This window comes from Rattus norvegicus, chromosome 5 (assembly GCF_036323735.1).
Source record: "Rattus norvegicus strain BN/NHsdMcwi chromosome 5, GRCr8, whole genome shotgun sequence".
Lineage (NCBI taxonomy): Eukaryota > Metazoa > Chordata > Mammalia > Rodentia > Muridae > Rattus > Rattus norvegicus.
The window spans coordinates 156,609,166-156,680,808 of NC_086023.1; the positions used below are offsets into that span (position 1 = coordinate 156,609,166).

General features: G+C 47.0%; 2 protein-coding genes and 1 long non-coding RNA gene across 4 annotated transcripts in view; 1 reads left to right on the forward strand and 2 right to left on the reverse strand.

Annotated features, from left to right (window-relative positions):
* Nbl1 (NBL1, DAN family BMP antagonist) overlaps positions 1-4,017 on the reverse strand; it is an 11,197-nt gene extending 7,180 nt beyond the window's left edge. The window contains exon 1 of the mRNA NM_031609.2: positions 3,851-4,017. The gene's annotated coding sequence lies outside the window, so the exon portion shown is untranslated. The remainder of the gene's footprint in view (positions 1-3,850) is intronic.
* Positions 4,018-15,190: 11,173 nt separating this feature from the next.
* On the reverse strand, positions 15,191-41,466 carry Micos10 (mitochondrial contact site and cristae organizing system subunit 10). Its single transcript, NM_001173556.1, has 4 exons — positions 41,348-41,466; positions 17,302-17,349; positions 16,432-16,541; positions 15,191-15,419 (listed from the first exon to the last, which is right to left on the reverse strand). Exons 1-4 carry the CDS (start codon positions 41,409-41,411, stop codon positions 15,411-15,413), a joined length of 231 nt encoding a protein of 76 aa, NP_001167027.1. The 5' UTR covers positions 41,412-41,466; the 3' UTR covers positions 15,191-15,410.
* LOC120103016 (uncharacterized) lies at positions 40,803-48,573 on the forward strand. 2 transcript variants are annotated; one of them, XR_005505063.2, is made up of 2 exons: positions 40,803-41,468; positions 41,587-43,598. It is a non-coding gene; the product is annotated as an uncharacterized LOC120103016 (long non-coding RNA). The 2 variants fall into 2 exon arrangements; XR_010066709.1 differs by lacking the exon at positions 41,587-43,598 and adding an exon at positions 43,945-48,573 and having other exon boundaries at positions 41,029-41,468.
* Positions 48,574-71,643: the final 23,070 nt, after the last annotated feature.

Genomic DNA, 71,643 nt, shown 5'->3' on the forward strand with positions numbered 1-71,643 from the left:
AAAGATAAGCATAAGGTCACCGCAGAACCTGGTTCCTGGGCTCTGGGTACTAGAGAGGAGTGTCCCATTGGGAGTTCAGTGGCATCCTTAGCAGAGGTGGAGTTTATACAGGTGCTCACCCTGGCCACACCTCAGACCCGGGAATGGGGCGGACATTTCTAGTGAACCTCTCTCGGGGTTCTGCATTCTGATAGGTGCAGACTTTCTTTCCAGCTCCCCGTAGAGAGAGCCTTACCTTTTCTGAATTGCCATTCACTCACACACAAAGGAAGCCCCCACAGGGTGACCCATGCACCTCACACAGGCTAAGACGAGGCTCACTCTTCTCTCCCAGGCAGGAAGAGGGCAGAGAGTGCTGTGGTAGCTTCCCAGGGCCCTTGGCTCACAGGGCCCTTCGGGAATGCCAGGGGGTGGAGCTGTGAATACACAGGGCTTGGCTCACCCCATACCTGCCAGACTCCACGACTGCCCTGAGACTCTCTAGAAAGGTAGAAGCCCTGGGCCTAACTTACAAAATCAAAACGCCAAAGACCAGTCAAACCGTTCAGGGGTATGACCTGAACAGGCATTTATCTGTGTTCCCCACATGAATCTGAGGCCCAGCCATGTCAGGAACTGTGCCCCCCCTTTTTCCCCCCACAGAAAGACCCCTTAATGTCACGACTGACAGAGTCCCCTGGACTGCACGGCTAATGCCTAACGCCTACAGCAGGATGGGACTTAGTTCTCAAGGACTTGGCTACGAACAATACCACCCACTAAAGCCTAAAGTACAGCAAAGGGGTGACTTGAAGTGTAGAGGGAATAATTGACTACCACTCCCCCTAGCTTCCCATTTATTTATTTATTTATTTATTTATTTATTTATTTATTTATTTATTTTAAATTTCGAGACAGGGTCTTACTATGTACCCCGGTTGTCCTGGAACTCACTATGTAGACCAGACTGGCCTTGAACTCAGAGACCTGCCTGCCTCTGTCTCCCGAGTACTGGGATTAAAGTCATGAAACACTTATGCCTGGCCCCTCATTTCCTCGCTTGTTAAATATGAAAAGTCAGGACCCTTCAATCCCCACAAGAATTTTCAAGGTAAGTCGTACCCACACACCCCCAGGCTTCTTACACACACACACACACACACACACACACACACACACAGAGAGAGAGAGAGAGAGAGAGAGAGAGAGAGAGAGAGAGAGAGAGAGAGTCTTTCCTCCGCTCCTCACAATTACCGCTGGCTCAGGTTCAAATCTCTGATCAACCACCCGAGCACTGTGTGCCTCAGTTTTCTCATCTGTAGTGTGGGAACAGTAGAGGCCACTCCCCCCAGGCAGCTGTAAGAGTTAAACTGAAGAGTGTGTATAAGGTTGTCACTGTGAGGCTACAGCTTCAAGAAGCCACCATGAGGAGCAAAGGCTTGCCCTCACCCCGGGCCTCTTGTTTAATCCTTAGTGTTTCTCAATCCGGGAAGCATCTGCCAAGTGATAGGGATTTAGGGGATACCTTGAGTTGACATTTAAGCAAGCAACAAGATGGCTGGGGACGGTTTCAAAGGGGCCAAGTGTCACTACCACACTTACTTGCCAGGGCAGGAGTGGAGGCAAGTACTCACTGAACTCTACCCCTTCGGAAGACAGGGGCTTTGTGAGTAAGCCCCTCTCGAGTCTAGCTACCGAGAGCGGGCTATGCCTGGTGCCCACTGCGCATGCGGCTGGTGGAGAGGGTGTGGTGCTTGTGGCCGCTGCCCTGGGCTTGGGGATCAGCAGGGTGGGGCAATCCTCCAGGTCTTGGAAAGAGTACAGGGACTTCCTTGAAGGGATCAACTGAAAAACCGCTGCTGGGGAGGGGGCGAAGCCGTATCCGGCCTGAGGTGCAGCTCACACCAGCCAGGCCCGGCTCTAGATTCCTGGGTGCTGAGGGAGAGCGGTACCCCAGAATTAGTGTCATAGGGGCAAGGCTGTTCATATAGAGCGTGTCAGTGACCTGTATTTCACCTCTGTAAGCCTCACGCTTACTTACCACCTGTGCAATAGACCTCGGCCTAGCCTGGGAACATCTGGCTTAGTCGAGCCCCTTGGGGAGAGTCTGGCTCCAGTGTGCCGCTGGAGGCCACAAGGATTCCATGACCCCAGGAGCACCACAGGGTGACTTTCCTTCCTTCAGCTCCAGGGCAAAGCCTGAAAAAACTGTGCAGTGGGTTGATACCCCGGGGGTCTGTCCCCTGCCACCCAAGCCTACCTCCTACGGCCAGGTAGCTAGCTCCACTTCCAAGCTCTGGGTATTCATTCCTATGCAGACAATCAGGTCCCACAGACCCTTCTGCCCATAGACCAGAAACCGTCTCCAAAACAAATGTATGCTAACTACCGGCTGCAGGGCAGGCCTACACATCTGCTCAACAGAAGTTCCCCTCAGACCTCACCAACAACCCTGCCCACCCCACAGCCTCCGACCCCTGGGGTTGCCAGTGGGAGGAAGGAGCTGAAATTTCACTTTAAGGAGGCTGTACCTCTGGCTAGGACACAGCATCCACTCCCCTGTCTACCCCTCCAACACACAGGCCCAGGAGAGAGGTCTGGCTTTTCAGGGAAGGGTGGAGAGGGGTGGGGGTTGGGGGGTCACCAAGGAAACGCCCCAGCCTTGTCTCTTCTTTGGCTCTAAGTCAAGGCAAACCCGCCCAAATGGTTCCAGCATCCGTGGGAGTCTCGGGAGGCTGGCTGCTCAGTGACAAAGAGTGGGGGGCTGCCTGTTGACAACTTACTTCCCCACTCTCAGTCTGTGCCAGCGGGCTGTTTTCCTGGGGTGTTCCGAGTTTCAGGCTGGTGGCTTCCAGCTGGGCAAGGGCCTTGGAAAGCCTGCAAATGTGGCTTTCTCTCTTGATGCCCCCCATCCCCACCCCCACCCCCCAGCCTGGCCAAGGCAAGCAGCTGCCCCCTTTAGTGACGCTTGTAAAAGAACATCGCCTAGCCCGGGAGCCAGAGCCGGCTGGAGGGCAGGTGGCCGGCAGCAGAACCCTGCGGTGAACACTGCCTCACTGGGGTGGAATGCTTACAAGGCTCTACCCGCTGGAAACGCCAGCTAGCTCAGGCAGGCGGGCGCTCCCGCTTGTTCTCTCTCTCTCCCTCTCTGCCCCTGCAAGTGGGGGTGGGTGACACCGGCCAGACTTTGGAGCAGGGAAGAGGAGGATTTGGGGTCTTTTGTAGTGCCAGAGGAACTCTCCACGAGCCCAGCTGGGGGACCGCGCCTCGGAAGCTGGGGCAGGATACTATGATTTGGAGAGAGGAGGTCAGGGTGGTTCTCCGCGACCGAGGGAAAACAGAGAGACAACACGAAAGCAGAGACACAAGCTCAGAGAAAGTGAAAAACGGGGCGAAAGGGACAGCGGGAGGGACAGAACTAAGAGAGCATGGGGGCGGAAATGGAGCGATGGAGAGCCAGAGACCTGTGGATGGGAGACAGGGACCGATTGAGCAGCAGCTACGAAGGGACCAGGATAGATCCAGAGGACGCGTGAGTCCAGTGTCCCAGCGCTGCCCGGCGCCTGCCGGGCGACGCTCTCCCTCCTACTCTCAGTCTTGGCGGTGAAACTCCTACAAGAAACGGAGCCCCGGGGCGCGGCTGGCGACCGGCTCCGGACGCCGCCGGTGCCCCTGGCCACTCGGGAGCCGCGCCCACGTCCGGAGCGCGGGCGATCGGAGGCTCCGGGCTGGCCGCCGAGCTGCGCAACGCAGAGGTCGCGGGCTGGCGGGGAGTGGAGAGAAACTGCTGGGCTCAGGGGACACTGCAGGTCGCAGAAGCAAAGGGACCCCAGCTACCCCGCTCCGGCGTGCGGGCCCGGGCGAGACTTACCGCGCGCGGCGGCCGCGAAGAGCGCGGCGCGTCCTCTTAGAGGTCTTAGAAAGTGGGATGCGAGCCGCGGGGGTCGCAGGCCCGAGGTCCTCGGGCTGGGACGGCCCCGCGAGGCTCGGCTGTGCTTCGCTGCTGGCCGTCTGCGGCCCCGGGCGGGCGCGAGGCGCGGGGGAGCGGCGGGCCGAGCGCCTCCGACGTCAGGGTGTCTCAGTTCCAAATAGGGAGCGAGGGCGGGGGCAGCGGCGGCGAGGGGAGGGATCGCGCGGGCAGGGCGGGCGGGCGAGCAAGCGAGCGAGCGAGGGCCGCTCCCTCCGCGCGCGAGCAGGGGTGCCGGGGCCATGGGCCCTGCACCCCCGACGGCCAGGACAGAAATGAAAGGGCACGAGCCAGGCGCCCGGCCGCTTCCCAGGCTTTGGTTTTACTCCGCCTGGCTTTTCTAGGTTGTCAGGTCTTGCCATGCCTTGGAGTGACAATAGTGGACCTTTGGAATCCTTGGAGTGGGAGCCTGGCCTTGGACGCGGGCTGGGAGTGGCGCTCCAGCCTATTGGGGGTTCCAACACCAGGAACCCATCCGAAGCAGTGCCCGATCTTCCCTCAGAAGGTTGGGTTCTGATCTGTTCTGTGTTCTTGCCTCTTGACTTTCAGTTGCCTCGAAACAACTTAGCTGGAGCATCCAGAGAAAGATCTGAGAGGCCAAACCCGACTCACTCTGGTTCCTTGAAGAGAAGACAGTGCAGTTCCTTTCAGGGAGGGATTAGCTACCTAAACCCAATAAGGTGGATTGCACTGGGGTAGCCTGGTCCATCCTAGTAAGAAGAGAGCTCTGGATCGGTGCTGTAGTTCAGTTGGCAGAGTGCTTACCCATCATGCAGGAAACCCTGGCCTCTATTCCCCAGCATCCCATAAACTGGGTCTAGCAGTATCCACGAAAGGTCAACTAAAATAGCAAGTTCCAGGCCAGCCTATGAAGAAGAGGAAGAAGGTAGTGGGCCTTCTCTGTTTCTTGAAGGTGATAGACTGGGGCACCATCAAAAAGAATTGTGAGACTTGGGGATCTATCTGTGTCTGTTATATGAGCCCATTTATTTATTTATTTTTCTTCTTTTTCTCTTTTTTCGGAGCTGGGGACCGAACCCAGGGCCTTGTGCTTGCTAGGCAAGCGCTCTACCACTGAGCTAAATCCCCAACCCCATGAGCCCATTTATTAAGCCATTCAGTTGCACTCAGCCCTGCCCATCTGATGTCTCCAAGTGGTCAAGCATGGAGAGTGGGGAGTGGCAAAGAGGCCTCCTAGTGGGCTAACGGCCACACCATGGCTGCCCCAGGCAATCTGCTCTTCACCCCAGCTGTGCTGTTCCTCCGACTAGAATTTTTCCTTCATCTCCCTTTCAACACATCCTTCATCTACCAGCTAGAAAGCTTTCCCAAGATCCTCGGGTGACATACACTTCCTCCTCTTCCAGGAGTGATCTTGCAGTCTGGGATACATCTGTTCCTGCTAATCTCTCTTTATGATCTCCTCCATCAATCCCCTGAGGGTAGGACCCTTCATTTTGTTTTAGTGTTATCCCCCATTTAATAAATGCAGAGAGCTCAGAGACAACTTAAGTAGTTCATCAAAAAGTTATACAGTATGAAGCTAAGGTTTGGAGGACCATGCACTCCAGAAACCACCCTTGCTACATTGTAGCTTGTGTAGGCCATTTTACAGCCAAAGCTTGCCAGCAGTCTCACCTCAGACCTTGGAGAGGATAGGAGTGGATGTCTACAGTTCTGTAGATTCTCTAAGAACCCAGCCTATTCCCAGTAGACACGTAATCCCTACATTTGGAAGGTAGAGACTGAAGGGTCAGGAGTTCAAGACCAGCTTCTACTAGTTACATGCTAACCTGGGCAATGTGAGACTCTGGCTCAAACAGAACAGGAGTTGATGAGATGCCTACGATGGTAAGGCCACTGACAACTCTGACAGCTGAGTCTAACAACCTGAGTTCAATCCCCAAGACTTATTATTTTAGGAAAGAACTGACTCCTGCAAGCTGTCCAGAATGTTCCACAGCAGGTTTAGACTTTAGACACCTAATCAAGGATGTGGGGTTTGAAGCTGAGTTACATCACGTGATGACAGGAAGCTTCAGCATGGGCAGAGAACCTGCCTAGAAAGGGACTCAATATCTTTTAGCTGCTACCATTTTATACCCAGCTAAGCAGTCTGCTGTATCTCATCTATTCTTTCCCACAAACCCATTGCTCCCATTGCACTAGTGAGAACAAAAGTGTCATTAGCCACCACCCCCACACAAGATCACATTAATAGTGTCTGACAAAGGATAGATTTGAATGTACAACCCACAGTCCTATGCTCAGCACACACTCTTGGCTGCCTCAGAGCCCCTCCCATTGGGATGCTGCACCCCTGGGATCCAGGATAATGGGGCCCTAGCAGGAAAAGCAGAACCTGTCAAGTCAGAGTCTCCAAGCTCCAGGAGATACACCTGGTTGGCAGCACAGCTCCAGCTGCCCAGGCAGGCCTGGCTGGCACAGGGCATGGGCTCATGGCCAGAGCCTGCTGGCCCTGGGCCAATCTCTTGGGGCCAAGTAAAGTGGGGCCCAGAGCTGAGAGCTGAATGCCCTTCTCCCCAGCTCATTAGCAAACATCTGGGCTCAGGAAAATGACTGACCTAGAATGTGACTGGGCTTCAAGGAGCTGCCCCCTCCAGTCGGGGGTGGGGTGGTAGGGTGGGGTGGGGGTGGAGGGTGAGCTCCCTCCTGCAGGGCATGGGGCTCCAGCCAGCAGTTTCCTCTAATCCTGTCAGCCTGACCTCCTTGGGGGTCCAAGCCTCTGCAGTCTCATGAAGAAGAGTCAGAGCAGCCAAAAGCCTTCCTTCTTGCCCAGGCCCACAGCCTGAAAGCATCCACAGCAACCCTGTCATGGTGGTTACGGAAGAGCCGGGGTCTCCCTACATGGTCTGACTCCATGTTACCATTCATGGTCTCTGGGGCTCTGTGCAAACCTGGTGCCTTGGTTTCTCCATCTGTCCAGTGCAGTCAGGAAGAACATATAGTCCAGGCAGGTGCTAACGTTCATTCATTCATTGATTTAACAAATATTTATTTTGTCTGCCATGTGCCGGGCAGCCATGAGATGCTGAGGACCTACACGAACTACATCAGCAAATCTTCCAGAAACTTAAACACAGAGAGGGAGACATCACAGACAGTCAACGGATGGGAGGATTTTAGGCTTGTGTGTGAGTAAGGCGGTGGGGGAGGGGAGAGCTGCTGAGAAGCTTCCAGAAAACAAGGCAAAGGGGTGATGTTTAAGGTGAGATTCTGAGAAGGAGCCAGGACTGAAGGAGATAAATGGATGCAAAGCGCTGGGCACGGTTCCTGGAAAATAGCACGTGCTCCATAAAATGAAAGCTATTTTAGGGAGGAGGATCGGATATACAGCTCAGCAAAGGCGCTGGACTCAGGTTCTCTGGACCGAGTCCAGGTGCTAGCACAAGGCTTCCTCGCCTTCCTCTGGGGATGAGGCTTGCAGAGCCTCAGTTTCCTCACCTGGCAATTAGGGTGCAACTGAGAGGGACAGGCAGTTGAAGGCTGCTGGGGGAGTGAGTCACAGCCCTCCACGGTGTTGACTCTGGTAAGTTGCCCTTGCTCCAAAAAGTAGCTGTACCTTTGTTCCTGTAGGCAACTCTACTGAAACTCCGTGGGTCAGGGCTGGACGGGTGGATCAGTGGTTAAGGGCATGTACGGCTCCTCCTGAGGACCCAAGTTTGACTCCCAGCACCCACATCAGAGTTTGATTTCCAGCACCCACCTATAACTCCAACTTCAGGGGAGCTTGATGCTCATATGCAGACTCCCTCATATCATATATCTAATTCAATGGATGACAAAAATACATACATATACATACACATACATGCATGATACATACATGCACGCATACATACACATGACATGAAGGTAGGAAGGGTACTTACTGAGAAGGTAGATTCAGCAGGAAGAGAAAGGAAAGAAGAAAAAATGGGGAGAAATATGGCCAAAGTATGTTGTATCTATGTATGAAATTGAGAATTTTAAAAAATCTGTTTTGTTTTACTGTGCACGGGTGTTTTGTCTGCATGTATGCAGTGTTCATGGAAGCCAGAGGGGCCATGGGATTGGACCATGGGGTTTTGTAGAACTGGAGCCATTATGGATGGTTATAAGCTACCATGCGTGTGCTCGGAACTGAATGAGGGTTCCCCTGGGGGAGCAACTTAGCCTCTGTGTCACCTTTCCAGAACTGAGAATAAACAGATAATTTTGTTTTTAATGTTTAAACAGAATCTTACTATGTAGCCCTAGCTGACCTGAACTCTATGTAGACCAGGCTGACCTGAACTCTGTGTAGACCAGGCTGGCATCGAAGTCACAGAGAGCCTTGAAAGTACTGAATTAAAAGGACATGTGCCACTTAGCTGGGTGAAGGAGTAACATTTTTTTTTCTTTTCTTTTTTTTCGGAGCTGGGGACCAAACCCAGGGCCTTGCGCTTGCTAGGCAAGCGCTCTACCACTGAGCTAAATCCCCAACCCCAGGAGTAACATTTTTAAAAGCGCCACTGAGGGGCATGCATGAAACAGAGCGCCACTGAGGGGCATGCATGAAACAGAGCTCCGTTCCCAGGAATGGAAGCAACTATTACTGTTGCACTGTCCTGTCCACAGAGGAAAAAGATTGGGCCACACTCACTTGTAAGTCAGTAGCAGCAAGATCTGGGCCCAGAACCAGATGTTCTGACTTTGGGCCTATTCATTCAATTTGACTGTGGCTTCTGGGTCTAAGAAAGTGAGAAAAGGGACAGGGGACAACAGATCTGTCCTCCAACAGTGTGGGAAGCAGTGTCTTAGCCAGTCCTGGAGAGTAAGAATGAAGGCCCTGGACAAGCTTGCTTTCTTCTTTTTCCTCACATCGTGTGTGTGTGTGTGTGTGTGTGTGTGTGTGTGTGTGTGTGTGGTATGTGTGTACATGTGTGTGGTGTTTGTATCTATATGCATGGTGTATGTATGTGTGGTATGTATCTGTATGTGTGTGGTGTGTGTATGTAGTATGTGTGTGTGGTATGTGGTATGTGGTATGTTTGTGGTGTGTGTGATATGTGGTATGTGTGTGGTGTGTGTATATAGTATGTGTGTGTGGTATATGGAATGTGTGTGGTGTGTGTATGTATATGTGTGTGTGGTATATGGTATGTGTGTGATGTGTGCATGTAGTATGTGTGTGTGGTATGTGGTATGTGCGTGTGGTGTGTGTATGTAGTATGTGTGTGTGATATGTGGTATGCCGTATGTGTGGTGTGTGTATGTAGTATGTGTGTGTGGTATGTGTGGTGTTTGTATCTGTATGTGTGGTGTATGTATGTGTGGTATATGTATGTGTGTGGTATGTGGTGTGTGTGTGTGGTGTGTGTATGTAGTATGTGTATGTGGTGTTTGTATCCCTATGTGTGATGTGTGTGTGTACATGTGTGTGATGTTTTTATCTGTATGTGTGGTATGTATATGTGTACATGTACATGGTATTTGTACCTGTATACATGGTGTGTGTATGTGTGGTATGTGGTTTGTATGTGTGTGGTGGTCAGTGCATGTGTAACATGTATGTGTATACACATGTAGTTCTCTCCTTCCACAATATGGTTTTGGGGAGGAAACTCAGGTTGCCAGGCTGGGTGGCAAACCCCTTTTACCCAATAAGCCATCTCTCCAGCCCACAAGAGATTTTGCTGATCTTTTCAGGGTGGGAAACGGAGAAGTAAGGCGAGGACTCCGCTGACAAGAGTGAGAGAGGGAGTGAGAAGAACTGCGTTAGAGAACAGAAATTGATGGTTTCTGAGATAGAAATACAAACCCCTACAACTGTCCGTTTCCCAGATGAGCCTCTCCACCAAAAATCAGATTGGATATGTCAAACAGCCAAGATGCCAAGTCAGGGAGGAGGGTAGAGTGTGCGAGCTGTGCCCCACTCCCCTCGTGCTCCCATTATGCCTCCCACCCTGAAACAGACCGCTCTGAGTTCTCATCAGCATCACGAAGCCTAGCAGTGACACAACTGGTCCTGGATCAGTCTCCACATCCTCCCCTTGTCTGCCCCGTTTTTCAGCTCCCAGGGGCCCATAGCACCCAGAGTGGGAAGAGGATCTTCCTCTCTTCTCAGAGTTAGCCTAACCTCCCTCAAGGCGGGGTCTTCCTTAACATTTCTGTGCTCTACACAAATTCATCAGGGAAAAAATAACAACGAATCCATCCTGACTGGTGGAATCCAGCTCAGCAGTAAAACACTTGCCTAACACGCCCAACATTCCAGGCTTGGTCCGAGTGTGGCAGAAACAAACAAAACCTTTGTAAACGTGGCTGCCGGGTGTTTCTATTTGGTGGCCATCTCCTGGCTCTCGGGAGGGGTCTCGGTAGACACAGAGGGTCTACAATCATTTCTATATCCAGCAAAACAACTCTTCCTGGTAAGGCAAGCAGAACCTGGTTTTATCTGTAATAAAGTGAGAGAGAGAGAGGCAAAGTCTGGAGGGCATTGAGTCTTCTGTCTACCATTTGAGGACAAACTGATCCCCTGTGATCTACAGGGAAAGCAATTCTTTGGATGGCGATGTATGTTGACCATGTTATGAGCTTACTGGCTGTGCAACTTTCTTCCTGGAGAGGGAAGTGCTCAATCTCCCCTCTGTACTGTGAAGCTCGAAGAGACAGGGCTCACCACAGTCAGTCTAGGGTTGGGTGATTGATCACACAGGGAACCAGGTGCTGGGTTGAGCAGAGGACATGCTATACCAAGGGTTCTCAATCTGTGAGGCTCACTAGGCCCTTTCCCAGGAGTTGCCTGAGAATATAGGAAAACACAGATTTACATTCCAGTTTACAGTTACGAAGTTGTAACAGAAATCATTTTATGGTTGGGGGTCACTGCAACACTAAAGGGTTGCAGCAGTAGGAAGGTTGAGAACCAGTCAGTGCTCTAGAGCCAAGGAGAAGCCTTTCTTCAGACTCAAAGTCACTGACCGGTCGTGATCAGTAAACGGCACCCACTCAACGAGCAAGTTAGTTTTAGGGGCTTCAAAGTATTACTAAAAGGGGGGTGCCGTGCCCTTTATCCCAGCACTTGGGAGGCAGAGGCAAGCAGAGCTATGTGAGTTGGAAGCCATCTTGGTCTGAGTATTGAGTTTCAGGACAGCCAAGGAGACATATTTATGAGACCCTGTTTCAGGGGGAAAAAATGCGAAGGGGCTGGGCAAGGCTGTCTCACAGAATAAGGACTGATGGTTTGAGAAAGTTATGTGGATGCTATAGTGGATGGTGGTTTAAGAGACAGGATATTTAGGGTTTCAAAGGTGTCGTCATTCCATGAGGCTGTGAAGATGGGGACTGTGGAGATGGCTCGGGCAGTAAGAGTCTGCACGGCAAGCATGAGGACCCGACTTTGGATCCCCAGAGCCCACAGCAAAACTGAGCACAGGGCTGGTGAGACAGCTCCACAGTTAAGGTCACTGGCTGCTTTTGGAGAGGACCCAAAGGTTGGTCCCCTCCTCCCTCTCCTTCCCTCCCTCTCTCCCTCCCCTCCTCCCCTCTCTCTCTCTCACACACACAATAATAATAAATCTAAAGAAAAAACAAAACTATTTTTGAATAATAAGTGGACCTTAAAAAAACCATAGCTGACCTCAAACTGTTCCTACCAATTTCAAATCAATGATAGGCCATCACCAACTCCAACTGGCTTAAAAGTGTGTCAAATCAAGTTTAAACTGGTTTCAACTGGCTTACATCAAATCAAGTTGAAACACAATGAAACCACTTGGCAAGAACCCATAGCAGTGCTTTTGGGGAGCACAGACTGGGGAGAGGAGCCTGGGCTGTGAGGACGGGTCAAGGTCAAAGGCCCCTGTGCTGTTACCCACTACCTACTTGTCTCTTGAGTGAGTTTACCTCCCAAATCTGTCTTCATCTATGAAGTGAGGATAACGCTATTCTCTCACAGGCTTGCTATGGGAACTAAGGATGGTATATGTGTATGCACAGTAACTAGTCTATAAGACACGCTCAATCAGTGTTAACTACATAACCATCTAAGGCAATCAGAATAATGTTGGCTCAAACTGGCTAGACACAAAAGAGAAAATAATGGCAATAAAAGTGAACTTTTTCCCCATACCTTTCTTCACCCACCCACCCGCCCCTTTACATTTTTTAAAGACACAGGGTTTTACTATGCAGCCCCAGCTGGCCTGGAAGTCACAGGGGTACATCTGGCTCTCCCTTTGAGTATTTAAGGATACTGCCACTAGGGTGGGCTTTCTACCCTCTATTCACTATTGAAGGGTCTTCACTTATCCCCCCAACCCCTACTTGAGCTTCCAGCTCTGAAGCCCCAAAGTGAGGGCCGAGAAGTTAAAGGCTATAATCCTAGACACACACAGCAGCAGCCACAGTCCTTAGGCAAACAGGAAGCTCTTTTGCAGGATCTCCGCTCCTTTGCCCCTTTTTCCTCCCATCTCCATCCTAGCCTGCTACTGAAAGTCCAAGACCAAGTCAGAAAGCTACGTCAGACCTCAGGCTGGAAGTTACTTGGCCTCACCAATATGCATCAGAATGAAACAAAGGGCGGGAGGTGAGAAAGGATACCTTACCTCCTCAGTGAGAACAGGAGCTCACTGACAGCTGTTTGCCTTGTTCTTTCTCCCTGGGAGCTTGTGGATTTCCACTCTTTAACAGTTCTCTGACACAACTTGACTACCCGACTTACTATCATCCATTTGTCCGTGTGCTGAGGACGGAAGCTAGGGCCTCTTGCTTGACGAGAGCTCCATCACTGAACCCTGAGCTGTGCCCTAGACAGTGTTTTTATATGCCTGTGCTCAAAGCACTCCCAAGTGAACCGCAAAGCCTGCGGGGTGGGAATTCCCCCATCTCCTCTACAGAAGAAGTAGCTGAAGTCTGAAGGCTTGGGACCTCCCGCTGGTGCCTGCGGGTGAAGGATGGTGCTCACTCGCTCAGGTCCAACCTGTAGGTCTGCACTTCCCCACTGTATGGCCCTGCCTCTCCCACCTGCTTTTCCACTGCTGCCCTATCCCACGCAGAGCTGCTTGCTGGACACAGGACATCTCCCCTGAGCCTGCCCAGGACCTGTGCCCGGATACCACCCGTTGCTCTCAGCACACTTGAAGGAAGTGGTGATGGCTTCCAGATGAGCTTATTCTCCTAAATTTAACATTTTTTTTCGGCACTTAGAATTTCCACTCTCTCCCTTCCACCCCTTTGCATGTATGCAATTAGAAAGCATGCAACAGGAAACCAGTCCAGGGGAAGGCAGACCCAGCTCCATGGACTACATCTTTGTGGAAATACTCTGCAGAGTTTATTTGGACAAGGTCAAAAATAGTCCTTCCAACAATGCAATCAGATTGAACCATGACAAGCAAAATGCAATTATGGGTTGGTTACATTAAAAAAAAATGTAAACAGAGGTTTGAGAACCAACAGCAAAAACAAGAGCCATCTCTCTTACCCCAGTGTCTGTTTCCTACAGCAGGATTGTGGGACTGCATTCTTGGGCCTTTTGAAAGCGGGGAGAGGGTGACATTCACTCAAAGGGACAGCTCAGCAAAATGTTCCAAAAGCCACGTCTTAGAACAAAGGCATGCTTCTGTAGACAGTAAATGTGCCCCAATAAAGGCTCCCCAGCCACTCGGAATGCAAAAGTCATCCACCTAAATGATTTCAAAATACATATTGTTCTGGGCTAAATTACACAGTGTCAAGTTCAGACTGTATGTATTTATGTATGTTGGCAGTGCAGGCCACTTCTGGGGCGCCACAGCTTTGCTCTAGTATCCTGTGCCCAGCTGGGTGCCCACCACTGGATCCTTAAACCCATGAATTTCCTCATGTTTGATTCCAGAAGGGCAGAGGAGAGGTGAAGCTGAAACTTCCCAACCTCACAAGGGAGCAGGGCCTCCAGAGGATTTGAATTTCCAATGAAACTTCAAGTAGGACAGAATGCTCCCCCTTGCCAACAAGCTCATCTGAGGTGGGGGAGGGAATAGAGGATAAGATGAGGCTTTGTGTTTCTGATGCCCTCTGCAAGAGCCACAAGGTGGGGACACAAAACGCTCTGGGACCAAGACTAACAGAACAGTGGGCCTTTCTTTGCCTGGCCCAGAATCACTTCCTCCAGGAGGGGGCTGGTTCCTGGGACACTTCTGCAGAATCCTAGGATGTTGAGGGACAAGATCAGTGCGACAGAGTACTAAAACCTGCCAGAGATGTCCCTGGCCATTCCGTGTTCCTGTCATTTCCTACCTAGAGACACAGGGTCAGTTTTCCCTTTGTTTTTGGATTGGGGGAGGGCTGTCACTCTTAACTCTGAAGGCAGACAAGTAGGGGGACCCAGAGGGATGCCATGTATAAAGCTAATACAGAGGCACTGGAGGGAGGAACCCAGTAGCAGGACTATTTTTTCTGCTAATGGCATGGGCTGTTCCGCACGGGTTAAGAGGGCCACATGAAAAAGAGCCAAGTGGCTGAGGCAAGCCACGGCCATGACTTGCTGTCCTGGGCACAGCCCATCTTTGGCAGAGCACCCTACTGCCTGCTCACGTCCACAGCCCCAAACATGCTTCAGGGAAGGGAAATAGAATACAGAATAAGGGAGGAAAAGGCAGAGGGCGGGGAGAGGCCACCCTGAACTCACTCACTAAAGCTCTTCCAAGGGCTGAGGTCTAACCCGCGTGCCTGTGCTGCCCCTCTGCCCTCTATGGTCATCAACTGCTTGTCCTTTCCCAGCTACAGGCACCTGTGTCCGGAGCATTCACAGCAGACACCTACGAAAGCCTGAGCACAGGCGTGCACACATCAGGAGGAACTGGAAATATTCTATGCTGTGCCTCACAAACCCACAAGAACAGACAGGGGAACTGCAATGGCCATTTGTTCTCAGACCTCAGCCTGCCTGTCCTTCCATCCAGGCTGTGGCCACCAGCTCCACACTGTCAGTCAGTGCTCCACGCAGCACAGGGACTGACGTCAGTGGAGCAGACCTCGGCACAGCAGGCGTGAGCCAGGGCACAGGCCAAGCACACCATCAGGAAGGTGCCCCTGGAGACTTCACCCTGTCACATCACACAGGGAGCAGTGCCACCAGTCTTGGAGTTGGGGTGGGAAGGACAACTGTGCATTAGGGGAGTGGGGAGGACGTGCCTGTATCCTCAGGAGGTCACAGAGGCCACAGCTAGGCCGTTCAAAGAGAAGCCTTCTGCAACATAAAGGAATACAGGCCTTGCATCGGGCTTCCTGTTTCTCATTTATTTAAGACCTCCTTACAATTTCCAAAGAGATGATACAAAAGCAACAGACTTGGTTTCAAACACATAAACAGTGGCTGGAGTTGAAAGCGTTGCTGATGGCACTGTCACAGGACGTCAGCGCACTCCAGGGCACTTCAGTATTCCTGAGGAATAAATGAGGCTTCTCTTTTCTCCCGCTGGGATGTTCTCAGCATAAGTCACTGCTCCTATGAAGCAAGGACATTCGGTTACAACAGGCAGGCGACGTTCTCATACCACGGGCTGCAGCCTCAGGCAAATCCCAGGACCCATGGCTCCAAACACTGCACACTTCCTGCCCCCATCTTTTCACAAGCAGAGGCTCCCAGTCTGAGAGGGAGAAGACCAGAAAGGGCAGCCATGGGCAGTCAGTTCTGACCCAGGAGGGTGCAGGTGAGCGCCCAGCTGACGCAGCAGCTGCTAACTCTGGTCACTGGCAGCCCCTCACCCCTGTAAGACTCTTCCCCTCCACTGTGTGAGGATGCAGCACCTCTCCCACAATCCACTGGGAAGGGAGGAAGAAAGATGATGAAGATAGCCCCCAGGGAGGCACACAGGACCTGGCCAGCGTTTGCCCAGCAGTTATCACAATACAGCCATCCCACATAAGCCTCCAGTGGGATTTGGTTCCTAGGCAGAGACGGATGACAACATCCAGGCACAGACTCAAGTCCAAATGAAGTTACAAGGCCATTTTAGAGCAGCATGTGCATGGCTGTAGGAAATGTAAGACTTTCCACAGTACCTCCCAGCCATTAACCATCTCATAGCAGAATCACCTCTGATCCGTCCTCCAGCACAACTCAGCTTGGAACACTGGAAACACAACAATGCAAAGTCCCAAGGCTCTGCCTGCTCCTTGCTGCCCACCCTCAGCCAAGCTCTGCTGCCAGGAAGACACAGCAGTGGAGCAGCCTGCCACCAGGTCGCAGCGGTTGGCTTCTTGCACTGACATCAGGCAGAAGCACTGAATGTTCTTACAGAGGACTCTGGTGCAACGCCCACACGGTGGCTCACAAGCATCTATATCTCCGTCCCAGGGAACCTCATCCACTTCTTCTGGCCTCTATGGGTACCAGCATGCACATGGTACACAGACATATATGCAAAACTCGTAAAATAAACATAAACATAAAACAATAAAATTAGTAAAAATTTTAGAGAATTCGGTCAAGGGAAAGCCATCAATTCTGTACTTACTTTGACATATTTTCCATGTAGAAGATATGGAGCCTGAAAGTCATGCTGACAGTTGGAGTAGGCCATCCCCAGTCCCACGCCAGAACCAAAGGCTAATGGCCACTTTCTTCCTATTGAGCAGAAGAAGAGAAATCCCAACAGGGAATTGGTAAGGGCAGATAAAGCCTCCGCCCCATGAGTGCTCACAAATCCTCAGCGGACACTGTACTGCTAACATGTGACAGGCCAGCATGCAACACGATAATGAAGCACATTTATTAGGTGCCCAGGCTGCTACATTTGATGCAAACAGCCCAGCCTGTCATTTGTGCACCTCAACTATAGTTTCTTAGCCTTGTCAGAAGGGGTATCTACTGGTCAGGTGCTTGAATTGTTTAATTATTAATTTCACCAACATTCACAAACTTTGGTTACACACAGTAAACCATGGAGCTCACTCACATCCACAATTCTCTAGTTCTAGTCCTTGTCAGTTCTTCATGGAAAGAGGTCAAGGTGACCTGTTTGGCTTCTAGTCAATACTCAGACTTCAGGTTTTCCCAAGAAGGGAACCTGCTTGACATTGCTTAGACTCTCGGGAAGAAGCAGGGACATTTCTGGCCCACTTGCTGTTACTGCCAGCAAGCCACATCTCCAGGTCACTTTAGAAATATGTGGCCATGCAGCCTGGCCAGCATGAAATGGAGGCTTTTGAAAGGATGTCATGTTTAAGACACCAGACAACCCTGACTCATTGCCTCCAGGGAACTCTGGAGATGTCCAACTCATGCACACTTCATCCACATGCTCCCTCTAGCTCATTCTACAGCGGACAGGTTGGCAGGGTTTGCACACAGACAGTATAGTGAGGAACCAGTCAAAATCACTTACTCTTAAAGAAGGTGAGGGAGAAAACCATTCCTAATCCAAAACCAGTACCTGCAAAAATGGAAAACTGTGTTAGAGTACAGCTCCAGCGAGCCCCAAACAAATGCTGAACTGAGATCTCTTCCAAATGAACAATACAGACCAGGCAGATAACTTGGGAGTTTGTGGTCTGGGTTGCTAACCTTTCTTACTGTCAGGGATACAGCAGAAGCCTTCTGTCTCGCTGCTCACAAAGGAAATGAGAAACTCGATTCCCTATCATTTGTCTTGGGAGTGTTACGGGGTGGGAGTGCGGATGGAGAGCCTAAGGTATTTATTGCTCTAGACTTTCTGCACCTCCGACCAGCAGCCTCCTACTTCAGGGACTCACTGAGTAGCCCACCTTGTCACGCTGGTTCTCAAGGTGATAGGCACCATTTTTTGAGGTGGAAGAAATGATCTAGAGAACAATTCCAACAGGCCAGGGGTTGTCCTGTCACACAAGTCAGTGACAGAGAGGGAGAAGCGCTGCCCTCTCCCAGAGCTGAGGATCCTACCCCAGCCCTCACACGTGGCAGGCAAAGGCTCTAGTATGGAGCTACAGCCCCAGCCATGGTAATGCCTCACTCTGAACCTCAGCTTGGAAAAAGTTCTGACTTTTAGGATAAATTGAGTCAGAATTTATAAAACCCTAGTTTGGGACAACATTAGAATCTCTGCTTAGCCACATAACTTACACTGTTATTTAGTTGTTTTCTTTTAAGAGAGAAAAGGACACAGCACATGTGTGCATGAACTGAAGCCCACCTTAATAACAGTGTTGTGTGATCAATGCAGGCACTAGTTGTGTCTTCCCATAAAGTGAATGGAAAATGTCCACAGCCCCATTTTATAAGGAACTGCCCCAGGTTATCTACTGACATGATCCTCACTTGTACATAAACTTAAATGAATTTACTTCTCCACTACAGCCAAGCTCTGGCTGTCTTCTTTTTCAGACCTGCAGACCAACATGCTCAGCTCATCCGATGCTGTTTTGGTTTTGAGACAGAGTCTGACTCTGTAGCCCAGGATGTCCTCTAATTCTCAATCCTCCTACCTAGTCCTGCTGGGATTACAGCCGCACTATCTTACCAGGCCCAGATACTCTGATGCTCTGTTATGTCTGCTCCATGACCCAGCAGAGCCTTGGTCCAACCTTTCTATGAGTATGAGTAAGCCACATAAAGTACCAGTTCTTATCTTGCTACAAGCTTGTGCTGCCGAAATCTAAGTTTTGTTGCTGTTTTGCTCTGTGAAGCAGCCAGCGCCCTGCAGAACAGCCCTGGCTAGCATGGTACTTTGGAATCCAGCATGGCCTCAGTGTCTCAAGTGCTAGGATCATAGGTGCTCACACACCCAGCTTTGTGTGGCTGGGATTCTAAGTTTCTTCTTACTGGGCTAGGGATATGGCTTGGTGGTACAGTACCTACCTCACAGGCCCTATGCTCAGTTTCCAGAATATCACATACATACACAGAAACATCAAGGAAGGGAGAGAATTCTCTAGGTAGTGCAATACAACACCTCAGAATATTCCTCAAGCAAGCTAACTTTTCTGTTCTGTAGACAGAACCCTCAGTGTGGGCAATCATGGTGTGTGGCTTTGACCCTGTAACTCTCTTGTCACTCATGCAGTCTAGATGGCGTTAGAGTTAATAAAGTATATAGCTACTTATACAAAATGGTTCCTGTTTATTATTAACTTACTTTAATAATAAACTCTGTGTGTGGCGTGTGTGTGTGTGTGTGTGTGTGTGTGTGTGTGTGTGTGTTTGCATTCATGTGTGCAGGCCAGAGAACTATCTCAGGTGTTGTTCTTTTTTTTTTTTTTTTTTTTTCCCGGAGCTGAGGACCGAACCCAGGGCCTTGCGCTTGCTAGGCAAGCGCTCTACCACTGAGCTAAATCCCCAACCCCAGGTGTTGTTCTTAAGAACCATCAACTTTTTGTATTTTCAGAGACGGCCTCTTACTAGCCTAGAGCTCAGACCCCAGAGAGCCCAAGGGATTCACCCAACGTCAATCTCTCCCTGCTGGGATACAACACGCCTCCAAAGCTGGGCTTTTCTTTCTTTTTAATGTGGGTTCTTAAACTTGAGGTTCAGTTCTCATGGCAGGTACTTTATCAACTGAGTCATCTCCCTGGTCCTCGGGGAAATTATTTAGTGTTTTTTTGTGGGAGAGAAGCAGAAACAGGGTCTCACTATATAGTCCTGCCTAGCCTGGAATCACTATGTAGACAAGGCCGGCCTCTGCTTCCTCTGCTGGAATTAAAGACATGCACCACCCTGTTCAGCAGGTTTTCCATCATTCTATCACATACAGGACCATGATGTGTTTCTTTCATAGACAGACAGGTACATAACATGTGGTCAATGACAGACTACATGTGTGGTGGGACCACAGATTTCCTGGGGTTGAAACGGGAACCATCAGTGGAAGAAGAGAACAGAGAAAGGCAAGTGCATAAGGAAAAGCCCAGAGAATTTCTAATGAAGGGCCTAGCAGATGCTTTTGGAGACTGAACAAGCTCTGTGCAGAGCTAAGCAGGACACCACACCAAGAGGTTTTGTTACCAGAGAGGAATGTTCACGGTGCATCCTCTGCCACAAACAAAACTGGGGAGGAAAGCAGGGAGCGAAACAAAACAAAGCACCCTGGCTGGTTCAGAAGAGGATGCCTCAAGCCACAGTGCCATCACTGTCATCGAAGGAGGGGACAGCTCTGTGTGCTTTACTGCAGCTGACCTTCCAGCGGGATGTGATGTGGAGCTGGAAGAAGGTGTTATGAATGATTCTGACCAGAGGATTAAATGCAGGCCTAGGACACTGCATGTGTGCATGTGGGAGTGCGGGTAGGGTAAAATTTTAGCAAAAAAAAAAAAAAAAAAAGGAATTTAATGTAAAAAATTAAAAATAGACTATGAATATAAAAGAAATACCATAAAATGTGTTTATATATCAATCTAAATGCAGCTACAAAAGAATAAAAAGTTTGCCAGGAATGGTGGCCATGCCTGTAATTCCAACAGAGGCAGGAGCTCTGTGAGCTCAGCCCAGTCAGGTCTACATACTGACTTCCAGCCAGCCAGGGCTGCATGGTGAGTTTGTACGCTGTATTCATATTATTTCCAGCCACACTGACCTCTACAGTATATACTCAATAAGCCTGTTTTCTTCCAAAAAACAAACACAAAAAAACACCAAGATAAGACGAGCTAAGGTTAATTTATTGTTGATGAAAAACATTTAAAGTGCATAACCAGTCGGTAATGACGCACGCTTTAACCCCAGCACTTGAAAGGCGGATCTGAGTTCAGGGCCAGGTTTGAGAACAGCCAGGGTTACACAGAGAGACCCTGTCTTGAAAAACTAACCCAACAACAGCAAATCCCAAGTGCAGTCTGAGTACGCCATGCCCGTGATGTCTGTCTGCAGTGACAGTGCAGGTGTCAGACGAGCTCACATGCTATGCTTGTTACCTGTGTTTTCACAATGCTATTAAGCTCCAGTGGCTATGGACACAGACTCTTGCCACTGTGTCAGAGCCACCAGAACATTCAGTATGTAAGTAATGTGTTGCAGGTTTGCAGCACCAAAGCAAGCACCATGACTTGCCTATCTGTGTGTGCAGACCTACCCTGTTGAGTACCCTGTCTAGCGCTCAGTACAAAGCAGGATAAACAATGAGAGCGCCCAAGGAAAAGGTCAAGTCTGTGAGTACAGCTGCACAGCTGACACACACTGAACTCATGGTCAGCCTATACATGTGAATTTTAACTAAAATCAACCATGGCCCTGTCCAACAGAGCCTGTGCTATGAACTAGTTTGGTACCAAACTTAAAATTCAGTATCTAAAAATCAGTAATGCCATCCCAATTTTCACTTTAAAAAGTCTTGGGAAAATAGTTTGCCAAAGTTGGTCTGGTAAGTAGTCAACTGAGGTTGGCAAAATGAAAAGGAAAGTGAATTACCTTTGACCGCTACCCAGGCCCTCCTTTCCAAGAGAAGTCTTCATTTTACTTTATGGTAGGACTATTCTGCCTGCAGGTATGTCTATATACTATGTGGCTGCCTAGTGACCATGGAGGCCGGAAGAGGCTGCTGGATCCTCCGGAAGTGAAGTTATAGACGGCTGTAAGATGCCGTGTGGGTGGGAATTGAACTTGAACAATCAACCCTGCCTCCACCCCAACCCTGCAGGAAGAATAGAGAGCCAGTGCTCTTAACTACTGAGCCGCTTCTCCAGTCCAAGACCATTTGTTTCATATCAAACCTTTTTGGGTATGCTAGTACGATCCAATAGTCCCAGTGCGTGGGAAAGGGAGGGAACAGGATCAGAAGGAGTTCAAGGCCATCCTTACTTACACAGCAAGCTCAACACAAGCCTAAGCTACATGAGACCCTGCCTCAAAAACTAGAACTCTATGGAGCATGCCTGTGCTTTTCAGATGTGGAAAATAACTTGCCAGAACAACCTATGACTTATAAAGTAGTCCGGTGGGCCCAATCCTGCCAGTCTCATTATGCCACTGTCCCCAGGATATCCAGAAACCAGATTCTCCTCTATTCTCAGCCCACCGATACACCTTCCATAGGAAACTGGGGTGTTCCTACTCCTAGGAGTGAAGATACAGTTCAACAGGAGCCAAGCTCTCCAAGCAACAGCCCAGAGCGCTAGGCAGCCAGGCTAGTAACAAGGAGGACTTGCTTAGGGTCCTTCCCAGACTAACCCTACCACACATAACACAGACTAGTCTACCTGGCAGGACTGTGGAATTTTAGAGGCCTAACACCACTGCCGTCACTACACCAAGCCATAGCTTTCTTGGCTTACAAAATGGCAGGAGGTTTGGTTTCAAGGCAACTTGCCTCATCCCTTGCAGCTGCAGAGTGAGTAAGAAGCAGCAGACTGGTCCTAGAGCATGAGGTAAAGGGTTTGGACTGGCTCACAGAGGGAAGTCAGTGAAGCAGGTCAACTACAACCAGGGAGAGCTTTTGCATGTCTCCAGCTGGAGGCAAGTTTTTGGCAAAGGAATCAAAATCCCAGAGGAAACTATTGTGACATTTTTCTTGTCCCGTTGACTGCAGGCCTGCTCTTACATTTTTCCCAAAGCAAGCAAGCTCTCAGATGCTAGCCGCTTCCTAGCATCAGACTGTAAGTGATGCTCGGCCCATTGCTATCAGCAATCAAAAGATGAGCCACGCCCACACCAACCAAGGACAGCCATCAAGAGTTCAGTTTAGGAACCCAGCTAGCCAGCTCCTGCCAACTGCACTTTTCTGAAAGTATGACTGAGCTCAAAGCCCCAGGCTGATCGGCCAAACCCAGTTCTCAAGGAACCTTCTCTGAGGTCTTAATTACACTAGGGCTGCTACACTTTTAATTCCTAACAGCAACTCCACCCTCCATCTCTGCATTGTTGACACAAACAAGACTACTCTGTCAAGAAAAGGGCTCATATCTGCCTCACCTGTAACAGTGCACATGTAGTCAGAGATGCCAACAGTGGAATGCTGAGCTCTTCCGCGTCAAGCCCTCGCTCGCTCTCTCGCTCTCTCGATCCTCGGTTCTTTGAAAGGCAGCTCGCTGCTTCAAAGACAGTCCCACCTGGCCTGGGGACAGCTCTGCAGCTGCTCCCACTCAAGACCGGCACCTCTAGGCCAGGTTTAACTTTACAACAATAAGACAGGAAAGGTTTGCCTTACAGTAAAAACAAAGCCGTGCAGAGAAGCTTCCCTGCCTTCGGCCACTTCTTGTTGTTGCATGACAAGCTCTTCTGGAAGAAAAGCCAAGGGGAAAGGTACAAAGCATTTTTCACCTCCCCTGAAAGCAAACATTTAACTACGAATGCAGTTTATATAACTTTGCCTCCCCGCTCACTGCTCTCAAAAGCCCATGCTGTCTGAAATAACAAAGAACCCTCAGGTACAGAGTGTGGTTTATCAGCACACATCTCTGCACGCATGGCAAAGTCCAGTCGTCAGGGACAGAGGGACAAGGGGAAACAACACATGAGTCTTATGGAACCGACCTTAGGCCCAGAGCCCATGCTTTCTGCAGCCATTTCTTTTAGAGAGGAAAAGAACTGCACAGATCCTTTCAAAGACATTATTTCAATTATTCTAACCATGCAAGCTGGTGCTCATTTGCTGCCCCAGAGGGTGTCAGTAATTGGCAAAGAAACAATTTTTTGGGAGTGGAGCAGTTCCTTAGCTGGTCATTTGGTATCTTTAAAATTTTGTTTTATTTTTTAAAAAGGATTTATTTATTTTATATGAGTACACTGTGCTGTCTTCAGACACACCAGAAGAGGGCATCGGATCCCATTACAGATGGTTGTGAGCCACCATGTGGTTGCTGGGAATTGAACTCAGGACCTCTGGAAGAGCAGTCAGCATTCCCAACCTCTGAGCCATCTCTCCAGCCTCTTGGTACTGGTTTTTAAATTATTATTACATTTATTTGTGTGTGTGTGTGTGTGTGTGTGTGTGTGTGTGTGTGTGTGTAAGAGTGTGTGTGTGTGTCTGTGTGTGCATGTGGAACTGGCTCTCCCTGGTAATCGTTAGAGCCTAGGGATGAAGCTCAAGTACCTTTACCAGCTACGAACTTGCTGGCTCCTCTGACACTGGTTGCCTGTTTGTTTTGTTAACATACAGATTCTATGGTTTATTTTGTGTGTAAGGGTGTCTTGCCTTTGTTTGTGTATGTGCATCAAGTGTGTGCCTGGTATCCATGGAGATCAGAAGAGGGCATCAGATTCTTTGAGGTTACACAGACTGAACCACCGTAAGTAGGTGCTAAGGAATGGAACCCAGATCCTTTGCAAGAGCAGTCAGTGCCACTGCTTAGTCACTGAGCCACCTCTCTAGCTCGACACAGATTTAAACAAAGATCAGAGAATGCAATTTCTAACAACAATGCATACAGTATGGCTTTATCTTGTGCCTACATGCATGCTGAAGATACTGGAGCAAACTCTGAAGGTCCAGACTGCACGCTGTAAGCCAACATGGGGTAGACACGGGGTGAAACCTTCAGACACAGAATCTGCTCCCAGGCTACAGATTAGGCACAAAGCCATGTCATCGTAGGTGACAGAAAACCCAGCCTGTAGGAATCCCCGAGCGGGCTTCATAAGCTGACTGCTGAACTCAGGGCAGAATGAGCTGAGCAAAGCAGGAGCCCATGGAGCCTACTGCAGAGGCTGAAACTGCATCATGCTTCCAATGAAGGACAAAACGTCCCGGAGAAAGAACAAAGTCATTCAGAAATTCCCTGTAGGACATTAAAAAGAAAAAGAAAAAAGAAAAAACACTGGTTGGGGGAGTCTGGAGAGATGGCTGAGCAGTTGAGTACTGGCTGTTCTTGCAAAGGACCCATATTTGATTCCCAGCACCCACATGGTGGCTCATGACCATTCATAACTCTAGTTCTAGGGAGTCCAATGCCCTCCTCTGATTTCTGCAGGCACCAAGCATGCTTGTGGTGCACAAACATACATTCACATAAAATAGTGAACCAAAGTAATAATATTTTATTGATGTTTATTAAAAACCACTGGGGGCTAAAGGTTGCTGGGAGGCTGAGAGAACAAGGGGACCCAGGTGTTTAAGGCCAGGCCATACAACACAGTAAAATCATCTTGGTCACATGCTGGAGGTGGGGGCTGTCACAGATTCTTTTTATTTACCAACAACAAAAAAGCTTTTTGGTTGGTTGGCTGGTTGGTTGGTTGGTTGGTTGGTTGGTTGGTTGGTTGGTTTTGGGAGTGGGGTGGTGTTAAGACATGGTTTCTCTGTGTAGCCCTGGCTATCCTGGTACTCACTCTGTAGACCAGGTTAGCCTCAAACTCAGAGACCAGGATGCCTCTGCCTCCTGAGTAGTGGATTACAGGTATGTGCCACCAGTGTTCAGTCTCACAAAAAAGTCTTAAAATAACCATTTACTAAGCTTTCACACTCTAGTGTACATTTAACATTTTAAAAAAGGATTTACTATTCATAAGCCTGAACCAGCATAGTTATCAGGGCTAAAACTTGATCTGTATCTAAAAATTAAAACTAGAAAGCGGGCTGGAGAGATGACTCAGAGGTTAAGAGCACTGACTGCTCTTCCAGAGGTCCTGAGTTCAAATCCCAGGTGGCTCACAACCATCTGTAAAGAGATCCAATGCCCTCTTCTGGTGTGGATGAAGACAGTGTACTTACAATAAATACATCTTTTTAAAAAAGGGGGGGGGGCCTGGAGATATGGCTCAACGGTTAAGGGCACTGACTGCTCTTTTTAGAGGTCTTGAGATCAAATCCCAGCAACCACATGGTGGCTCACAACCATCTGTAATGAGATCTGATCTGATGCCCTCTACTGGTGTGTCTGAAGACAGCGACAATGTACTTATATATAATAAATCTTTTTAAAAAATCTGCAAAAAAAAACCCAACAACAACAACAAAACAAAACAAAAAAAACAACTAGAAAGCAACCCCACTTGATTTTGTACAGCTCATATGGAATTATGAGGAAAACTCATGTACCATTCAACTGCTTATTATAAATGTGAAAAGGTACAGAAATCCCCCAGGCCTTACATTCTTAACTGCTGTGTGCCCAACAATGTCTGACAAAAAAGGCAAGAATTAAACACTGTAGGGCTACCCCCCTTACGGCAGCACCAAGGCCTCAGACAATCCCCAACTTTAGGTCAATGACTTTACCAGGACCAGCCCGACCTGCTCATCGACAGGGAAAGCACTCTGCCTCAGAGGGAGGGCTGCTGTACTGCAGCTCTGCTGCCTTTAGGGCTGCCTGGTGAAGAGTTCAGAGAGGTGCTAAGCTCTGTCACTGTCACTGTAGAACTCAAAGCTGTCAAAAGCATAATAGCTAATCTTCTTCCAGCCCAGCTCACCGACTCAGAGCAACTGTCCATATTTCAGTGGCATTAGCATCTGTTTGTATGAGCACATCTGCAGTGTGTGAGTGTGTGTACGAGTGCATGTACACAACCTTGTTATGTCACTCAGGCTGGCCTTGAACCCTCAATTTCTGGGATTATAGAATGTACATCACCGTACCCAATTCTTGTCATTAACAGAGAATCCCTTCAGCTTTATTGCACTAGATCATTTTGCTTTAAAATATAATAAAAATTTCCCTGGAATTGTCTGGTTTAATAAAACTACTTACACACTAAGTTGGACTAAAGCAAACTGACCTATTTATAACAGGCATGTTTTCCTGTCAATCACGTTTCTATCAATGACATTACACAGTCAAAAAGCATCTGTTACCACAGAACAAACAAGAGTGTGCTTTATAGAAAAGAACACTTGGGACTGACTTCAGTGAGAAACACATTTCCAAGAAACAATCCTGATTTATGAAAGATGATCTACCCCAACTTATGAGAGAGAGGAAAAAATAGTTGTCCGTGAGTTCTACACGGTGCTACTTAATCCTGATGCACACTCAGGCTGCCCCAAGTGTCCCAGGTAAATGCCAAGTCCTATGGAATAGCTAAGAAAAGATGCCAGTGCCAGAACAAAGACCAAACAATGGTGGCTGAGGCCGTGTGGATCGGCTTCTCAGGAGTCAGTCTTGCTTGAGCTCCTGAGGAAAAAGACTAAAGAGGTGTCTGTTTATGGGAGGTTGCTAGCGTATCTCAGGGGTTTTCGGTTAAATGTCAATCATGAGGGTTCTGATCAGGGCAGGCAGAGCAGACTTCAGAGAAGCATGGAGGGCGAGTGTGGAAGTCATTATGGAGCGTTCACTCGGAAGGGCTCTGAAGGCAGCACCTAAAGAGCACCTGAAAGCTACACAGCACTTAAGACGACGCAAGGCAAGAACACGGCTGTGACATTTACTGACATCAGTTAACCATTCCCATTCCCATGTGGAAACACTGGGGAAACGAGAAGTGCTCATTTGGTTATTAAAGGGAGACTGAAGTAAATAACAAACAATTATTATATAGAAACACATCAAATGCTCTCTCTTGCTCATGGGTGCGCCTCAGTTCTAACCTCAGCAGTGGTGAACTCTGCACTGCCTTCAAGCTTTACTCAACCTATCTCATAGGAAGACACGAGCAACTCGGGGTAAGTGACTCACTCAAGCACACACACCTGAAAAGGACAACTCAGACCCAGGCTGTATGACTGCACACATCCAGGAGGGCAGACGACACTCTGGGGAGGATGCCAAGTCATTCTACAGAAACAGTTCTGGGGCACAGGCATTTCTAAAGGCAGATTGAGTGAGTGAGTGAGTAAGAGAGAGAGAGAGAGAGAGAGAGAGACAGAGAGACAGAGAGACAGAGAGACTTTTCTTTTTTTTTTTTTTTTGGTTCTTTTTTTCGGAGCTGGGGACCGAACCCAGGGCCTTGCGCTTCCTAGGTAAGCGCTCTACCACTGAGCTAAATCCCCAGCCCCAGAGAGACTTTTCTTAAATATGACCAAGTTTTCAAAGCACTGGGCTGAAGAGATGGCTCAGAGGTTGAGAGTAACCGGCTGCTCTTCCAAGAGACCTGGATTCCATTCCCAGCACCCACAATCATCTGGTACTCCAGTCCCAGAGGGATCTAACTAATGCCCTCTTCTGGACTCTTCAGGCACTGCATACATGTGGTATACAGACATATAACCAGGCAGAACACCCATATACACAAAATAAAAGTTAAACATTTTCAAAATCTACACTGTGTTCAAGAACTGCACAGCGGCAGAGTGAAAAGCCCTCACGAGGTAGGGCTTATGTTCCTGGGTTTCCTCAATCTTTACAATAAACTTCTATCTATAGAAGCCTGATTTCAGAGAAGAGAAACGTGTCACAACAAGGTTCAATTCTTGCCCTCAGTAACACATGGGTAAACTAGCAAGTCTTTAACCATTATAATCAAGTTAGACTCAGTACAAGAGATTAACTCCTTTTAAATGCATTCAGGCCAGTAATTCAGGCATTTCCTTAATTATACAAACTTAATACCTACTGTGTGCTGTTCAAGGCTGTGGGAAATAACATCTTCACATAAGTGCACTTGGGGTTGGGGTGGGTAATGACCAGAAAGCAGAACTGTGAGGCACAATAGCAGAAGGAAAGAAAGGAGGTGAGAGCTGGCAGCCAGGAGCTCCCTGCTGCTACATTATGCAGCTGAGGAAAGAAAGAAAGCAAACCAGCCTTCGTGCCCACAGCCAAGGCCTCATGACCGACACCAGCTGAGCAATGGAGGAGCAGTAAAGGGCTCACAATGGGGGAAACGACCCAGCCCATCAGATGTGCACTGTATGCAGCTGACTCTGGCAGAATGAGGGCAGAGTCAAAAGTGTTATAAAGGAGGAGACAGTACTTAGGGGAGCCTACAGCAGACTTCAGAGTCCCTCCATAGTGTCAGGTTTGTTTTGAGGCACCACTCACTGGAGCTCAGGGCCTGAGCAGCTGGGTAAAGTCTCTCCCCTGGGCAACATGCAGCCCTTAGGTGCAGTCTTCAGCCTCTCTTCTCAGCACTGCAGTTTGTAAATTCTATCTGTCCCCTCCCATCCCATTACTCCAGGCTAAGCAAAGGTGGAGCCTGCTGCTACGGGCAGGCAATACAAGGAAGGCAAAGGCAGGCTTTGGTAGGTAGCACTTAAGATCCATCCAGAGTAGCTGCCGCCAATGTTTAGCTAAGGGATCCAGAGGGAAAGATGCAGCAGAAAGCCTCCTGAGCAAAGATTAATGGAGGTGGGAGAGGAACAAATGTTTCCTTAATAGATATTTAAAAAAAAAAATTCTTGTGTGTGGATGTTTGCGCACACTCACATTTATGAGTGTATGAGCTCGCAAGCTAGAAGAGGGCAGCAGATCCCCTGGAGCCATGGTTATAAGTGCCTGACCTGGGCTCCATCTGGGAAGCGAACTTGAATCCTCTGGGTTGGTTGGTTTGGTTTGGTTTTTTGAGGCAGGGTTTCTCTGTGTATCCGTGGTGTACTGGGATTAAAGGCATGGGCCATCACCGCCCAGCTAAACTTGGGTCTTCTGTAAGAGCAATACATGCTTTTAACAACAGAGCCTTCTCTCCAGCCCCAGGACAGATGGTTTTTGGCATGAATCAATGTTTTTGAACTTAAGACACACAGAAGTGGGGGCTGGGGATTTAGCTCAGTGGTAGAGCGCTTGCCTAGGAAGCACAAGGCCCTGGGTTCGGTCCCCAGCTCCGAAAAAAAAGAACAAAAAAAAAAAAAAAAAAAAAAAAAAAGACACACATAAGTGTTTGCAAAGGTGCTGGATGGATCTGCCTGAATTTCACGGCTTCTGGGAGCAGCAACCTTTTCTTGTTCAAATCTGCCAGACTGTAAGGTGAGGTAGCACCAGCAGCAGCTTGTCCTCTCGCAGAGCTCTGACGACCTTAACTGTGCAGCACAACAAGCATCAGAACAAGCCTCTCCAACCAAGAATCCAAGAACTTAGTTCTCATAAACTAAGTGAATGGGAATATATCTGACATAGGAGTTATGAGCAGACCTAAAATTTGAAATTGTACTTAGAATACAGTTTCTTGTACAAAGCTAAAGTTGGTGGCATTTACTCTGATATGTAGACTATCATCTGAATGATGACAAGAAGCTGGCCATTTTCCAGGACAAGCCTTTCCATTGAGTGAGGATGGAGCTCAGTCACCTTCGTCAGGTTCAAACCTATCAACGAGGAAGCCTGAGCAGCAGATTTGTGCAGGTTCTGACAGACGGAGAGGAGGGGGAGAGGAAGAAATGTGACCACCATTATGTCAGCACACTGCAAAACCAACATACAAGTCTAGGCATTCTGACTTAGGTTAGACAGCCAACATTAAAGTCTGCACTTGGGGCCAATTTCTTCCAAACTCAACTATGAACCAGTTTCATTCTCCTACCATAAAGGAAGGGCTCTGGAAGGACTATACAATTTTACACAATTCACCATGCCACCCTACCTCTGACCTCCACACACAAGACATGGCATAGACAAATGGGGACACACACACACACACACCCCACACAGTAAAGCTTTAAAAGTTCCTATATCTGTACACACCTGTGCAGCCATCAGTAAGATCAACAAATACCACCATCACCTGTACCCTCTATGTTCCATTCCTCCCTTTCCCCTTAGCCTCCTGAAATCATTTACCTACCTCCTTTCACTAGCATATACTTTCTAGGATTTTGTACACAACCGGAATTGTGACGCCACAGACCAGCAGTGGGTTCGTTCCCATTGCTGAGGTGCTGGTGTAAAGCTAGTCCACGGCTGTTGGTTCACTATCAACAGCAGGTAGACATCTGAGTTGTTCCTGTGTGGCCTTGTTCTCATTTCTCTTAGCTACACCATTTTGGAAGAAACCCCTGAAGCTCAGGCCAGGTACTCCTACCTGCTCACATTTCCAGCCATGGTGTACAGCGTCATAGCCAGATCCAGGTATCAGTGACACTATCGCCTAACTTGTAAAGCTCCACAATTTTAATGGCTTTTCAGAGTACCTCATATTCTTACCACGAGTTTCCCTGGACAGCTGGTAGAGCTGTCCTTTCCTGTAGTTACCGTGAGAAAAACTCCCTTTCAAACGCCTTACCATAGTTCTTACAATTCAGAGCTCCCGTGTGCTGAAAACAAGTCCTCTGTCAGCTACATGCACTGTTAAGACTCCCCAACATTGAAAAAGAAAAAGAGGGTTGGGGATTTAGCTCAGTGGTAGAGCGCTTGCCTAGCAAGCGCAAGGCCCTGGGTTTGGTCCCCAGCTCCGGAAAAAAAAAAAAAAAAGAAAAGAAAAAGAAAAAGAGCTGCGTGTTTGTGGTGCACACCTTTAATACTAGTTGAGAGGCAGGTGGGTCTCTGAATTCGGTCTACAGATCGAGTTCCAGGACAGCCAGGGCTACACAGTGAACCCCTATTTTGAAAAACAGAAATGAAAACAACAACAAAAAAAAATCCCAATGGTGTCTATGGTGTCTTCAGAAGTCAGTTTTACAGTTGAGCAATCCCAGTGTGTCTTCTCTGCAAGCACGGCTGTTTGTGTCCTAGCCGTCTCCAGCCCCAGTCACATTTTCTGGTCTGTTTCCTTCTGAAGGTTTTGCGGCTGCAGCTTTTACACTCAGATCTGGTCCATTCTGTCTCTGTGTGGACACAGCTGTTCCTGTAGTTTGTTGAAAAAGATTTCCTTCTCCCCATTAAACTGTGTGTCATAAATGAACTGGCCACACATTCTCGGGCCTATTTTGGACTCCGTACTATTCTATGTGTATATCTTTCCTCCAATACTGCCCTGCTTTGTACTAGGGTAATGTAAGTCCCCAGTTCTGTTCTTGTTTTAAAAAAAAAAAAAAAGTTTTTTTGCTAACATCTGGAATCCCAGTATTTGGGGGGTCAGTGCTAGGAAGATCATTCCAAGTTCAAGGCCAGCCTGGACTACAGTAAAACTGTCTAAAAACAAAGCAATCCCCTCTGTGAATTTATACTGCTTATAACTTGCACAGATTTTTTCTTCATTTTATTTATTTATTTTAATGAGTGTTTTGCCTACATGCACGTATGTTCACCACATGCATCCCTGGCGCCCAGTGAGGTCAGAGGAAGGCACTGGGTCCCTGTAACTACAGTTATAGATGGCTGTGAACCCGCGATGTGGGAACTGGGAATCAAATCCAGATCTCCTGTGGGAGTAACCACTGAGCCATCTCTCCGGCCCCTTGTGGGGTTTACGATCAGGAGGTAGCTCAGTAGTACAGCAGAAGCCACATACACCATCACCTAAAGTTAGATCACAGCATCAAAACCAAACCAACCAAGTCAGCCTCTTTGCTTCTATGCAAGCTTTAAACAGTATTTCTCTTGCTAGAAAAACAAACAACAAGAAATGAGGCAGGAAAATGTCTGTGAGCAGGAGGCCAGAATGACACACAGGCTAGGACCACCTCTTTAAGAACAAAGTATCAATTTCTCTAATGAATTTCTCATTAAGAAAAACGAATCAAACTAAGAAGCCAGGTAAAGTGTCTGCATACCGAGCATGGCAACACTGAGCAGTTGTTAATGTTAGCTGCTGTCTCTTCCCTCCCTGGGACTCAGGCTCCAATGGAGCGATGCCCTAACATGTCACTAGGAGGTCAATAGCCACAGTAAAAATATTACCACACCAAGCAACTTCTATAAGTAAATATTTAAATTTTTACTTGGACTCAATCCTAAAATGCACTTGCCAAAGAAAGCAATTCAATATATTTACTAATAAACTGTTGCAGACCACATTTCAGGAAAGTATAAAACCACAGCAGAACAAAATTTAAATGTTTCCAAGTCCCATATATTGCCTAATTACATTATTCTGTAATGCCTGCAGGACATTCTTCTCCAGCAAGATCACAATATCTGTTATTTACACTGCTCCAAATAGGGGGAAAAGTTTGCTCATATTGTTTTGAAAAAAACACAAACAAAACATGACTACCAATTCAACAATTAACGTGGACTAACTTGAGACCTCAACTATACAGAACCAAAAGTCCTTCAAGTATCTAGTTTAGCCGACCCTGACTGGTAGTGGTCCATGAAGAGCCAGGCTCAGTTTGCAAACATGGAGTACCAAAAGCACTCCCTGGTGAACCACCAACGCTTGTCATAACCCAGTCTCATCAGATGAACTGGTACTTTAAGAAAACACTAACCCACTCTCCTTTTCCATGATTTCATTCAAAGGTCTCTCAGAAATGTTTAGTAAACAGCTTTAAACAATTAATCTAACCAGACTTGATCATTAGTTCTGCTGGCTAAGTGGGAAGCAGACTTAGTCACATAGTGTCCTGCTGTCCTAGCAACAAAGGACAAGGTTTAGCCCTGTTTTCATGAACAAGATACTGGGCAACTTCCCCCTCTACTGACTGAGCTGCAGATAACCAGGAACTCACTCCAGCCATGCCACAAAGCCACAGTCATCAACAGCCACACAAGGTCAGTGTACCACTGTCTAGGGTCAGCCTGCCACCCTTGGGCTCCTGCTCAATTCTGCTCTTCACCTCATCCTCTCAGCTCAGCGGGATTTTACCATAGCACACTAACCCACTCACCACTATCGTTTGCCCCCCACTTCCTAACAATTTATTCTCATGTACATGAGTGATTTTTCTGATATCTGAATTTCTACTCTGTTCCTCTTAAGGAACAACAGTTAATGAGTTTCTTCAACGCTAAGCTCAGCTGTCACACAATCCAACAGTTCCATCCAACATACCCAAGAGAAATAAAAACCTTTGTCTGAATAAACCTTGTAGGCTTACTTTTTTTTTTTTCTTTTCTTTTTTTACGGAGCTGAGGACCGAACCCAGGGCCTTGCGCTTGCTAGGCAAGCACTCTACCACTGAGCTAAATCCCCAACCCTGTGGGCTTACTTTTTAAAACAGGAACCTACTCCTACAAATACGAGTTCTTAAACACTATGACTCCCCTGTAGCCCATCGCCCAAAGGTAGGGGAGAAAAGATGGTAAACAGGACAAGGGGGTGCAGGCCTGTTTAGAATTATACTTTGGGGCGATTTCAATCTCTGTCAGGATACCAAACACAAATCAGCAGCAGTTGGATGATCCAGCAGAAACAGCCAGGCCCTCACCAAATTGGCAGGAGTCAGAGGGAGCCAACTGGGACAGTAGCAGAAGTTCTCTGCTGTTTCTCTCAACCAAGTGAGGATCAGCAAAGACTCCAGACCAACAAAGTACTGCACGACTAGCTGTGCAAGAGTGTTGTCACTGTCTCTGAGTCCGACTTATACTTTCTCCAAATAGCAAGTTCCTTCCATGGGTCTTACCTTTGCAAAATACGACATGAAGTCTTCATCAGCAAAACAACACATGCAACTGCATTACCTGACATATCCAGAAACTTCCACCTCACCTTGTCAATTATAGCAACATTATTCAGAACAATCAAAAGTATTAGCAGGATTCTGGAGGACAGCTCTGTGAGTAAAAAGCACTTGCTGCTCAAGTCTGGTGACCCAAGTTCCACTTCCTGACACTCAGGTAAAAAAACTGTACATGGTATCAAACTAGCAATCCTTTGGCAAGAGAGGATACAGAGACAGTAAAAATCACTCAGAAGCTGGCAGGCCAGAAGTCTGGCTTCCACAGGGAAGTGACAAAATCAAGAGAGACCCTACCTCAGAGCACAGTGGAAGGAGGACCAACTCCCAAAAACCATCCTCTGCCCTCTACACGCACACTAAGTTGCCAGTGTTCTCTCTCGACACACTATAACTTAAGTGAATGGATGAGCCATCCCACTACCTATCATTTAGTATCAAAAATAATGACATACTGGCACATAGGACAACATGGATGATCTGTGAATACATTAAGCTGGCTTGGAGAATTGGCTCAGTGATTAAAGTGGGTGCTGCTCCCGTCTGGAACCAATCAGCACCCACCTCAGGCTGCTCACCGTCACCTAACTCCAGCTCCAGGGATCTCCAGCCTCTGTGGGCACTGCATATTTATCCCCCCACATCCCCCACACACTGAAAAGTAATCATTAAAAGGGCAAGAAAACATTGAATTAACGAAATAATGCAGACATCAAGGACCTCATGTTTTGTTTTAGTCTTACACTGTGGCTCCGGCTGGCCTCGAACTCCAAGCAATCCTCTAACTTATGCCCTTTGGTGTTGAGATAACGGGCACAAGCCACACCCTGTGCCATAAAGGGTATATTTTCATTATGCAAAATGTCTGGGGCTGGGCTGGGGGCTCCAGATGGGAACAGTTGTGTCCTGAGACGAGACTGAGGCAGTCTGTACAGTTTTGTGAATACTTTAAACAGAATTAATAGTGTTTGAGGTACACCTCAACAAAGCAGGCTGGTGTGTCTTGGGTTTTGTTTTTGTTTTTCGGCTGTACTGGACTCACTCTGTAGACAGACAGGCCTCGAACTCAGAGATCCAACTGCCTCTGCCTCCCTAGTGCTGAGATTAAAAGCATGTGCCACCTATGCCCAGCAACAAAGCAGTTCTTTAAAGATTGACAGGTAAACTGCTTTCTGGAAGTTCATTTTAGAGTGACAGCAGAATCTATTTCTACATTTCAAGTTCACATGAAACCACAGACACGAGAAACATCACCTACAGACATGAGAAAATGCACGCATGTACACACACTCTCTCACGCCGGACAGATGGTTCAGAACTGCTCTGTTTTTATAGTGGACCCACAACTGCCTGCAGCTCCAGCCAATGAGACGTCTGCCTCTGGACTCTGGGAAACCTGCCCTTATGCATACACACCCGTGCACAGACACAGTGCCTTCATGACATGTGCCACTGCACAGGCTCAAAAATAATTTAAAGAAATAAATCTTTTAAGCTGAGCATGGTGGTACAGCCCTTTAATTCCAGCACTCTGGAGGCAGAGACAGGTAGATCTCTGTGAGTTCAGGGCCAGATTGTTACACAGAGGAAATGCTGTCTCAAAGGAAAAAAAAAAAAAAAAAAAGAAAAGAAAAGAAAAGAAAAAGAAAGAAAGCTTAAAAAAACAACAACAACAACACAAAAGAAACTTAGTAGGGCCAGAACAGCAGTGCGAGCAGGCTACACAGCAAGATCCTCGGGGTGGGAGGTTAGGAGGGGGAAGTCTTTACAATGAGATCCAAACTTCTTAGTAGGTTAAAGACACCCATCAATGACCTTCTCCCTTCTACTTTTTTTGCCTCAATTTTGACCCCTCCCCACCTGAGCTCTTTTACAGGCTCCCCATGCTCCCTGCATTAAGAAATGGTAGCTACAATATGGGCTTAGGAAGGAGACAAAAGGGTTGAACACACTGTGGCCAGAGCTCTCAGGCGCATGGGCACCCATGTCCTCATGGTAGAAATGTGAGCAATGTCCGTCCAGCCTACTGCAGCTGAGGACTGATGTGTGCTGAGCGCACCTCCAGCTGCCACTGCTGCCACCCACCCCTGGGATAACCCAGAGGTCCTTTCCTTACTCCACCCCATCTCACCAGGATAGGGTTTGTCTGTGTAGTGTTTGGCTGTCCTGGAACTATGTACACCAGGCTAGCCTCAAGCTCCAAGACTGTCCTGCCTCAGCCTCCCAGTGCTCTCCACCACCGACCAGCTTAGATTTTCTCTCCTGTCTCTAGGACACAGGGCAGGCAGTTTCTGGGAACTGGAACATAGTCTTCTCCAAATGTACCTTCTTAAAGTCTATATATTCTCAAGCTAGAGCTTGAGTGCTGCCCCTTTTTCCCAGACCCTCATTACATGTGCACCCCCTCCCGGGCTTAGCATAATGACTAGTGTTAACATATTGGGAAAATACACTCTTTTATTTTTTTTTAATTTATTTATTTCATGTATATGAGTACACTGTACTCAGACACCCCAGAAGAGGGCATCAGATCCCACTACAGATGGTTGTGAGCCACCATGTGGTTGCTGGGATTTGAACTCAGGACCTCTGGAAGAGCAGTCGGTGCCCTTGACCACTGAGCCATCTCTCCAGCCCCACTCTTTTATTTTTGAGACAGTCTCATTCTGTAGTCTACCTTGAAGGTGTGTCCATCCTTCCGTCTCTGCCCCCACATACACTTAAACACGCACCAACACTCACACACACAAAGAAAATGAATGATCTCTCATGCAGCCCAGAGTGGTTAAAACCCAGCTCTGCAGAGGGCAGGACGACCAGGCTCCTCCAATCCTGGGCGCTCTACCTTCCATGCCCCTAATAGAGCTAAGTGGTCAGCAGTGGTTGGTGCACGCCTTTGATCCCAGAACCATGGAAGCAGACCAGGCAATGTCTGTGATGAGGCCAGCCTACCAGCCAAGTCTACACAGTGAGTTCCAGGACAGCCAGGGCTGCACAGAGAAACCCTGTTCAGAAACTAAAATCTAAGCACCTGTGTCTTTTCATGCTCTGTCACACTCATGGCTGCGCACAGGATAAAGAATGCAGCACAAAAAAGGAAACCGAGCTGCACAGCTCTAAAACTGAGTAGAGAAAGAAAACCAGAGCAACCCATAAATCTGATAAAACTTAAAAATAAATCCATAAAATTAGCAAAAACCATTAATGACGCATTCACATAAAACTAATGGAACATGCCATTCATAAACTGTAATATTCTTCACTCCTTTTTAATTTCCTGCAGTAAGGCTCTGGCACTTCTCTTAAAGCAACATCTTCCGACCACTCCCAAGCATTACTCACACCACTTTCTATGTTTTGTTTGTTTGAGATAAGGTCTTGCTGTGTAGCCTTGGGGAGCATGGAAATCACTCTGTAGACCAGACTGGACTTGAACTTATGGCAATCCTCCTGCCTTTGCCTTTTAGGCTTTAATACTACTTTAATGCTAAGATCTCTTAACCATAATTCATGTCCAACAAAAAAATAAAAGTTGGTTTAAAAAAAAAATAAGTCCCACAGTGAAGTGGTAGCAGTACATGGCAGAGGCAGGCAGATGAGGTTAGCTTGGTCTACAGAGCCAGTTCCAGGACAATCAGGACACTGGGAATCCCTTTCTTAAAACAAAACAAAAGACTAAAACAAAAAACCCCCCAAGAGTTCAAAGATACTTTACCATATATGTAAACTAGCAAAAACTGGCACAAAATATACTTGACCTTTTACTTTAAATGCTACTTGACTCAGTTAATAAATATACTCAGATATGGGCAGAGAATATAGGTTCTGAAATTCTCATCAATACATGCGACAACTGCCACGTCCCTCCCTCAAAGTGAGTGAACAGGACAGCATCTGTTCCTGAAGAGAGGATGGACAATCAAGTTCAGAAGCAAACTGCAAACATCAGGCAGCAACCCCACTCCTAGGGAAAACGTCCGCAGCCTCAGCAGACAGGTACTGACCAACATCCTAAGTATCAACAGGACTGTAGCGCAGACTGTCAGATTTATGGATGAACATGACCAAGGAGAAGAGTAAAAATGTGAGGGAGGGTTGTACTCTGCCATGGAGAACATGCTCTAGGGCCTGAGTTTGGTGCCCAGGAATACAAATGGAGGGACAAAGGAAAAACTAAGGTGGAGTTGGGGATTTAGCTCAGCGGTAGAGCGCTTGCCTAGCATGCGCAAGGCCCTGAGTTCGGTCCCCAGCTCCAAAAAAAAGAAAAAAAAAATTACTATGAAGGAAAATTCCAGCCCTGTGCTATTCTTCTAAGAAATGAAGACAGGGGAGAGAGACAATCATCCTGACTAAGTACACAGAAGCAGCACTACCCAGAAAGCTGGTTAACCTAAGAAACAGCTCATGCACCTTACAAATACCCACTCATGTTTTACTGACGTCTAGAGGACCTGGTAGTGCTGAGGAGGCTGAGGAAGGGTTAGGAGGAGGATAAGACAGATCAGGAACTCAAGGCCAACCCCTCCCATACTTCAAGTTTGAGAACACTTTCAATTTTTCTTTTTAAATTTAAAATACTATCCAAAGCCCAGCCATTGTAAAAGGTCTTTCACTAAAGGACTCTGCAGCCCTCCATTCAGTGCCCTCTGATCTGCTCTCTCACCCTGTCTAGCCTCACTTACTGCCACTACCCCAGGTGCCCACTGACATTGCTATTATATCCCACCATCTCCTGAGTATGTACTGGAAGCCCCTGTGCTAAGGATTTTACATATCTTCCTACTGAAATCACCCAAAACAGTAAGTAATATTTTTGGCCACTTCCAGAATAATCTATTTCTAATAGCAAGCCAGCCCATAGAGGCCACTGTTTGTTTTTGAGCAGGGTCTATCTATCTATGTAGCCCAGGCTGGCTTCAAACTTGAAGAGATCCACCTGCCTCAGCTTTTGTGCTGGGATCAAGAGCATGTCGCCATGCCTGGCCTCTCTAGTTTTCTTATCTTTTTAAGTTAATCTCCATTTCAGGTGGAGGAAGAGACCTTAACCAAAGCAGAAGAACTATATAGTGCAGATAGGGAAGAAAGCAGGGGGCCTAAACCACACCTCTGCAGACTCCAAAGAGCACTCTGAATGCCATTACCACACTGGTTAGGAACTATGTTGGCATATAAATGTTAAATCCTCTTTCAAATTGCAAACCATTAAAACTAATACTTTGGGCTAGAGAGAGAGCTAAGTGCTGAAGGGCACCAGTTGCTCTTGCAGAGGACCCAGGTTCGATTCTCAACTCCACCACTGTCTAACTCCAGCTCTAGCCAATCCTACAGCCTCTTCTGATCTCTTCCTGAAGCAGACATGTCCGTGATGTGCAGCCATACATGCAGGCCAAACACCCATACACATCAAGTAATAATATTTTTGGCCACTTCCAGAATGATTCATTTCTAATAGCAAGCCAGCCCACTTAACCATCTGAACCACTAGAAGTTCACACTAGTTACAATTTAAACACAGGAAAAAAGGCTCAGGGTTGTTAGCCAGCTTTGTTCCTCCTGGCAGAACTGGTCTTGGCTGAATCTTAAAAGTAATTGATCAATTCCTCATGTACTAATTCATCCTGAATGTCTACCCTCACTCCTCTGGAGCTTAGGGAACACAGTAAAAAAACAAAAACAAAACAAAACAACAACAAAACCAAAAAAACAGAAAACATATCTACTTTCTCTGAGCTCATGATTTCATTCTTTCCTGATAATCTTCATCTAAGGATATAATCCTATACGCTCTTAAATAATTTCCATGCGAGAAGTATAAAACATGAACCTAAGTATGATGGCACACACCTTTACTCCCAGCACTCATGAGGCAGAGTCAGGCAAATCTGTTAGTTCAAGGCCAGCCAGTGCTATACAGTAAGTACCAGTGAGTACCAGTTTCAAAAAAACGGGGTGGGGGTGGGGATCTAACTTGCAACAATAAATGTTAGTATAGAAAAAAGAGTCTGGGGAACTGAGAAGATAGCTCAGTGGATAAAGCCCTGGCCTTAAAAGCAAGAAGACTTGAGCTCAAATCCTCAGCACCTAGGCAAAAATGCTGGGCAGGGTGAAAAGGCCGATAAAAGCTCAATGGGCAAATTGATAAGCTTCAGTTTCTGTGAGAATCCCTTGTACTGGTGCACACCTCTTATCCCAGCAAGCTCGAGGCAGTAGCAGAGGGTGTCTGAGTTCATGGCTAACTCGAACAACACAGTTTTCCTGGCCAGCCAGGTCTACACTGTCTACATAAATAAATAGGGCAAAGAGTTATTGATGAAGACACTCATCATCGATCTCTGGCCTACACACCAATTCCTGCAGGCAATCAACAAGAGAAAGATGGAGCGGATGAGGATGAACAGAGAGCCTGAGACCCGAAGTAAGAAATCCTGGGGGAAATTCTCAACTATGCCACACATCGGCAACGAGATTTCAGGCAAGTTCCTTCACCGAACTCCAACTCACAAGGTGGAAGGATACTTACGAGCTACTGTACTGAGCAGTGCATCACCGTCACTATTATATGGGACACCCGCCGATCCTCCTTCCCCGACACTATGACCTCATAAAGTGTGTCGTCACAGAACGCGTGTCGAAAAGGCAAGCTGGACTAACAAGGGGGCCTGCGGTGGCCACGATGGTACAGTCTGGGGCCATTCTTCCCGAGTATAACCACCGCCTCCAATTGCAGACCTGAGTCGGGTTCGGATAAATGAGGCCGAGCACGCCACCAATTCCCACCGCGGCCCGGAGGAGGCTATTAGACGCCCCTATGACCTTCTTCGAAGGCCGCTTTCTCCCAGCTGGGGAACAGTGTGGGCTCCGGCAGGCTGCTCGCCCAAACCAGGTGACATGGGGCATGGCGTGAGAGCTCCCTGGCGCGTCCCGCACGCTTTCCCACTTCCAGAGCGCCGCTGCTCCCACCAGGCCTGCACCTCCACCCACCCCGAAGGCCGCCCGCGCCTTTCGTCCCGTCGTCCTCGCCTCCAGGCTTGACAGTCACCTGTCAGCGCCCCGCAGCTCAGTGCGCCCCGCCGGACGGCAGCAGGCCGCGGCTTGACCCCTGCGGCTTTCCGTCCGCGCGCGGGCCGCTCGGCTCCAGCCAGGGCCTACCGGAGAAAGATACGCTCACCTAGCTTCACTAACGCGTCGGCCATACACCGGTCCCACTTTCTGCCCGGCTCGGACTCCGACATGTTCCCTACCGGCAGCTCCAGCGCTCCTCACGGCCGGCCCCCGCGCTCCGACTAATGGTAAGTCTCGCGAGAGCCGGCCGACACCATAAGCTTCCGGCTAGGGCCGGCGCGCCGAATATCGCGAGATTACGGCCGTCTTCCCTGTCTTCCGGTTTTTCTTCATTCCGTCGTCAAGGTGACAGGTTGCCTGGGAGCTGGGGGTGACCCTGACCTTGGAGCTACGCGGGAGGGTAGCAAAGACTGACAGCTTCCAGAGTTTGGACACCCAGAGTCCAGAAGCCTTGCCTTTCCTGGGTTTTTCATATTTGTATATAATTATTTTCGCCATTTACCCCCCACCCGGTCCACGGTTGCCCTCTCTCATCCCCCATCTTATACCCACTGAACCCCTTCTTCCTCATAAGCTCCGTGTATCATATGTATGCAATAAAACATAGTATATAAATATTATATATTTTTAAAGGACCCATTGAGGGTTTGGTTTGGCTGTTTGTTTGATTGGTTGGTTTTGTGTCCCCACCCCAACCTCTCTGAGACAGAGTTTCTCTGTGTAGCCCTGGGTGTCCTGGAACTGGCTCTGTGGACCGGGCTGCCGTTGAATTCAGAGATCCACTTGTCTCTGCCTCAAAGTTGTGGGATTAAGTGTGTGCGCCACCACACACGGCCTGGACCGAGTTTAAGTAGGGTTGCCTCCTGCATGGCCATGGTGTGGGAGTATTTATTTGAGCATGAACTGCTTACATACAAATAGATTTAAAAACAACCCCCCCGCCCCGCATTTTATACAGCATGTGTGTGCGTGAGCATGCCCTATAATGGCACATGTGGGAGTCAGAGGACAGCTAGTGGGAGTAGGTGCTCCCCTGCCCTGTGGTACCAGGGACTGAACTCAGATCACTAGACTGGGAGGCAGTGCTTTTACTAGCCGAGCCTCTTAAACAGTCCAAAAGTATAACTAGCGTTTGCTACTTTGTGGCTTCTTTCTTTCACCCCTCTCCACCCCTTTTCTTCCACCCGTTCAACCTCCTAACACGAGATAGGAGACAGAAAAGGATAAACCGGACTGCAAGTAACATTATCATTAGACTACTTCCTACTAATGAGGGGTACTGAGTTCCTGGGGGCAAGTTTGATCTTCTCCAACACGATATCTAATTTCTTTTTCTTTTTTTTTTCTTTTCTTTTTTTTCCGGAGCTGGGGACTGAACCCAGGCCTTGCGCTTGCTAGGCAAGCACTCTACCACTGAGCTAAATCCCCAACCCCTGATATCTAATTTCTTATCCTTGTTTCTTCTTTGTGCTTACTACTTAACAGCAACCAACCAACAACCTGCCCCTTGAGGCCCTAGCATTTATAAACCCTTTGAAAAGTCCCCGGATTCCCAAACGTCACACGATCTCGGAAACTACCTAGCTGCAGAACCATATCCCTGTTAGAGCTTGAGGCAAATCATAGCTGCTGTGGACAATGTGAAGCAGCCCCACATCCCACACCTGGGATTAAGACAAAAGCACAGTCTTATTTCTGTGTTTTTTTAAAAGAAACCAAACATCTCACTACACAAATACTTCTTTTTTTATTAACTGTTGTACCCGAAGGCATTTGTCCCTGCTTCCTCGGCCATTCCGTCCATGTCTATTCATACCTTCGTGACACCACTTTCCCTGATTCTGAGGGTTCTGATTCTTCCAGGCCTCATCTTTTCCTGCCTGTTCAGAATGCTGGTTCTCACACCTCCATCTAACCACCGTTATGAATTGCTCCAGATGAAATGTCTACTCATTCATACAAGGAATTTTCTTTAATCTCTCTCAACTTCAAAATGTATGCAAATGTTTTAACTACTTCCACTCCTAACCTTCTAAGACTTTGTTTTTACAAACGTCCCCACTGCATTCTCAAAATTAAAGGGGTCAGCCCCTTTATTTCCCTTCTCTGGAGTCATTTAAAGCTAGCCAATCACAAAAGACTGTGAGGGCAGACTCTAGCAAATGGAGTTAGGAGAAAACAAAGTGCATGCACCTCCTGGCTTGGCATGCTTGCTCTTCAGAACACACCCTCAAGAATATGTAATCAAGGGGTTGGGGATTTAGCTCAGTGGTAGAGCACTTGCCTAGGAAGCGCAAGGCCCTGGGTTCAGTCCCCAGCTCCGAAAAAAAAGAACCCAAAAAAAAAAAAAAAAAGAATATGTAATCAAGAATATAGTCCCAGATGTGGTGACATGGGGGGCAAGTGGAACAGTGTCACCAGACAGAAAAACTGGCACGGTTCAGCAGATTAAAGAACCCCAGAAATTCTCATAATGGAGAACAGTTAGGTGTTTGAATCTGTTCCCAGCCCAGTTCCTGTCCTGGAGCATGTGACCACAATTCCCCACTAAGAGGACCATGACAACTGGTCACATAATGTAGAAACCCAGAATTCTCCATGCTAATGAGGTATCTAGATGGGCCCTGAGGGTCATCCCTTCTTGCAAAAGGTATTTAATCTCTAGTTTACCCTGAGTAAGTTGTACCCATCCATTTCCACCAGGAATAAGCAGTTTGGACAAGCAAGGACTGTCTCTCTCGTCGAGGACTGCCATGGAGGAAGGCCTTCTTCATACTGAGGCTTGCCTAAATCTCCCACAGAAGGTCCCTCTGCACTCCGGGCACTCATCCTAAGCTAAGCCCGATCCCCTCAGCTTTTATCTCTATATAACCCAGCTGTTTCAGCCATGTGCTCTCTTGGGTGTCTGCCTCTGTGGTCTCTCTTGCTCCCTCCCCCCTGACTCTTCTCTCATGGCCTGGTTCAGTTCTCTTGCAGTTGTCTCTGGCTGTACTTCACCTCAATCTACGATAAAACCCTTACCTTCAACCATACCCTACATCAGTCAAGAGTTGACTCCCGGAAAGTCGTTCTCTGATTGCTACACATGCAGCCTGGTATGGGTCTCCCTAAGTGCACAGTAAGGCTACTGAGAAAACTCGGCGGTAAAGGCCACCAAGCCTGACACCTGAGCACCATCCCCCAGACCTCAGCGTGTTGTCCTCTGATCTCCAAGGGTGTGTCATGGCATGCACACGTGTGTGCACACAGCTCCAGTTTAACAAAGAAAAGAGAAATTTGGGGGAGGTGTCTGAGGTTGTAACTAAATTGATACAGTGTTTATTTAACATGTAGGGGATCCTGCACTCCTCCTTCAGCATTGCCAAAAGATTTTTAGTTAATTAATTAAAAAGAAAGCCTGGATTTGGATTAAAAAGAAAGCTGGATTTGGTGATGCACCTTAATCTTAGCTTGGGGAAGAGGCAGGAAGTTCAACTTCATTGCAGAGTGAGTTAGAGGCCAGCCTAGATGCTGTGAGAGCCTCCATAAACTAAAAACCAGTGGGAGAACAGAAGAATCAGTATATAATAACACACATGTGTATACTGTATACACATAAACAGTATCATACATGTATATATTGTACACACACAATATCATACATGTGTATATTGTACACACAGTATCATACATGTGTATATTGTACACACACATACAGTACCATACAAATGTATATTGTACACACAAGTACAGTACCATACATGTGTATATTGTACATGCATATGTACAGTATCATGCATGTATATATTGTACACACATGTACAGTACCACACATGTGAATATTGTACACACATACAGTACCATACATGTATATATTGTATACACACATACAGTACCATACATGTATATATTGTACACACACATGTACAGTACCATACATGTGAATATTGTGCACCCACATGTACAGTACCATATATGTATTATACACACACATACAGTACTATACATATATATTGTACACACACATGTACAGTACCATACATATGTATATTGAACACACGTACAGCACTCTACATGTGTATATTGTACATACACACATACAATAACATACATGTGTATGTTAAACATATGCATATATGGTACAATAACATACATATGTATTTGTTGAACACACACATAAAACATTTATTTTTGTTTGCTTGAGTGTTGATCTGTTTGTTTGTTTTTCAAGATAGGGTTTATTTGTGTAGCCCTCTCTGTCCTAGAACTCCCTCTGTAGACCACACTGGCCTCCAACTCTGAGATCCGCCTGCCTCTGCTTCCTGGGTGCTAAGATGGGTGACGTGTGTCCCCACCACCCAGCTTCTTTGCTTACTTTTGAGACAAGGTCTCACTGTGTAGCCCTGGCTGGTCTGGAACTCCCTATGTAGATCAGTCTGACTTTGAACTCATAGACATTCACCTGCCTCAGCTTCCTGGGTACTAACAAATCTTTTGAAAAGTTAAGTTTAAAAAAAAAAATCAGTGATTCACAAATGAAAAATACGTTTCTCAAAGAAGAAATTACAAACGGGGGTTGGGGATTTAGCTCAGTGGTAGAGCGCTTACCTAGCAAGCGCAAGGCCCTGGGTTCAGTCCCCAGCTCCGAAAAAAAAGAACCCAAAAAAAAAAAAAAAGAATATGTAATCAAGAATATAGTCCCAGATGTGGTGACATGGGGGGCAAGTGGAACAGTGTCACCAGACAGAAAAACTGGCACGGTTCAGCAGATTAAAGAACCCCAGAAATTCTCATAATGGAGAACAGTTAGGTGTTTGAATCTGTTCCCAGCCCAGTTCCTGTCCTGGAGCATGTGACCACAATTCCCCACTAAGAGGACCATGACAACTGGTCACATAATGTAGAAACCCAGAATTCTCCATGCTAATGAGGTATCTAGATGGGCCCTGAGGGTCATCCCTTCTTGCAAAAGGTATTTAATCTCTAGTTTACCCTGAGTAAGTTGTACCCATCCATTTCCACCAGGAATAAGCAGTTTGGACAAGCAAGGACTGTCTCTCTCGTCGAGGACTGCCATGGAGGAAGGCCTTCTTCATACTGAGGCTTGCCTAAATCTCCCACAGAAGGTCCCTCTGCACTCCGGGCACTCATCCTAAGCTAAGCCCGATCCCCTCAGCTTTTATCTCTATATAACCCAGCTGTTTCAGCCATGTGCTCTCTTGGGTGTCTGCCTCTGTGGTCTCTCTTGCTCCCTCCCCCCTGACTCTTCTCTCATGGCCTGGTTCAGTTCTCTTGCAGTTGTCTCTGGCTGTACTTCACCTCAATCTACGATAAAACCCTTACCTTCAACCATACCCTACATCAGTCAAGAGTTGACTCCCGGAAAGTCGTTCTCTGATTGCTACACATGCAGCCTGGTATGGGTCTCCCTAAGTGCACAGTAAGGCTACTGAGAAAACTCGGCGGTAAAGGCCACCAAGCCTGACACCTGAGCACCATCCCCCAGACCTCAGCGTGTTGTCCTCTGATCTCCAAGGGTGTGTCATGGCATGCACACGTGTGTGCACACAGCTCCAGTTTAACAAAGAAAAGAGAAATTTGGGGGAGGTGTCTGAGGTTGTAACTAAATTGATACAGTGTTTATTTAACATGTAGGGGATCCTGCACTCCTCCTTCAGCATTGCCAAAAGATTTTTAGTTAATTAATTAAAAAGAAAGCCTGGATTTGGATTAAAAAGAAAGCTGGATTTGGTGATGCACCTTAATCTTAGCTTGGGGAAGAGGCAGGAAGTTCAACTTCATTGCAGAGTGAGTTAGAGGCCAGCCTAGATGCTGTGAGAGCCTCCATAAACTAAAAACCAGTGGGAGAACAGAAGAATCAGTATATAATAACACACATGTGTATACTGTATACACATAAACAGTATCATACATGTATATATTGTACACACACAATATCATACATGTGTATATTGTACACACAGTATCATACATGTGTATATTGTACACACACATACAGTACCATACAAATGTATATTGTACACACAAGTACAGTACCATACATGTGTATATTGTACATGCATATGTACAGTATCATGCATGTATATATTGTACACACATGTACAGTACCACACATGTGAATATTGTACACACATACAGTACCATACATGTATATATTGTATACACACATACAGTACCATACATGTATATATTGTACACACACATGTACAGTACCATACATGTGAATATTGTGCACCCACATGTACAGTACCATATATGTATTATACACACACATACAGTACTATACATATATATTGTACACACACATGTACAGTACCATACATATGTATATTGAACACACGTACAGCACTCTACATGTGTATATTGTACATACACACATACAATAACATACATGTGTATGTTAAACATATGCATATATGGTACAATAACATACATATGTATTTGTTGAACACACACATAAAACATTTATTTTTGTTTGCTTGAGTGTTGATCTGTTTGTTTGTTTTTCAAGATAGGGTTTATTTGTGTAGCCCTCTCTGTCCTAGAACTCCCTCTGTAGACCACACTGGCCTCCAACTCTGAGATCCGCCTGCCTCTGCTTCCTGGGTGCTAAGATGGGTGACGTGTGTCCCCACCACCCAGCTTCTTTGCTTACTTTTGAGACAAGGTCTCACTGTGTAGCCCTGGCTGGTCTGGAACTCCCTATGTAGATCAGTCTGACTTTGAACTCATAGACATTCACCTGCCTCAGCTTCCTGGGTACTAACAAATCTTTTGAAAAGTTAAGTTTAAAAAAAAAAAAATCAGTGATTCACAAATGAAAAATACGTTTCTCAAAGAAGAAATTACAAACGGGGGTTGGGGATTTAGCTCAGTGGTAGAGCGCTTACCTAGCAAGCGCAAGGCCCTGGGTTCGGTCCCCAGCTCCGGGGGAAAAAAAAAAAAGAAATTACAAACAGGGAAAGGAAGGAAGCTCAAAAATATTTAATGTAATTTAACAATAGATGTAGTAACCGGGCACCATTCTGCTTGCCTATAATCCCCCCTCTGAGGAGGCGGACACAGGAGGGTTGCAAATTTGAGACCAGCCTCGGTACAGCCAGGAAAAACCCTGTCCCAGCACAAAGGAGGAGGAACAGAATTGGCTAGAGAGCTTGCTCAGCAGGTCATGCTATGAAGCACAAGGACCTGAATCTGATCTCAAAGAAAGACCCATAGGAAAAAGCCAGGCGTGGTTGATCTTTCATGCACTTAACGCCAGCGCTGTGGCGTTACTACAATCTGCTGACTGCCAGCTTAGCTGTAAATTCAGTAAGAGAACCTGCTGCGGGGCTGGGGATTTAGCTCAGTGGTAGAGCGCTTACCTAGGAAGCGCAAGGCCCTGGGTTCGGTCCCCAGCTCCGGGGGAAAAAAAAAAAAGAACCAAAAAAAAAAAAAAAAAAAAAAAAAAAAAAAAAGAGAGAGAACCTGCCGCAAACAAATAAAGAGTAATCAAAGACGCCTAGTGCCTCCTCCGGCCTTCACGCACTTACGCATGCACGCATTTGCTCTCACGTGAGCACTGTGGTGGTTTAAAAGGAATGGCCCCTATAGGCTCATATATTTGAATGCTTGGTCATTGGGTGGGGGACGACTACTTGAGAGGAATTGGGAGGTGTGGTCTTTCTTGGAGTAGTTGTGGTCTTGTTGGAGGAAGTGGGATTTCAGATGCCCAACCAGGTCCAGTTTCTGTCTCTCCCCTCCCCCTCCCCTCCCCCTCCCCTCCCCCTCCCCTCCCCCTCCCCTCCTCCTCCCCTCCCCCTCCCCTCCCCCTCCCCCTCCTCCTCTCGTCTGTTACTACCTCTCCAGCACCAAGTCTGCCAGCGGGCCACTGATGCTTCCCACCATGACGATGATGGACCCGCCCTTTGAAACCATAAGTCACCCCCACTTCTTTTCGTAAGAGTTGCCTTGGTCATGGTCTCTTCACAGCAGCTGAACACTGACTAAGACAAGCATACAGCAAACACAATGATTAGTTAAACACACAGCCACCATGTGTATATAAGTTGACCCTGCCCAGAACCAGGGCCTTCAGAGGCACCGCAGTAGTGATAAGCAAGGCAAGATCTTGGCTCCTAAATATCATTTTCTGGGCCTGGGTGCCTCTATGACTCCAACTCTAGTGGCTACTGGAGTTCAAACCCGGGTGGGCTGGCACTCTACCCACTGAGCTACATCCACAGCCAGACGCCATTTTCTCTTCTTTTTTATATTTTTTAAAAAAATTTTATTTATTTTACGTATGTGAGTACACCCTTTGCTGTCTTCAGACACACCAAAAGAGGGCATCAGCTCTCATTACAGATGGTTGTGAGCCACCATGTGGTTGATGGGAGTTGAACTCAGGACCTCTGGAAGAGCAGTCAGTGAACTGCTGAGCCCTCTCTCCAGCCCCCGGATACCACTTTCTAAGATGTCTTTGAAGGCTCCTAAGTAAAACACTGTTAGCTTGAAGTGGTGAGACATACCTTTAATCCCAGTAGAGGTGTCTGGGCCAGCCAGGACTATATGAGACCCTGTCTCAAAAATGAATGAATGAATAAACAAACAAACAAACAAGGGGTTGGGGATTTAGCTCAGTGGTAGAGTGCTTGCCTAGCAAGAGCAAGGCCCTGGGTTCGGTCCTCAGCTCCAAAAAAAAAAAAGAAGTTAAAAAAAAATAAACAGGCGGGTTGGGGATTTAGCTCAGTGGTAGAGCGCTTGCCTAGAAAGCACAAGGCCCTGGGTTCGGTCCCCGAAAAAAAAAAAGAAAACGAAAATAAACAAACAAACATGTACCATAGGTTCTTAGAAAAATGACTGAGACCCTAAGCTTGGACAGGGGAGGATACAAGATAAGCCTAGAGTATCTCAAGTCACAAAATAAGGTCATTTTCAAAGCAGAGACCTGTCCAAAAAAAAACTTTTTAAGGCACGTGCGTGTGTACGTGTGTGTGTGTGTGTGTGTGTGTGTGTGTGTGTGTGTGAGAGAGAGAGAGAGAGAGAGAGAGAGAGAGAGAGAGAGAGAGATGGAGTCTCACTATGTAGTCTGAGCTGCCCTCAAACTCAAAGAGGTTTATCTGCCTCTGCTTCCTGAGTGCTGGAATTAAAGGTGTTTGCCACCACACCAGACACTGAAGATTTTCATTCATGTGTATGCGTATATGCCCCTGTGAGTATAGGATCACTGCATGTGTGTGTGTGTGCGTGTATACATGTGCAAGTGCACACACTTGTGGGCAGAGGAGCGCATGCTCCTGTGCAGAGGAGAGGTCTGGAGGTGTCTGATTCCATTTCGAGCTGGCATGTGGGTGCTAACAACCAAACCCTGGTACTCTGTAAGAGTGGCAAGCATTCTTACTGAGCCAACTCTCCATACCGCCCACCGCCCCCACCCCACCGGTGTGTTGTTTTGTTTTCCTTTGGTTTGTTTTTTATTTATTTTTTTTAAGATTTATTTCATATTTGTGAGTACACTGTCGCTGTCTTCAGACACACCAGAAGAAGATGGTATCAGATCCCATTACAGATGGTTGTGAGCCACCATGTGGTTGCTGGGATTTGAACTCAGGACCTCTAGAAGAGCAGTTGGTGCTCTTAACCTCTGAGCCATTTCTCCAGCCCGAGGCAGAGCCCTTAACAAGGGTGATTGGACTGCTTCACTGCGTGGCACCTACATAAACAGTGATGCCATTGGCTGCTCTCATGTTCTCTCTCCCTTCAGTTAAAAATGGATGCCTCATTAAAGGGGACTTCACACCTTCTGTTTCACATCTTCTTTCCCTGATAGGGGAAAGTGCCCAGAGTGCCCAGAGTTGTATAGATATTGCCTTCTGTTTTATTTGGTTCCAGAGCCCAAGTGATCCCCTTCATGTGTGTGTTTGTGGGAAATAGAGCAAGCACACACAAAAGGTGTTGAGCACACACTCGGACTGCACACAATGTCCACACATGCACCTACACGCACACACACACAAACCCAAGCACTGATTAAGGGTCAGAGAGATGGCTCGGTGGCTAAGGGCACTTGCCTTGTCAGCCTGATGATCCCAGGTAAAAAACTGGAGCTCCTGTGTCCGACGCTGCAACCCCAGCCCTCCTGCAGTAAGATGGGAGGCAGACAGGCGAAGGCAGGGCCTCTGCTCTGTTACTTTTGTTCCTTTTCTTTTCTTTTTCTTTCTTTCTTTCTTTTCTTTCTTTCTTCCTTTCTTTTTCCTTCTTTCCTTCCTTCCTTTCTTTCTCTTTCCTTTCTTCTTTCCTCTCTCTCTCTCTCTCTCTCCCTCTCCCTCCCTCTCTTCTTCCCTCCCTCTTTCCCTTCCTTCCTTTCTTTCTTTTGTTAGTTTTTTTGAGACAGGGTTTCTCTGTGTAGCCTTGGCTGTCCTGGAAGTCACTCTGTAGACTAGGCTGGCTTCAAACTTACAGAGATCTGCCAGCCTCTGTCTCCTGAGTGCTGGGATCAAAGGCATGTCCACCATGCCTCACACCTGCCCTTAATCTCATATATATATAAATATATAATCATATATTCATATATATAATCATATATTCATGTAAAATCATATATTTGCTTATATATAATCATATATTCATATATATATGAATTTCTTTTCTTTTTTTTTAAAGAACGCTTCTTAAACGATTGGTTTATTTAGCAGAGAAAATCTTTCTAAACATGGAATCCAATGATGGGGAAGCAGAAGTATTTTTTGTCAGGCAACAACAGGGCTGGGTGTCTGCTTCTAAATTGCTCCCGGTTCACAACCACAGAAGACTTGTATTGGCACTCACATCTTATTTGTGTGGTTGGTTAAGGTTGTTTTTGTTTTGTTTTGTTCCCAAGCAGGGTCTCCTGTGGCAGAAGATGACTCCCGATTCCCAGCCCTCTGTCTCCTGAGTGCTCAGAGTTAGACGACCAAACCGTCAGCTTCTAAAGTCACCTGGTCACTTGGGACACTAATGGATGAGTAGCCGACAGTCTGCCTGTCAATGACCGAAACTCTAGGCAAATTGCTCTCCGCCCCACGCATTCTTGGGACAGAACCACCTAAGGCCTCAAGAGTCTAGGCAAGGGTTGGGGATTTAGCTCAGCAGTAGAGCGAGGCCCTGGGTTCAGTCCCTAGCTCCGGAAAAAAAAAAAAAAAAAAAAAAAAAGAGGCTAGGCAAGCACTTTACCACTGGGCCCAGCCCTTTTACAAATGTTAGTGTATGTATTTGCTATCCAAGTCTTCTAAAGGTCCCCTCTTTCTTCACATTCTCAAAGGGACCTAATGTGCCAGGAAAGTTTAAAAAAAAAAAAAAAAAGCGGGCTGGAGAAATGGCTCAGTGGTTAAGAGCACTGACTGCTCTTCCAGAGGTCCTGAGTTCAGTTCCCAGCAACCACATGGTGGCTCACAACCATCTGGAGTGGGGTCTTGGCGCCCTCTTCTGGCATATAGGTGTACATGCAGGCAGAACACTGTAAATAAACTTTAAAAAAAAAAAAAAAGCAAAAAATAAAACACCACACCTTGGTCCTGAGCCAACTACAGATCTTGGGCAGGATGCCAATCTCTCCAGCAGAGGGCAGCGGCACCTATAGTCACTTTGACCTTGACCTTGGTTATGAAGAACTTCTGAGGTAGAGCAAACCCAAGGGCTCCAAAAAACAAAACAAAACAAAACAAAACAAACAAAACCAAAAGAACTCTAACCTTCCTTTGCTTCTCTCTCTGGGATTGCCTTTAAAATTCCATCTCTGACCCCCAGAGCCACATTAGAGTCCAAAGCCAGTGAAGTCAATGCTTCCCCAGAGAGAACTTTGACCAAACCACGTCTTGTTTTGTTGTCGGGACCTTAAGGCAAGGGGGTAACTTTGCTATGTCTCCCCCTGTGTCTTAGTCAGGGTTCTGTAGGAACAGAACTGATAGGATGGGTCTACAGAGACAGAGAGAGGATTTGTTAGAACGGCTTACGACTGTGGTCCAGCTAGTCCTCAAATGGCTGCCTACCAGCAGAAGGACCAAGAATCCAGTAGTGGTTCAGTCCACAAGGCTGGATGTCTCAGCCGTATACGCCGGAATCCTGAAGAATTCGGCTCTGATGTCGGTGAAGGAATGAACTTGTCAGGGAGATGGAAAGCGAGTGGACAAAGAGAGTGACCCTTCTTCCTCCATGTCTTTTATATAGGTAGGCTTTCAGCAGAAGGGGTGACCCAGATGAAAAGCGGGTCTTCCCACTTGAAATTATTTATGAAAAATCCCTTCCAGTTTTGGGGTTCTAGTTAACTCCAGATTGACAACCTTGAACAGCCATCATACCTCAGGAAGGGAGTTTAGCAGTGCCAACTCTCCACCCTTAGTCCCTTCCTCCATAAAGCTTTCTCCGGCTGACAAGCAATGGATTGTACAAGTTAAGTTTCAGAGAGACAGAGGGAGCAAGCTATGCAGATAACTGGGGAGATTCTAAAGGTCCCAGAGAGGTGTACATGCAAAAATTCTGGGACAGTAGCCTTCTGAGCACTTCAGAGACACAGGATGGCCGGAATGAAGTGCACAGCCAATCTGAGGGAAACACCACAAAGGAGTCCTGGCCAAGACTTTGTCTTTTCTCTGAATGGGATGTGAAGACATTAGAAGAGTTGGAAAAGTGACAAGCACATCACAGGTGCTTCCGTTTGTTTTTTTGTTTCTTTGTGTAACCTCTCTGGCTGCCCTCCATTTGTAGATCAGGTTGGCCTTGAACTCACAGAGTTCCACCTACCTGTGCCTTCCCAGGGCTGGAGTTATAAAGTCCTTGCACCACCATGCCCAGCTCCACGGGTACATTTTATAAAGCCCCTTGCTCGGCACTGGTAATAGAATAGTGGGCACAAGGCCAGAACCAGAACCAGATAGACTTCAGCAACTCTGCAAAAAATAATGAAAAGGGAGGTAGGAAGGGATTGGATTCCCAGTTAAGACTCAACCCTAGGGCTGGTGAGATGCTCTGCAGATAAAGGTACTTGATGGCTAGGTGTGCTGTCCTAAGACTTTAATTCCAGCAGAGGCAGGTGGATCTCTGTGAGTTTGAGGCTTGGCCTACATAGCGAATTTCAGGCCAGCCAAAGTTATGTAGTGAGAGCCTGTCTCTGAATGAATAAATAAATAAATAAGGGCTGGAGAGACGGCTCCATGGTTAAGAGCACTGACTGCTCTTCCAGAGGTCCTGAGTTCAATTCCCAGCAACCACATGGTGGCTCACAACCATCTGTAATGGGATCTGACGCTCTCTTCTGGTGTGTCCGAAGCCAGCTACAGTGCACTCATATATAATAAATAAATCTTTACAATACATACATATATACACACATACACATGCATACATACACATGCATACATACACATACATACATACACATGCACACATACACATACATACACATACATACATACATATACATACATATATAGCACTTGCTGCCGAACCTAACAACACGAGTTCGATTCCTTCAATTCCTGGAACCCACATGGTGGAAGGAGAGAAGTAACTTTGGACCTAAATAAAAATTCGCTTGTTCAAACACACACACGCGTGCGCGCGCTACACTTAATAAACAAATAAAATAGAAAACAAAACACAGCTCCCTATATCTGTAGGTTCTACACCTATGTATTTGCCCAACTGTGGGTTAAAATAAATGTAGAAGTGTGTAGTTGCAGAGCGTGTGTCCAGTGCGTGTGTCCAGTGCGTGCAAGGCGCTGGGTTTAATCCCCAGCATTGCAGCATCACAAACAATTGTGCTTAGGCTGAACATGTATTCCCTGTTAATCCTTAAATAACACAACATTAATGTTTCCATTGTATGAGGTCAGACAATGGGTGGACCGAGGTGTTTGCCGCCAGATGACCAGAGCTCAGTTCCTAGCTTCCTAACGGTTAAAGAGCAAACCCTGATTCCTGAAAGTTTCTCCTTTGTTCGCCACATGAGTGCTTCGGCATCTGGGTATGTGTACACGCACGCACACAATGAAAATAAATAAGATCAGTGAAAATTTCACATAGCTTCTATTATTGTTGTTGGTGTTGTTGTTGTTATTATTATTATTATTATTATTATTATTATATTAAGTATGAGCAAATCTAGAACAGGAGGGTGTGAACCGGTTTCGTGCTCGTCTTGCAGCATTGTATATTAGGGAGTTTAAACTTCTATGAGTCATGGTACCCAGTATTGGAGAGTCCTAGGAGAGGATTAATTCCCACGGATGCCAAGGGGAGACTTTTTAAGCTCCCCACTTTTATCTCCAGCTGTGACCTCTCCCTGCTTGCTCTGTTCACTCGCTGGAATGTTGACTTAGCCTGGGCTTCTTAGAAATCACAGCCTGAGGCAAAGCTTCCAACCCCCCGCTCTATAAGAGAAGAGGGAGGAGGCAAGGGAATGGGGCAAGCGACTGGGCAAAGCAAACAGGAGGTGGTCCCGGAGCCAGCCACAGCCACGCATGCGCACAAAAACATAGCTGGGTTCTCATTCACACCAGGGTATCTCCCAAGAACCCCAGCACCTCTGCCTCCTAGGAAGGAGAAGGTACAGGGCTGGGGAACTGCCTCAATGTGTTAGTGCTTGCTGCTCAGGCATTAAGTTCTAAGTTCAGAAGCCCAGAACCTGTGTAAAGCCAGATGTGGTGCCTCACTTCAGGAATCCCCAGTGCTTTTCTGGCATGGGAGATAGGAGATGGAGACTGGAGGATCCCCAGATGTTCACGAGGCTGCTCACCTAGTGCAATTAAAGACTGTCTTCCGTAGGGAGGAAGTGGAGGACTGACACCCAGGATTGTCCTTCAACCTCTGCACGCCTGTGGCATACAAATAGTTAAAAATGAAGACCGGAAAGAATGAAAGAAAAGAGGGGGCAGGAGGGCAGGGAAAAGACTCCGTGGGTAAAGCACCTTCGAAGGTACCAAAATGCCGAAATGTTCAAGTTCCTCATACAAAAAGAATAGTGTTTGCTTATGACATATTGTAGACTTCACGTCTATTAAAAGAGGGTGTGTTTTGATCTTAGGACTCCGAGGCGGCTAAGACAGGAGATTCAGGAGTTTAAGGACAGGGTAGGTGCATAGTGTGATTCTAGCTCTACAAAAGGAAGCAAAGCAAAACACACAGTTCTCTAGGTCAATAAAAGCCTAGGGAATCGACCACTGGAATCAGTCAGCGTCAAGGAAGCAACATCAGTGACACCGGTAACGATTTTACGCACGGGGTGACTGGAACCAAATCGTCCAGAGCCGAATGTGAAAGGGAGAGAGCTTGATCTAGAGTCGGGTGAGGGACTGGTCTGGGTGATGAGGGTACACCATTTCTTTCATTTACTTTTGCGGCAGGGTCTCCTGTAGATCAGGCTTGTTTGTCTCAAACTTTCTTTTGTACTTGAGGATGGACCTTGAACTCTTCTGTTCCTCTCTCATCTGTCTCCTCACTGTTGGGCTTGTAGGCCAGCACCACGAAGTGGCACATATGCAGTCTTGGGAGTTCACACTTGAGGCTCACAAGCACGCTACGGCTACCGGCTGGCTTAAATCCACCCAGCCCCGCATGACGTCATTGTGAGCTTTTTCTCTATAAGGAAACAAAGAGAAGGGAGAGTAACCAGGGGAGAGGGGCAGGGTTATAATGGGCGTGTTTTGCATGGGAGAAATAATCAACTAATCACTTGTTTGCTTGGGCACGACAATGATTCAGCAGAAAAGACAGGCGGATCTCTGAGTTCGAGGCCAGCCTGGTCTACAGAGTGAGGGATACACAGAGAGAAACTCTCTCAAAAAAAAAAAAAAAAAGAAAAATGGGGGGCGGGGAAACCAGACTCAGCAGAGATGGTAGAAGTAATTAAGATGATGATGGTGATGGAGATGGGTAAGGTTGAGAAGAAGCAAGGGGGGGAAGGAAGGAAGGAGAAAGAAAGGAGAAGGGGGAAGTCGGGAAATTCCCAGAAGAAACACTGAGATCTGAGATCTGGGCACCTGGAGGCAGGAGGTTTGCTTTTGAGGGAAAGGGAATTCTAGCCATCTGGAATCTCCTCTCCATGGTCGCCTGTGTCTCTGGGGCCCAACTTTGAAAGTTGGATATTTACTTTCTGATGTGGTTACAATCCCCGAGCCTGCAATATGTCCCCAAGAGTATTTAATTAACTGGGAATCTGGTATGCATCTGTGACTAATTAATGCTGATCAAAAACAATTAAATATTAAATGTCACTGCTGTTACCTGGTTCCTCACCAATAATTGCAAAAGACTGAATGTAATTATCAAGTCTTGACCTCATGGGAACCAAATTCATGTTAAAATAACGAAAGGCCAAGACGGAGCCAATGACAGGGTGGGCTTCGTGAATTGAAAAATGTACCTTGGGGTGGGGACATAGATCACTGGCAAAGCAATTACCTAGCTATGCATGAGGCCTGGGGCTCCATCCCTAACCATACCAAGCAACAATACCAAACACCCCCTCCACACATTTAAACAAATGTACCTACTTGAAGTTATGAAATGCTAAGTGACAAGGCAGAGGTTTCTGGGGGTTCTCTTCCTCAGTCTCTGGCTCTACAAAGAGCCCTCTTCCTCCCACAGAACGGAATCTCTATTCATCAAAGCAGTAAGCACGGATCTTAGATTTATTTTCGTTTTGTGGTTTGTGTTTCCCTGCATGTGTGTGCGCCACCTTTGTGCAGTACCAACAGAGGCCAGAAGAGGGCGTCAGATTCCCTGGAATCTGATGTTATAGGTGGTTGGGAGCAACCATGTGGATGGTGGGAATAAGACCTGGGTCCTCTGTAACAACAGCTGCTAACCTCTGAGCCATCTCTCGGGTCCACAGTAAGCACTTGTAAATGTGTGTGTGGTGTGTGTGTGTGTGTGTGTGTGTGTGTGTGTGTGTGTGTGTATGTATATGTGTGCATATATTATACACACACACACACACACACACACACACACACACACACACACACAACACAATGTTCTGCATATATATCTGCATGTCAGAAGAGGGCATCAGATCCCATTACAGATGGTTCTGAGCCACCATGTGGTTGCTGGGATTTGAACTCAGGACCTCTACTGAGCCATCTCTCCAGCCCAACAGCAAGCACTTTTGACAGTTCCTTTTTATGCTAAAAGGTTTTCAGTTCTGCTCTGTGAGTTAGACAGAGTGGTCTATCAGGTGTTTAACAAGGACTTCCTTTGGGCAAGTTCCATGCTAAAACTCTGGTAATAAACACCTAGAGATTATAAAATATGAATAGAATAAAATAAACACAAAGGCCTGCGTACAATGAACTCTGTCTTCAAGATCTAGGTTAAAGTCTAGACTTTTGTTCCTCAGAGAGCATCCATGCGTTGGCCCAGTACAAAGAACCTTGGGGTCAGCTAGGGTGTCTAACTCAGTGGCAGAGGACTTGACCTGCATGTCTGTTGTGCTAAGTTCAACGTACCCCATGTCGCAAAAGGAGAACCCGAGGACTTCCCCGTTTCTCCCTACGTTCTCTGTGTCCTTTGGATAGGGGTTACTTTCTCCTAGTTTCCTACACAATACTCTCGTTTCCGGTCTATTTCCTTCTCCCATCCTGTTGTTTGGAGATCTATTTATCTTATTTATGAGTACACTAGAAGAAGGCTTCAGATCCCATCACAGAGAGCATGAAATCCTCTGGGACTAGATTTACCGACAGTTCTGAGGCACCATGTGGTTGCTGGGAATTGAACTCAGGTCCTCTAGAAGAGCAGTCAATGCTCTTAACCCCTGAGAGCCATCTCTCCAGTCCCTTGTTTGTTTTTGAGACAGGATCTCTCTCTATAGCCAGTATTTCAAGCTAGCCTAAAACTCATTTGTATTTCCTACCTCTGTGCATTGGAAGTACAGCTGTGTGCTTTTCTTTTGCCTCTCTTCCTTCCTCTCTGTTTTGGAAAGAGACTCCAGTAACCCGGGCTAACCTCAGACTTAGCTACTATGTATCCTAGGAGAGCCCTGACCTTAAACTGCCTCTGTGTGCTGGGGTCATGGGCACAGGCCACCAACTGTGCCTTTTTGTTCATTTTCCATACAGTTTGTCTTGGAGTGATTTTTTTTTTTTTTTTTTTTTTGTAGTTCTGTGTTTTGAACCGAGGCTCCACACAATAGACAAATGCTCTAAGTTGCAAAGCTTTATAGAAGGGTTATCGCTAACCCTTCTGAGGTGATTTGTTTTTGTTTCTGTTTTTTTTTTTTTTTTCTTTTAAGGAAGCAACGGTGGCTTTATTCTCAAAGCTTCAAGCCAGCCCCACCACCCTTATGGTCCTAGTGAGAGACAAGTTACATCTAGTGGATCCCACAGATAGGCTACTCCCTGGAGGAACAGTGTGTCTGTGGGGGTGAGTTTCAAGGACAAAGACCCAAAGCAATGGCCTGGAACTCTGTGGCTGCTGGGATCCAGAAAAATGAGTCATGCCCAGTAGACCAGCAAAGGGATGGGTGGAGGAGAGAGACTGTGTTTACAGCCAGAACAAAGAGATTTGAGAACCAAGAAATGTCTGCACAGGGAGTATCTGTGTGGAAAAACAAGGAGGTGGTCGGGAAAGGTTCCAGAGACAACCCGGGGCGTGTGCTGTGTGACTTTGAATCACATCCTGGCCTGGGCTAGATATGTCACTCCTGCCCGTTAAAGAGAAGTCAATGGACTGGCAGCCTGACAGCTCCTCCACAGCCCCTCTCAAAGTGAAGTGTGGGGCTGGGACCGTGGCTCAGTTGGTATAGTGCTTGCCCAGTGTGCGCCAAGCCTTGGATTCGATTCTCTGCCTCTGTGTAAACTGGTGTGATGGGATTGGAGGTGGAAGGATCAGAAGTTCAAGGTCATCTTCATTCATTGAAGAAAAAAAGGGGGGGGGCAAGCGATCAGAGATGGCTCAGCAGCTAAGTTCTTTTCTATCTAGAATCATAAAACTGGGTGTTTATAACAAGGAATTCAAATCTTCATGTTGTTGTTTGCTCTGCCTCTGCCTCTGCCTCTGCCTCTGCCTCTGCCTCTGCCTCTGCCTCTGCCTCTGCCTCTGCCTCTGCCTCTGCCTCTGCCTCTGCCTCTGCCTCTCTGCCTGCCAGTATTAAAGGTTTACACTTTCATGCCCCTCTTGGAATTCAAATGTTTTAGTTTCTACCACCTCATATGTAAATATTTTAATCATCTTCTCCACCACACACCGAACCTGGTTTACACAAAGACCCACATGCACTTTTGGAACTGAAGTGAATTAACCTATCCCTTTCTGCTTTCTTCCTCCTATGCTCCAGTTCCTTTAAAACCAGCCCAACCTCCAAAGATTATGAGGTCAGACCCCATCCAATGGGAAAAGACAATCACTACCTTCCTCAGAAAACAAAAACAAAAACCAAGTGTCCTTTTTGGCCCAATATTGTTTTTTTTTTTTAAAAAGATTATTTATTATATATAAGTACACTGTAGCTGTCTTCAGACACACCAGAAGAGGGCATTGAATCTCATTACAGATGGTTCTGAGTCACCATGTGGTTGCTGGGATTTGAACTCAGGACCTCAGGAAGAGCAGTCAGTGCTCTTAACCACTGAGCCATCTCTCCAGCCCTTGGCCCAATATTCTTGCTCTGCCAATCTCACACTCTTGATGGAGAGAAAAATCTGCTTTATGGAGAGACACCTGAGTTGGAGTAGTGATCTCTTTATGAACCAAATGTTTGTTGTTATTGTGATAGAGGCTCACTATGTAGCCTTGGATGGCCTTGAACTCATAGAAATTCATCTGCCTCTGCCAGCCCAAGCATTGGAATGAAAGTCATATGCTACCGTGCCTGGCTCTGAACTTATTTGTAACTCACCTGAGTTAGATCAGGAGGACCCATGTCAGACGGCTCACAACTTAAGGGCCTGTAACTCTAGCTGTTACATTGTTGCAGGGTAGAGACCCAAAGACTGCTCAGTACAACCAATAGCCTAACTGAGAGTCTATATTAAGCTGGCTGGCCTCTCCTGGAGAGAAACACTTCTCACAGAGAAGCCTGGAATATATTTTACAGAAGATTTTTAAGGCAAAGAACACAGGGGGGAAAAAAAAAGAGATATCCTGGTTGGCAGTTGAAGGGACAAATAAAGCAAGCAAGCAATTTAACAGAAGCCAAAAACTTGCGGTTGGCTGAAGCATTTCAGCCTAGTCACTGGGGTACTTTCTCACAGGTCTTTTCACAGTGGAGTAGAAAAGGGAGGGAGTTCAGTTTCAGTTTAAATCAAAACAGAACAGATGGAGAAACATCTGCCCTGTCACAGACATCTGCAGTCACATGCACATACTCACAAACACATGCATAATTATGTTAGTTAAATACTAAAGTTAATAAAATAATTCTTAACTCTTAGAAAAAGGAAAGAAAAAGGGGGAAAGCATGGAACTTTTAATTTTTGGGTCAGTGAGCTAGCTCACTGTCTAAAGGCACTTGCCACCAAGCCTGACAGCCTGTTTGTTCCCTGAAGCTCTCCACGGAAGGAGAGAACTGACTTCCAAAAGTAGTCCTCTGACTTCCACACACATGTCTTGGCATACTCATGTTGCCTTTCCCAAACTATATATGTGTGTGTGTGTGTGTGTGTGTGTGTGTGTGTGTATGTGTGTGTGTGTGTTAAAACTTTATTTTAAAATAAAAGATTATTTTTACGTGTAGGAGTTTTTTTGTTTGTTTTTTGTTTGTTTGTTTGTTTTTTGGTTCTTTTTTTCGGAGCTGGGGACCGAACCCAGGGCCTTGCGCTTCCTAGGCAAGCGCTCTGCCACTGAGCCAAATCCCCAACCTCGGAGTTTTTTGCTTGCATGTATGTATGTATGTATGTATGTATGTATGTATGTATGTGTACCATACATGTGCCTAGTGCCTGTGGAGGTCAGAAGATGTTGAATTCTTTGGAACTGGAGTTACAGATGGTTGTGGGTCACAATATGGGTGCTGGGAACTGAACCTGGGTCCTCTTCTAGAGCATCAAATACTCTAAACCCCCAAAGCCACCAGGCTCTGGAAGTGGCCTTAGGAAGCACTCTGCACCACCTGCCAATTGTCTGTTGTGAAGCCACTGTCCCTGTGGTTCACATTTTCACTGATGCTCCAGGAAAAGAGGGGAAGGAGCTGGGGTACAGTACACCAGGTACCTGAGGTATCTGTTTTTTGGGGTTGGGTGGCTCTTTCTGGAGGTGATCAGAACCCTACAGAAAGACCATGGTGTCTTATCAACAAAAGAACACTAGTCAGCTACCTAGAGCAATCTGCTGACCTGAAATTGTCAGATATTTCCTTCCTTCCTTTTTTTTTTTTTTTTTTTTGAAACAGGGTTTCTCTGTGGAACTAACTCTGTAGACCAGGCTAGCCTTGAACTCAAGGGGATCTGCCTGCCTCTGCCCCCTAAGTACTAGGATTAGAGGTGTGCACCCCTCCCCCATCTGTCCTGCTTGTTTGTTTTTTATATACTAGGTATTTTAACCTCAGGGCCTTGTTTTATGTTGAATTTGTTCATTGTGAGGCTGAGGTTTGAACCCGGTGTCTTGCTCATGCCTGTTTGGGCTCTGCACTGAATTCCAGCCCTTTAAGTTTTGACTGCGTCAGACATTTCACAGAAGCCTCAAGAGCCATGGAGCAAGCACGAGAAACCTCATCAGACCCAAGCAGGGCTGGAAGAAACAGGGCTGGATAAGGCTAAGCTGTAAGAGCACAGACTTCTTTTTTTTTTTTTTTCCTTCTTTTTTTCAGAGCTGGGGACGGAACCCAGGGCCTTGCCTTTGCTAGGCAAGCGCTCTACCGCTGAGCTAAATCCCCAACCCCATACACATACACTCTTACACACACACATACACACACACTCTCTCTGTCACACACACACACACACTTTCTCTCTCACATACACATATGTAATACATATATAATAAATCTTATAAAGCCAGCACTGTGAGCCCACACTCCAATATCCCCTTACAGACTTGTGTTGACAAAATTCTTTATTGCCATCTTGAGACTTACAAAGACACAAAACAACAACAAAGAAAACCACCACCATGCACTGGTGACCCAAAGTCTTATGCTTGTCCATAAGGACACTGAGCAGACTCAGAAGCTAGAGCTGATAGCTAGTCCTGGGACTGATCTTCAGAATGATGTGGCCCTGACCTAAAACTCCTGGTGTTGCACTGTCTGAGTGACTCTGGCTCCCATAGCATGGGAACTTAACTCCTTTACACCAAGAACATCATGAGGAATCAAAAAAGCTGACTATGTTATTCAGGATTCTCCCAGAAGAACAGAACTGATAGAATAAATCTATACAGAGGAGAAAGGGTATTTAATAGTGTAGTCCAGCCCACCAGTGGCTGTCTAGCAAAGGAAAGTTCAAAAAGCCAGTAGTAGTTCAGTCCACAAGGCTGGATGTCTCAGCTGGTCTTCAGTACACTCTGGAGTCCCAAAGAAGTCATCCCTACTGCCAGTGTGGGGGGGAACAGACTTGCCATAGAAAGCAAGGACAAGCAGGCAAAGACAGAGCCTCCTTCTTCTGTATCCTTTAGATAGGCTTCCAGCAGAAGGTGTGGCCTGAATTAAAGGTGGATCTTCCCACCTCTAAAGATCTAGACAAAATTGGGTCTTCCCACTCTCTTCATGGAAAGTTTCTCCTGCTCTTGGGCAGAGCCTTAGTTGAAAGGAGTGCCACTGAAACTGTAACCAAAGGTGGCCTTGTGCTTCCAGAAAAGTCTCAAGGAAAATGTTGGAAGCTACAGTAGCGGCCGTGGGACCAGATGCCAAAGTGAACGGTGGGGAGAGTCAACTAGTCAGAGTGAAAGCTGGGGACAAAGTGTCTTAGTTAGGGTTTTACTGCTGTGAACAGATACCATGACCAAGGGCAACTCTTATAAGAACAACATTTAGTTGGGGCTGGCTTACAGGTTCAGAGGTTCAGTCCATTATCATCAAGGTGGGAGCATGGCAGTATCCAGGCAGGCATGGCACAGGAGGAGCTGAGAGTTCTACATCTTCATCTGAAGGCTGCTAGGAGAAGACTGACTTCCAGGCAGCTAGGATGAGGGTCTTAAAGCCCCCACCCACAGTGGCACACCTCCAAATAGTGCCAGTCCCTGGGCTGAGCATATATAAACCATCACACAAAGTTCTTCTCCCAGAGCATGGAGGCACCAAAGTAGGTCTAGATGACAGGGACCATTTCTAATTTAGAGATGGTGACATTCTTGGAAAGTATGTGAACTGAAATCACTGTAGAAATGGCGTCATGTAGAGCTGCCATTCTACTGACATTCTAAACTATTTCATTATGTAAGTAAGTTCCATACCTCCCTTTTATAATAAACTGATGGTGCCCAAACAAACTAACAGTGAAAGGATCTTTCTACTAAGATGATTTTTTTTTCTTCTTTTTTTCGGAGCTAGGGACGGAACCCAGGGCCTTGCGCTTGCTAGGCAAGTGCTCTACCACTGAGCTAAATCCCCAACCCCACTAAGATGATTTAATTAAGAAAAAGTCCCTCTTAAACCCATCACTAGGCAGAAAAGCCAGCCTGGTCTACAGAGTGGGTTCTAGTACAGCCAAGGCTACACAAAGAAACCATCTCAAACAAACAAACAAACAAACAATCCAGATGTAGTCAAATTAACAACCGAGAATAGCCATCCCACTAGTAAAACTTTTCACAGAATAATGATTTTAGATACAAACAGTATATGATTACCCAGGAAGCAAAAACAGTGAATTATTACTGCCCGAAATATGTTGTCATGGAGATAGTTTAATTGGTAAGAATGTTAACTGATCAAGTATGAGGATCTCAGGACCTAAGTTTGAGACCTAGAACTCACATTTAAAAAAAAAAAAAAAAGTCAGGAGCCCAGAGGGCTTCCTTAATGGCTAAGAGCACTGGGTGCTCTTCGAGGGGGCCAGATTTGGTTCCCGGCACCCACATGGAGTCTTACAACTGTCTTTAACTCCAGTTCCATATATCTGACGCCCTCTCCTGGCCTCCAGCGATACTGCACACAGGGTACATGGGCACGCATGCAGGCAAAAACTGTAAGTGCAATAATAGTAAAAATATTATTTTTAATTTTTGTTTTTTTGAGACAGGGTTTCTCTGTGTAGCCCTGGCTGCCCTGGAACTCTCTCTGTAGTCTAGGCTGGATCTCTTGAATTCAGAGATCCACCTGCCTCTGCTTCTGGAGTGCTAGGATTAAGGTGTGTGCTGTTACTTAGTTATATATTGGAGGTTTTCATTGGTGAATGATGGTACTGAGTCCTCCTACTCCTACTGAGAAGCATTTTGTTGTTGAAATTCTCATCAGAAGGAAATATTCAACGCTGTTAAGAAGTTAATCAGTTTTAAAATGGAATTGTGTATTTCTTATTTGGGTTACCAGAGCCCAGGGCAAAGAGTAGTTTCACCACAGATTCACTACTCCCTAAACCAAACTCTTTTTTCTTTTTTTCTTTTTTCTTTTTTTCCGGAGCTGGGGACTGAACCCAGGGCCTTGTGCTCGCTAGGCAAGCGCTCTACCGCTGAGCTAAATCCCCAACCCCTAAACCAAACTCTTGATCTTCCCTTCAGCCCCAGATCTGCCTCCCTAGCTCTGCTCAGCAAATGCTGACTTCCTTTCCTAGCTCTTCACGGAAACCTCGGGACACCATAGAGTCTCAGGTCCTGCCAATCCATCAGGAAGTCAGCGCTCCCACGACCCTGACATCTGACCCCCTGACCTGAACCCCATTGGGCTTACCATCACCTTCACCCTTGAACTCCATCCTTACCTGTGAGCACAGTGGCCTTTTCCTATGCACGGCCTCTACCCACTAGGCTGCGGGCACACTGACCTCTCTGCTCACAGGTGAACCAGGCAAGCTCCTACCTGGAAAGACCTCGTGTTATGTCGTTTGTCTCCAGCTATGATGTACAATCCATGGTGAATCTTTCCTTTTTACATTTACCTGACCCCACCCATGCGTATATACCCTTGGTACATGGTACCCATGTGGGACTCAATGGACAACTTTGAAGAATTAGTTCATTCTTCTACCTTGTGGGTTCTAGGGTTGAGTTCGGGCATGAGGTGTCTGCTGAGCTGTCTTACCACCTGGCTCTGTGTTCTGTGGTGGCACAGAAAAGATGCTTGGTAAAGTAAGTTAAAACAAAACCTGAAAAGGGTCCGGTCAGGCATTTGGCACGTACCTTTAATCCCAGCACTTAGTAGGCAGAAGCAGGTGGATCTCTATGGGTCTGAGGCCAGCCTGGTCTACAGAGTGAATTCCAGGACAACTACATAGTGTGAGATCCTGTTTCAAACAAACAAATAAATATTAAGAAAATAAAAATTAAAAAAATGAAATAAGCAGAGGTAGAGGTGGTCAGGGCACGGTGTCACGCCTCTGTAATCACCTGTAGGTGTGGTGGCTTATTGTAACCCCAGCTCTTGGGAGACTGGGGGTCCCCCACCTCCACCCCCAACACCCCCGGCAAGCTGGTTAGACTGAGCAAACTATAGGAACTCTGGGTTCTGACATATACGTGCACACAAAGATGTTTTTAGATCTATTTATTTTGTTTTATGTGTCTGGGGGGTCTTGCCAGCATGTGTCTCTGGGTACCATGTCCATGCCTGGTACCCTCAAAGGTCAGAAGATGGTGTCCGATCCCCTGGAACTGGAGTTATTCATGGTTGTGAGTTGTCATGTTAGTGCTGTGGACCAAACCTTACTCCTCTGGTAGAATAGACTCTTGACATCCACCACCATCCACCACCACCACCACCCACGACATACAAATATTTTAAAGAGCACCCCAAATTGGCTCCCAAATCTGCCGCTAACTGCTGTGCAGCCTGGGGCACCTCGCTGCACCTCTCTGAGCTATCTGTAACAGGGAAGTCACTCACTGCCTCTAACTGGAGTCAGAGAACTAAGCAGGCTGGTTGGAAAGGGGCTTGGTCGCTACCTTGTGGGTATTTCATAATGCAAAGTATCTAGAAAAATGGTTCTCAACCTATGGGCCGCCTCCCCCCTCCCCACTTTAGCAACCCTTTATATGCAAAAACAGTTACATTCTGATTCATAACAGTAGCAACATTGCAGCTATGAAGTAGCAAGGAAACTAATTTTATGGTTGGGGTCACCACAGCGTGAGGAACTGTATGGAAGGGTCACAGCATTAGAAGGGTTGAGAACCATTGGTCCGGAAGAAATGCCTTCCTCTTATTGGTGCTGGGTCTTTGGAATTCCCTTCAGAGGGTGGAGCTTTGTCCTCTCCTCTGATCCGACCTCAAAAAAGCTCAGAATCCACGCAGAGCCAGGGGCCACCAACCACAAGACCACTTTTTCTTGTCCGCTATTTCCCTCTGAAGTGGAAAGAAATTCTCCGGAATAATTTGCCCAGGGGCAGGGAAAGGAAAAAGCAGCACACGGTGTTTTAACAGGGAGGCGCACCATCACAGGCAGGAAAACCCCACTGCGGGACCGAGATGCTTATGCAAAGAAGGGAACACAAAGTGAACGTTTTCCGGGCCTTTCCTGGACGGAACGTCTTTCCTTCCAACACACCTTTCCCCCCCCCCCCCTTACCCACAAAATGGACATTAAAAAATAGATGACAGTTTGAAAAGTAGACCAAGTAGGAAAAAAGTGGTCGGGAGGGGATGTTTGAGGTGGGTCTTTATCGCTTCTCGGCCGTTTGGCTAAGATCAAATTCGAGGTGGGTCTTCAGCCAAAGTATTCTTATTACACTAGCCGGCTTCCAGAGTCAAGACGGAGAAGGACAGCCTGGAACACAGGCAATGCTTCCCCAGGGAAGGAGCTAGAATTTTGGATTACTAATGGAGACAGTTCCACAGGGCACCTTTGATCTCTTGCCCAGTGTGGGGCTGGAGGCCAGCAAGCCAGGACTCCAAGGCAAATGGTTCTTCCGCAGCCCCCAGCAGCTGTCTTCCTACTAGGGCGTGTGCCTGAAAATCTGCGAGGGCCTCCCATCCAGTCTGGGCCGGTGCCCCGGCCTCGGTGCCCTTGTCCTCAGTGACCAGGAGTCCTGCCTCCTCCCTGCTCCTCCCTGCCCTGAACTGAGCTGAACTGGGGCCTGAACAGAAGAACGGGTGAAGCCAGTCACTCACCGGTCTTTGTTGAGAGCTTGTTTTTGCCAAACTCCCCAGTGAAGAAGATTGCATTTCTTGGTTATTTTTAAACCTGGGTCTGTGGAATTTGATTTGGAAAAATGACAAGACGACAAAATAGAAAGTCACGAGAGGTTAGTGGCTCTGGGCATCCTCCTGAGGAGATGTGATGTTCCCGAGGGCTTCCTGGAATCCGGGGAGGGTAGGCTATCAGAGGACAGGGGAACCCAGGTTCTGGGTCAGCTCTGCAGCCCCTCATCACATCTGCATTCTGAGGCATCAGGTCTAGCGCTTGGGTTTGCTGCAGGATCCAGCTGTGCTCTCGGAGATCCAGCCAGACTTGGTCCTGGGTCACGCGGGGCTCACAGGTTAGACATAAAACTTGACAGTTGTGACGTAGTTACTATGAAAGCTCAATAGCGAAGATGCGAATGTTTGAGGTGGGGACTCCAACCTAGCAGAGAAGGATCCAGAAAGACTCCCATCTGCGAAGCCAGATGAATGAGTTGGGGGTGGAGCTGGGGAAATGGCCGTCAGTCAAGTGTTTGCTCTGTAAGCCTGAAAACTTAAATTCAGTCCCCAGAACCCACGTAAAAGCTGCGGGTGGTGGCCTGCAGCTGGAATTCCAGCTCTGGGGACATAGAGACAGGAGAATCCCTGGCATTGATTGGCCAACCTAGCTGAATACGTGAGCCCCAGGTTCAGAGAGAGACTCAGCAATTGAAGATGATATCCAAAGTCAAGTTCTTAGCCTCCAAATGTCTGTCACGTGCACGCGCGCGCACCACGCACGCGCACGCAAGCACCCTACAACATTTCGATGGAACCGATAACATAATGAATGAAGTAGCCAGGCAGAAGCCCTTGGGAGCTGAAGGGGAAGTAAGTCCTAGTATCCCACAGTGCTAATCAGATAGAGAGCGGGCACAGAACTTGCAGGCTGGCCAACATCCACAGCCGGGGTTAACTGCCTTCCATGAGACACGGTGCGCATATCTGTGTACAAGATTCATGTGTGTCTACAAAAACGGACTGGTAGTCCAGAGAGAAATGAAAAGCAGAAGGTGACCCTGACAGCGGAGCTCAGGACAAACGACACATTTCCTGGACTTTGAAAGATGTCCCTGATCATCATTGTCTCAAAGGAAAATCACTCCTTTTGTTTTTGAGATAAGGCTTACCCTACCCAACCGTGACTGGTCCCAAACCACCTTCCTGCCTTCGCCTACCCACGTGCTAGGATTCTAACCATGCGCCATCTTGGAAATGTCGTTTGGTTGGTTGTTTGGCTGGCTGGTTGGTGTATGTGTAAGTGTGTATACCATGGCCTCACAAGGTTGGAGGACAACTTGCAGGATTCGGTTCTTTCCTTTCCTCACGAGGGTTTCAAGGGACTTCATTATCTTATGAGCCATCCCTCTGAGCCAGGAATTATTTTTGTTTGTCTGTTTGTTTGTTTTTAATGATCTATTTATTATATACACAGTGCTCTGCATATCTGTCTGCATGTCAGAAGAGGGCACCAGAACTCATTACAGATGGTTGTGAGCCACCATGTGGTTGCTGGGAATTGAACTCAGGACCTCTGGAAGAGCAATCAGTGCTCTCAACCTCTGAACCATCTCTCTAGTCCTTGTTTGTTTTGACACAGGGTCTCACTATATAGCCCAGGCTGACCTTGGAACTCTCTGGGTAGACAAGGCTGACCTCAAATTCACAAAGATCAGTCTGCTTCTGTCTTCCAAGTACTGGAATTAAAGGAGTGTACCACCACCCCCTGGCTGGGAACTATTTTTAAGCTGACATATATACATTCATTCATACATACATACATACATACATACATACATACATATATAGTCTATATGCTGTTAAAGTTTGTTGGAGCTGGAGGTGCAACTCAAAGATGGGCTTAGCGAGCACCATGGAACATTCATGTGTCAGCCCATGAACAAACTTTTAACCATGGGTTTTTGTTTGGTTGTTTTTTGTTTTTTAAATGTGGATGCCGGGGATTTGAACTGAAGTCTTCATGCTTGCCAACTAAATGTTCTCACACAGTGAGCCATCTCCTCAGCCCCACGAACTTTTAAAAAAAGAAAAAGAAAAGCCACAATAACAGTTCGATTTCACTCAATGTAAATGAACTGTTTGTTCATTACTGCAAATGTTCAATGGGAGTACTGTTATTTGATCCATAAACCATAATAAGCTCAAGAAAAACAAAATGGTAATTCTTTTTTTAAAAAAAATAATAATTTATTTATTTTATGTGCATTGGTATTTTACCCACGTGGATGTCTAGGTGAGGGTGTCAGACCCCTGGAAGAAAGAGTTACAGGCAGCTGTTAGCTCCCATGTGCTGAGAATTGAACCTGAGTCCTCTGAAAGAGAAGCCAATGCTTTCAAGGCAGAGTCTCTTTGTGTATCACTGGCTGTCCTGGAACTCACTCTGTAGACCAGGCTAACTTCAAACTCAGATCTGCCTGCCTCTGCCTCCTGAGTGTTGGGATTAAAGGCGTGTGCCAGCCACCACGGTCTGTCTATAACTGGTAATTTCTAAATTATGTTTATTTGTAAGTGTGCATACAGGTGTGTGTGTGTATGTGTGCGTGCATGGGTAGGCATGTGTGTGAAGGTCAGAGACACTCGTGAGAATTGGTTCTTAATCTCCATCATGTGGAGAGGGTCAACAGCAAGTACCTTAACTGGTTGAGTCTTCTTGCCAGGCCCACAGGGTTCTGTGATACAATAAGTTTGCCCGGCCCTAACTTGTTCATTCACAGACCCAGCCACCAACCTCCACACCACACATCCCCCACGCCCGCATCCCTCCACTCATCAGGGCTTGACTGATAGAAATGTGTGCTTCCTGTTTACAAAGGGATATGAAATGTGCCCCTTGGATCTGCCCCGGTGTTTTGCTGACTCTTCCTGCCCTGTGAGATAGATTTCATGTGGCGCTGGGGTTTTGTTTATCCTTGGAAGAAATGGCTTGACGATGCTTAGAAACTCACGAGCCTGTAAGACCGCATCCGTCAGATGTTCCGTTTACATTGTTCCTCCAGTATGATTTATTTACATTTTCCACCATGTTCCCAAATGGGTTTACTAAACACACATCATGCAGTTTCTTTCTTTTTAAGGTGACCGCTGAAGTCAGGACTAAGCAAAAATCAGAAGACAAAAGAAATCATCTGAATTAAGAGGCAGGCTAGGAGAGGAAGTTTCCCGAACACATGTCG

What these genes read in the sequence shown, in the direction of transcription:
- Micos10 (NM_001173556.1), bottom strand. Translation starts at nt 41,411, where the DNA reads ATGTCGGAGTCCGAGCCGGGCAGAAAGTGGGACCGGTGTATGGCCGAC. An exon ending in CGACGCGTTAGTGAAGCTAG is followed by an intron (nt 17,350 to 41,347) that starts GTGAGCGTATCT and finishes CCATTTTTGCAG; the next exon opens with GTACTGGTTTTGGATTAGGA. An exon ending in CTCCCTCACCTTCTTTAAGA is followed by an intron (nt 16,542 to 17,301) that starts GTAAGTGATTTT and finishes TCTGCTCAATAG; the next exon opens with GAAGAAAGTGGCCATTAGCC.